The sequence below is a fragment of the Saccopteryx bilineata genome, chromosome 10, assembly GCF_036850765.1.
Source record: "Saccopteryx bilineata isolate mSacBil1 chromosome 10, mSacBil1_pri_phased_curated, whole genome shotgun sequence".
Classification (NCBI taxonomy): Eukaryota; Metazoa; Chordata; class Mammalia; order Chiroptera; family Emballonuridae; genus Saccopteryx; species Saccopteryx bilineata.
In genome coordinates this window covers 41570991-41643079 of record NC_089499.1, presented here as the reverse complement: position 1 = coordinate 41643079, position 72089 = coordinate 41570991, and the positions used below count along the sequence as shown (strand labels likewise).

Here is a 72089-nt window from a genome sequence, read left to right as displayed (position 1 = left end):
CTCCGGGCCACGCGGAAGCCTATGCCAGGACCCAGGCCAGGGACCAGCACGGTAGGGGCAGAGGCAGAGACAGATTAAGGTCGGTTGAGGCCCCAGGCACAGAAGAAAATATTGGGCCCCTTAAAAAGGAAGAGAGAGACAGGGAAAATAAAACATAAAAAAATGTTAAGTTGGGGTTTTGGGGGGCCCTTCAGAAGTCGGGGCCCAGGAACGTGCCCGGTGGGCCTGCTGTAAAACCCGCCTCTGGGTAGGGGGGATCCTTGCAATCCGAGAGCTAGGTGCTTTAGCAGCAGGAGGTTAAATGCTCTGACTGCCCCTGATGGGTCCTGTCCGGAAGCCTGACCGCTAAACCCGGGCTCAGCCTCTGGACTCCCCGTTTGTGGCGTCTCTGCCCAGCCTTTGCCTCCTCCCTCCAGCTCCTTCAGTTTGCTCTGGACCGAGGCAGCCCCAGAGGGGAGCAGGAATGACGAACCCCAAGGACTGGCTTTCCTGAGCGAATAGCCTTGGATTTTCCCTTTTACAAAAGAGTAACATGATTAGGGAGCTTAAAATTCATGTCCAAATACCTTTCAAGGGTGTGGAGCAGTGCAGGAAACTTCAACTCCCTGCTCTACTTTTTAGATGGAAGTAGCAAAATAATTGAATTTTCCTTTCCAGACTAACTGAAATCATTTGCCACATCCGGACAATAGCAGGCTAGCTCTGACTCCCAGCTCCGGGAAGCCAGCTGGAACTTGGAACCCGTGAGATAGCGTGCTTCCCGGGCCTCCGGGGGTTCCACGACTGATTATCCTGACATTGCTTCTCCCCGCCCACCTGGAGCTGCTGCTGCTTTTTCTTCAGGACTTCCAGCTCACTCTGGGTGGACTTTAGCTCCACCTGCAGCCTTTCTAACTCCTCCTCCATTGGCTTTTCCTGGTTCTGTTTACCTGTGAAAATAAAGGGCGACCAGTTTACGGTGGAAAAGTGTAGCTCCCTGTCTGTCATCAGTCACACACCTCAGTTTTACATTACACTCCTAGCTGGATTTTTGAGGACAAAGCATGGGTTGTTTTCTGAAAGATTCTAAAATCGAGCCTAGAGGAGATTCTTAGTAAATGTTTGTAAAATAAAAATATATAAACAGGCCCTGGCTGGTTGGCTCAGCGGTAGAGTGTGGGCCAGCATGTGGAAGTCCCAGGTTCAACTCTGGTCAGGGCACATAAGAGAAGCAATTACCAGTATCTGCTTCTCCACCCCACCCTTCCCCCTTCTCTCTCTCTCTCTTTCCTCCCCTCCCCCAGCCATGGCTTGAGTGGTTGGAGCAATTTGGTCCTGGGTCCTGGGAATGGCTCCATAGCCTCATCTCAGGCGCTGAAATAGCTCAGTTGCCAAGCACTGGAGCGGGGCCCCAGATGGGCAGAACATAGCTCTGTAAGGGGCTTGCAGGGTGGATCCCCGTCAAGGTGCATGTGGGAGTCTGTCTCTCTGTCTTCCTGCCTCCCTGCCTCTCAATTAAAAAAAATAACAATAGCCTGACCAGGCGGTGGCGCAGTGGATAAAGCGTTGGACTGGGATGCGGAAGACCCAGGTTCGAGACCCGGAGGTCGCCCAGCTTGAGCGTGAGCTCATCTGGTTTGAGCAAAGCTCACCAGCTTGGACCCAAGGTCGCTGGCTCAAGCAAGGGGTTACTCGGTCTGCTGAAGGCCCATGGTCAAGGCACATATGAGAAAGCAATCAATGAACAACTAAGGTGTCGCAATGCGCAACAAAAAACTAATGATTGATGCTTCTAATCTCTCCGTTCCTGTCTGTCTGTCCCTATCTATCCCTCACTCTGACTCTCTCTCGGTCTCTGTTAAAAAAAAAAAAATAACAATAAAATAAAAAAATAAACTGTCTCATTTATTTATGCATTCATCATTCATTCTCTCAGCATGCATTTATTGAGCATATACCATGCTAGGCATTGTAAGGAATAGAGAAATGAAAACATGATTTCTATTCTCAAGGGACTGGAAAGTTCAGATAAAACTTGGCTCACTCCACTTGCCTGACCAGTGGTGGGGTGCTGACCTGGGATGCTGAGGTTCCAGATTCGAAACCCCAAGGTCACTAGTTTGAGCGTAGGCTCTAGCACGGGCTCACCAGCTTGTGTGGGATCCCCAGCTTGAGCGTGGGATCATCAACATGGTCCCATAGTCGTTGACTTGAGCCTGAAGGTCTCTGGCTTGAAGTGCAAGGTCGCTGGCATAAGCCCAAGTTTGCTGACTTGAGCAAGGGTTCACTAGGTTGAGCAAGGAGTCATTGGCTCAGCTTGAGCCCCCCACTCAAAACACATATGAGAAGCAATCAATGAATAATTAAAGTGCTGCAACTACGAGTTGATGCTTCTCATCCCTCTCCCTAGCTGCCTGTCTTTCTGTTTCTCTTCCTGAAAACAAGAACAACACTTGGCCCACTTCAAGTTCAAACATTGGGGACTGTGGGACAAAGGTTTTTTGGGTCTCCATAGCAACTTACACAAACATAATGAAGAATTAATGATTCTATTGTTCTTGCTTTTTTATTTAAGAAACAGAAACCACCGTCAGAGGGAGCTAGATGTTACAAAATTTGTTGAGTGGAAGGAAAATATATATGAAGTGATAGAAAAACTAATAAAAATTTGGGGGAATGAATTAGAAAGGGTTGCCTCTCATACTTCTCTGTTAGAAGAGGTACCCAGCATAAAAGGCTTTTCAAAGATTTTTTGTTGAAAATATTAGTTCTCAATGTTCGTTTGCTGGTTTGTCCTGATTTTCTGTCCTCTGCCAGGACGGGGTGATACGCTCTGAGGTCAGACTGCAGTGGCCAGTGCCTGGGGCTGAATCCCTGCTCGGCCAGTACTGGCTGTGTGGCGTTTGGCACATCACTTAAACTGCCCGTGCCTTGGTTTCCTTTCTGTAAGATGAGCTGCTGGAAGGATTAAATAAGCACAGACAGAATTAACATTATCTTGTATATAATAAGAACTTCCTAGATGTTATCCTTATTTTTGCCAAGGGCTTTCCTCGCTGGACTGGAAATGAGACAACATTTAAATGAATGTGTTTTCCTCTCAATATATATTTCTTGAGTGCTATACACATGACAGGCACTCAGAAGGGTCTGTGGAGGCAAAGGAATTTTCCAGAGTGTGGCCCACATATCTCTAGGGACAGGGAAGGTAACTTTTTTGTGTGTGTGTATTTTTCTGAAATGAGAAGCCAGGAGGCAGAGAGACAGACACCCGCATGTGCCTGACCAGAATTCACCGGCATGCCCACCAGGAGGCTATGTTCAGCCCCTCTGGAGCATTGTTCCATTGCAACCAGAGCCATTATAGCACCTGAGGCAGAGTCCATGGAGCCATCCTCAGTGCCCAGGCCAACTTTGCTCCAATGGAGCCTTGGCTGTGGAAGGGGAAGAGATAGAAAGAAAGGACAGGGGGAAGGGTGGAGAAGCAGATGGGCGCATCTGTGTGCCCTGGCTGGGAATCGAACCTGGGACTTCCACATGCCAGGCCGACGCTCTACCACTGAGACAACCAGCCAGGACTAGGAAAGATAACTTTTTAATTGAAATATAGATCAATAAGTCTAAATTTTAATTGTTTTCTTTGCGTGCATTAGGAAAATATAGTACTAACAGCCATCTGTGAGATCATGGAAATTGTTACTTGGACAAGTATGAAGTGGGGGTTTTATGTTTAAAAGTGGTGTCATTTCCGCCTGATCTGTGGTGGCACAGTGGATAAAGCATCGACCTGGAAATGCTGAGGTCTCCGGTTCGAAACTCTGGGCTTGCCTGGTCAAGGCACATATAGGAGTTGATGCTTCCAGCTCCTCCCCACCTTCTCTCTCTGTCTCTCTCTCTTCTCTCTCTCCCTTTCTCTCTCCTCTCTAAAATGAATAAATAAAATTAAAAAAAAAGTGGTGTCATTTCCAGTAGACAGAGTGTCGGCCTGGGACATTGAAGACCCAGGTACAAAACCCTGAGGTCGCTGGCTTGCCAGCTTGATTGTGGGGTTGCCAGCTTGAGCATGGGATCATAGACATGACCCCAGGGTCACTGGCTTGAGCCTATGGTTGCTGGTTTGAGCAAGGGGTCACTGGCTCACCTGGAGCCGCCTGGTCAAGGTACATATGAGAAAACAATCAGTAAACAACTAGAATGCCACAACTATGAGTTGATGCATTTTATTTCTCTCCTTTCCTGTTTGTCTGTCCCTGTCTGTCTGTCTCTGTCTCTCTGTCTCTCTCTCGCTCTCAAAAAAAAAAAAGAAAGAAAAACATAAAAAATCAAAAATATCAATATCTCTCTATTCAAGTAATAGGATTTCCAAAAACAGATTACAACGAGTATAAAGATGAAAAGAATGCTTAATAAATAACACTGGGGAACAAAATTTTTGTTGCATCCACAAAAGTACTTGTTCTTACCTAATTCGAGTGTGCTGATCTCAAATTTGACATTTGTTTTTCTCTGTAAGCTACAATTTTTTTGCAATTCAATTATTTAGGTTTTCATCTTATTGTAAAATTTTCAACATTTAGTTTAACATAATAAAGTAGAATGTCTTCTTGGGCATCATCTTTGTGAAAATATAATAATTTATATAATGCAGTAAATACATTAATACACTAAAAGATATGATTACATCAGAATTTGTTTACAATTTTGAAATAGAACATATTATAACACTAATTTCAATCATAAAATTTGCACAAAACTTATTTAAATTCTACTCAGGCAAAAATTTGCGTTTGTAGCTCTTGTGTTTGTGTACTTGTTGAGGACAACCTCGTTTGATGCTCCAGCAATAGTCTGCTCATCACTAACAGCTCCAAGATTTTTGGGAAACTTATCAAGGTGACTGTTCAAGAAGTGAATCTTAACGCTCATGTTATATCCAATGTTGCGGAAAGCCAACAGCATGCTTTGAACCAGAAGTTAATAGTTTTCTGCTTTTTTGTTGCCAAGGAAGTTCTTTGTAACTGCCACAAAAGACTGCCATGCTGCTTTCTCCTCCTTATACATCTTTCTGGCAAATTTTTTGTCACGTATGAGAGTTTGAATTTGAGGTCCATTAAATACACCTGCTTTTATCTTCTCAAAAGACAAGGCAGGAAAAGAAATAATATGTTGAAAACATTCACTTTCTCTATTCATAGCCTGAACAAACAGCTTCATTAAGCCAAGTTTGATGTGAAGTGGGGGAAAAATTATCCTGTTTTGATTAACTACAGGTTCATTCACAATATTTTGCATCCCTACTTCCAGAGCTTCACGTTTCGGCCACTCCTTCTGTGTCCAGTGTTTCTCCTGAGCTCAGCTGTCCCACCAACACAGAAAGCAAGGATACTTCGTGAAACCTCTCTGTTGTCTGAGCAGGAAATTTACCATTTTAAAATCCACACAAATGATCCAGTTATGCTCCTCATATTTCAAAAAGTCAAGGACAATTTTTATGTCATTCTTACTAAGTCATTCAATTCGGGTTGGCTAAACTGCTGAGGGATTAATAACTGCTTGGCATCAGAAGAAGCCCCTTCAGATTCTACAACCATTTCCTCATGCATCTTATCAAAATACACTTGATCACCATGTTCACTCTCTTTGTTCTTAGAAGAAATAAGACCATTGAAAACTGGAACCAGGAGTGTCTCAGAGTGTGGGATAGGTCATATTGCTGAAGGAATATTAGGATATGCGATCATATGCTTGCTGTCTTTTCTTGTCGATGCCCTTTGTATGGATCAGACAGAAATAACAGTCACTGCTGTGGTCCTTAAATTCATGCCAAACCATGGGAATACCAAAAGGCACTCCTTTGCATTTTCCTTTTGTCCAGTCATGAAGCATTTCCTCACAATTATGACACACAGTATGAGGAGCCCTGTAGGTGGAGCACAGAGTGCATTCCTAGCAGCTGTGGCTGATGCAATGCTGTGAGAACACTCCAGCACCTGAAACCCTCCTGGGCATACCCAGGAAGGGAGCTTGCCCACTATAAGGAAGTGGCTCAGCACCAACCACGCAGCTCCCTGATCTTTTCAGCTATTGGCTATGTGTGCTATGAAGGACATGCTTTAACACCATATAGGCTGAACCTGTGTATATAAGCTAGCTTAATTCCTGAATAAAGGGGATCTGCATCACTGAACCTGGTCCCTGGAGTTGGATCTCTGCATCTCCGTTGTCCTCACCCCCAGTGGGCCTTGTGCACAAACTGGTGCCTTGAACAGGGACCTAACCAGCATCCAAGGGACGGGTGAGTGACCCTCTGCAATGGGAAACCTTCTCCCTCACTCCCGAGCCCCACAAGCTCGAGCCCTCCATGCCTATTGCAGAGTAGGCGAGTTAAAGTTAGTGAAAAGGATCTTTGTACCTACTGGGAAATCCTCTCAGGTTTCAACCCTTGGCTCCGGGACGTGCCTCTTTGGGACCCTGATACTTGGGCCTGAGCTTTCTGGGGCATCCGTTCGGCCAAAGTACATGGGGGACAAACCTTCCCTCTCGGCCTAATTCCTGCCCTGCTAGCGATACATGCCTGCCTGACCAGTGCTCCTCCTGGGGACCCTCCGCCAGTGCCAAAAATATTATAGGCTACCCCTCTCTCTGGGGAGCCCCTACCCTCCTAGTTGCACCCCTCCACTGGGGAGGAAAGTAGTTTAGCCTCCAAGTTTGACAAAATCACGGCTGAGCGCACAGGAACTAAACCAACCGAATTGCTAACTGCACCATTAGCTCTGCCGCTGGAAAAAGTGGAAGTTGCTACTTCTGCATTCCCTGCCGGGGCTCAATACCCCACCCCAGCCTCTCAGATGCCATTTTCTCCAACACGTGTTCCTGCTGCAGACCCATGGGCCAGCCTATACGCCCCCATGTGTCTTTTTTCTTTCTGCCTGTCTGTGTTATCTATTTTTCTGTATCTCTGGCTCTCTCTCTCTTCCCCCCCTTCTCTGAAATGATGCTGGAAGGACCCAGCCATGGCACAGTGGCAGGGACCACACCCTCTTCTAACGCAAGGGAGAGAGTATGCTTATGTTTTTCAGCCAATTTGGATCCCAGGAACCCCCCAACCTGCTTGACAGGGTTTCTTGGGCACCCACTAAGTGGTTCAGTCTTCACTGTCCAAAGCCACAGCCCTGGCCTCCTCCACACTGACTATGCCTGAGGGGAGGAGGTCCTCAGTGCTCCAGAAGAAGACCTCGTGGCCAGCGTGCACACCCCATCACCTGGGGGGATGTGGAGGCTTTGGCGGGGTTGGCCCTGAGAATTGCCCCTGACGGGCCCCCAGGCCCTGGTGCTCTGTTCCTGCTTATGTGTGCTATAATAACTGCTGACTCCCAGATGCGAACTGACCCCCACATCTGGGCTGGTTTTCCCCACCCTGGCATTATCCTGCCCATAGAAACAACAACAGCAAGCTGTCATTCATCAAGTCCAATTGGCCCTAATTAAAAAGGGAGGGGGAAATGTAGGTAGAGGGCAGAGTGCACTCCTAGCAGCTGTGGCTGATGCAATGCTGTGAGAACACTCCAGCACCTGAAACCCTCCTAGGCACACCCAGGAGGGAGCTCGCTGCCCGCTGTAAGGAAGTAACTCAGCACCAACCAGGCAGCTCCCTGATCTTTTCAGCTATTGGCTGTGAAGGACACACTGTAACACCCTATAGGCTGAACCTGTGTATATAAGCTAGCTTACTTCCTGAATAAGGCGGATCTGTGTCCCTAAACCTGGTTCCCGGAGTTTGGTCTCTGCATCTCCGTCATCCTCACCCCTGGCGGGCCTTGTCCACAGAGCCCAATTCTTGTCTTGATCGCCAAGGGGAACTTGAAAATAGGCAATATATGCACGTGTCACAAGTGATGAAATATTGTGCCTTTAACATTCAAGTGTGTAACAGCCACATATATAACAGAAGGTGTCAGGACTATTCTTACATTTACGCCTATTTGAAGAAGCCATGATTCAATCTTAAAACAAAATGAGAGGGTGTTTTTATCAGATAATAATTTTTTACATTTAAAAACAACTACAATTATGTAAAAGTGATGTTTGTAAAACATTAATTGCCTTGTGGTTATGTTCAGTCCAAGAGTCGTTGCCCTTTAACTCCAATTTAAAAACCAATGCATGCCATTAACTGTAGCAAAAATCAATCAAAATTGCATAAAAACTAGAGCATGTACCAAAAAATAGATTTCATATTTGGAATCAGCAATGCAGAAATATATAGAAACAGTTCTAAAACATCATGCAACAGAAAATGAAAAAAAATATTCTCCAGTGTAATAAAAAAAAAAATGTTCTCCAGTGTAATCAACTGGAATTCTTCAATGTTAAATTCCTACCAGTTTTCAATGAAGGCCCTAGCACAAGATATAAAATCAACATCTAGGTCCATCATTGTGCAATTTAAAAATATAAGAAATTAAAAAATCCTGAAAACATGAAAAATCAGGCTCAAAGGGATTTAGCCACTTGCTCAATATCTTAAGGTAGCTCAATGTCTGAAAAGTCGCAGAATGCGCCACCCCAAAACATGCCACTTCGGCATGTGGAGCTGAAGTGCACCCAGACCTCAAGATCTAGCAGACTCAGGAGAAGCTTTTTACCTCCCCCCTTAACCACCTAAAAGAACTTCAAAGATAGCCTGTAGCAGGGAAAGAGCTGTTACTACAAATAATTTTTCACCTGCGAGACTTATCTGTATGCAATGTTTGTGCTGAAGGCAAATGTTTGTGCTGTTCTCATCTGTCCAGTGAATTGCCTTCCTCTTCTTTAAAGGCCCAGGCCCCTGCCCCTTTCCTTAGCCCAGAAAGGCAGATAAGCCCCAACTGCTCAGCTGCCTCTGAGGGTCATATCCTGTGGGGCTACCATATGTAAAAAATTAAATTTGTTTTTTCCCCATTAAAAAACAAAGAAAGAAAGGAAAGACCTACTTGGGGAGTAGCCCGGGGAAGAACCAAAGAGAAGAAGGTGGAGACTTAGAATCAATAGTGAAGTTGAGCGATCTTACAGAACAGAAGCTAGCTGTCTTTGAACCCCTTTCTTCTCCGTCTGGGAACTGAAGAAAGGAAAAGGGGAAAGGCAGCTGTGCGGGCCATATAAGGTCCACCAGGGATACCCTCCCCACCTTCTCTTCGGCTAGGGGCCCACCTTGCCAGCTGCCTCTTACATTTGACCGGATCTCCAGAGAAAACTATGGAACAACCTTTCGCAAATACAGATCCAAAAGAAAAAAGGCAGAAAAATAAGTGGTTAAATTATCACTGTTTTAAGAAATTTGGAAAGCTATTGGATTAATAAAAGCTCTAAGGTACAAAAAAAAAAAAAGTGGTGTCATTTCATGTAAAAATGTCAACTAGAGAACAGAACATTGATGTGAGAATGTGGTAAAATTGTGTCATTAATATGGGAAACTGTCCTGTTCAGTGTAAACTTCTGGCCTTAAAATCCCTAAGGGAAGGACAATCGTTAGTCTTGCACAGAAGTCTCAGAAGAAGGGTATTTGTCCTGCTTGCGAGCCTGCCTTTCACGCTTCGATTTACATTCCTAGCCCTCTGCCTCAGATGCTCATTCCCGCACTCGTTCATTGAGCACAGCATTTATCAAGGTTGATCTGTGCCGGGACCTGCCGCCTTGGCTGGAGAACCAGTTGGGACGAGGTGATGTGATGTGATGTGATGATGTGATGTGATGTGATGTGATGTGATGTGATGGAGCCAAGCACAGGGCGGTGGGAGTTCGGAGGGATAGGGGAGAGGCACTTAGGGAAGATGAATGGGAGCCCCCTCTGAGTCCCCGCTCCCAAGAAGAAGAGAAAGGTGTCTTCATATATCAGGTGCCACCCTCCCCTCCAGCCCATGGTCCTGTGGTCTTAAAGCCAGGAGTGAGAGCCCCCTTCCCCTTGCCTCCCTTCCCCTCCCTGGTCTGGAGGTCCCTCCCTCTCCAGGGCAGGTCACTCTGAGAAGACGCTTCTCCCCACAGCACTGTGTAGACTCTCTGGCATTTCGCCCACATGTTCTCTCTGTGTTTCAGGAGGGGCTGTATGAATGTTCACCTCCCGTCTCTGCTCAGACTGTGCTCTGATTTGGGGGAGAGCTCTGCGATGTAGAAAGGCAAAGGCCTAGATGTGGGGAGACCGACAACCTGGGTTTGCCTCTGTCACTTACTTCCATGGAATCATGCTCCAGTCTCTGAATTCCTGGAAGCCTCTGTAAGGTGCAGAAAACCATGCTCTCTGAAGGAGTCTGGGGCTAAACGAGGAGCCCAGGAACTGCAGCTATTGTTCTTATTCCCCCAGCAAGCTCCTCTTTCCCTTCTCTCCAGTTCACGCTTCCCGAGAAGGTCCACTTCTGAGTAAATGCGCTCTCTGGGGTCAGTGTATTTCAAACTCTTGGCCTTGAATTACAGTTAAGAAACTGATTTACACTGTTACAGATGTTTAGCAATAGCTCTTACTCCAGCTCCCTGTGATGCAGTTTACCTCCTCTTTCCAATAAGACAAAATGACTGATTTTGGATTAGTCTCCTTTCAATGGATCTTGATGCAATTTGGAAAATGTGGGCTGTGTCTAATTGCCTGCCTTTAGTCCTGTGCCACAGGCACAGTTTCTGGAGAAGGCTGTGCATAGATCTACAAGGTCCATGTGGCCTTGTGGCACCCTCTGGTGGCAGTAGGGCCTTCCTGCAAGGCTGGCCATAATGGTGTGTGGCAGGTGTGTTCCGGTTGGGGAGGCCGTGAGCTGCAGGCATGCTGGGCTCCTCTTCAGTTAGGCCTGTTGCCTCCTATGCATCTCCTGGTATGAGGGCACGACGCTGGAACACCAGCCGCTCTCCTGGTCTCGGATAAAACTGTGAGATCTCTCCCCGAATCTGGCCAGCAGTGGAACACCTTCGTATTATATATTGGTCACTATGGCATATTGCAGCAGAGTGACTTGCCCATTTCCAGAGTGTGGAGCCTGTTTCTGTGTCCTCTCAGGCTTGAGGACCCAGGTGGGTTTCTCTGAACCTCAGTCCTCATGTCTATGTTTCTAGTCAAAGGTCAAAGCAGCATCCACATTAAAATCTATGAAAGGACAGGAGCCTGCATGAGTCATTGCCATTGAGCCAGCAGGGCCAGAGCCACCCATGCCGACTCCTGCTCGCTGCAGAGGCTGTGGCCTTGGCCTGGCCCACGCAGCTCCTGTAGCATCCCGCACGGCCCAGACGGTGCAGTCCGTGCGGTTGTCGTGTGGCCCCTGGCTCAGGCAGCCCTGTTCTGGGGTCCCCACAGGCTTCTGCAAACAGTTGAAGGGCACAGACAGATGAGAAGCAGTGAATAGGAGGGGCCTCATGTTGGATCTAACCCAAACTCCCACGAAGAAATTGGGGTACAGAGGCAGATCAAGGTCAGTTGAGGCCCCGGGTGCAGAAGAATATATTGGGCCCCTTGTCATTAGAAAAAAGTGTAAAGTTGGGGTTTTGCAGGGCCCTTCAGAAGTCGGGGCCCAGGGCGCGTGCCCGGTGTGCCCGCTGTTACATCCGCCTCTGCTGGGATGCTTTGCTCCCAGCAAGACAAACCTACACTCCCTTCACGCATCTCTTCCCCAAACCTAGGTTGCCACACTGGAAGGACTGTGTCCTCATGTCCAAAGGGAGGACCTGGCGCGGCCACTACAAACCATGGTGACGCCTGGCTGTCTCCTGGGCCCGAGGGAGGGAGCAGGGCCAGCTCTGGTAAAAGCAAACCTGCTTGCAAGTAGTGATGCCTGGCTTCTAAAGGTTTTCTTTCCATTCTTCATCTCTTCTCTTCCATGTCAGTATGGCTCCACTCATTTCATTCTTTATTTTATTAAAGATTTTATTTATTTTATAGAAAGTGCAGGGGGGTGAGAAATAGTAACTCATAATTGCTTCACTTTAGTGGGTCACTGCTTGTTTGTTGCCTGCTCTATGCACCTTGCCTGGGCAAGCCCAGGGTTTCAAACTAGCAACCTCAGCGTTCCAGGTCAACGCTCTATCCACTGTGCCACCACAGGCCAGGCCACACTCATTTCTACAGATGACTTGAAGGTAGATGCTGGGCAGCGTGCATCTCCCCAGCTGTCACAAGTTCCTTTCGGGTTAGCGTCCCAGACAGAGGATGAGTGGAACTAGTCAAAAACTGAGGATCTTCCCCTGGCTGGTAGCTCAGCTGATAGAACACTGGCCCAGCGATGTATGTCCTGGCTTCAATCCCCAGTCAGGGAACACAGGAGAAGTGAGCCTCTGCTTCTCCCCAGGCCTGGTCTAGCCTGAGCTCCCACGAAGTGACTGGGGTCCTTTGCTCCTAGCAAGGCAAACCTAAGCTTCCCTCACTCATGTCTTCCCTAAGCCCCAGCTGCCACACTGGAAGGACTGTGTCCTCATCTCCAAAGGGAAGAGCTGGGATGGACACGACACTCCAGGGTGACTCCTGGGTCCAGGGCCGGGAGCAAGACTAGCTCTGTGGAGAGCAACATGCTTGCAACGAGTAAGTGTGGCTTTTAGAGATTTCCTTCATCCCTTTGTCTCTTCTGCTCTATGGGAGCGCTTACCCACTCATTTCCAAAGAAGACTGGAGGAAAACTTCTGGGCAGCGTGCGCCTTCCCAGACATCAGGAGTTCCTGCCGGGCAGCGACGTGGCAGAGGCTGAGCGGAACCTATCAGACACCGAGCCTCTGGAGGGGAGCGCCAGGCCCGCGATCAGGGCTCAGTTATGCCGGCTGACCAGGTGAGTGGTCTGGGACAAGTGAGGTAGGCCTTCTCCAGCCCAGATTTCTCTGGGTATGAAAGTGCCCTTTGACATTTTTGGGGTTTTCTGATTTGACAATTCATATGGTGACTGGGGGACAATACTTTTCTCCTCCCATCAGATACTTTGCTAGGATGGAGAAGATATCAAGAACAAGATAGAGTTTGATTGAATTCATAAACTTGTTTACCTGGTGGAGGTTGGGGGGAGCCCATTCCTGCCTTTCTTCTCCCAGGTTTTTACTGGTCAGGAATAAACATGGTGGCCAGACACGCTGAGATCCAACCATTGTTCTTTAATAGAGACAGGGCCAGTGATGCCTCAGGCATAAGCTTCCTGTCAGGGCTGGATTGGATCCTGAGGCCCCCGTGGGGAACCCTGACCATATATGTGCATAGGTTTGGGTCAATAAAGAGAATAAAAAGCCTTTTGGTTCATTATACAAACAACTAGTCAGTGGGTGGCTCGTCCCCTCTCCTGCCTCTGCATCCGCCTCCCTGCAGCTCCGCTCTCTGCCTCCGTTCATCCCGCAGCGAACCTCCCCTCCTTCACCCCTGCAGAGCCCTCACAAGGCCACGTGCAGGGCAGACCTCTCCCCAAGCTCGAGGTATTTTTTGACATCACACAGAACATCAGAGTAACTGACAACATACAATGGGAGTGTTCAGATACTTTGTTCTAAATACTCACGGTCGCCTTTCATCATGAAGAATGTCTCTCTCAGGCTCCAGCTGCCACCAGGTTTAGGGGACTCAGTCGCTCAGCCCCCTCCCCATGACTAGACCCTCCTCTCCCCATCAGTGAAGTTTCCACATTCTTGTCACTTTCCTAGGCACCAACATTGACAGCTGTTGTTACTTCCCACTCCTTTCTCTCCTCTCTCAATCAGAAAAGGTGCACCCTGGAATGACCAATGCTGTTGCTCTCAATTCAGAAGTCGTGTGCAGTCTTTGGTTCTCAATAGCGTACATTGCCCCCACCACCCCATTTTTACAATATAATGTGTTTGGTTTATTATGCATCTCATGTGTGTTTGTGACTAATGAATCCAATGATTAAAAAGATATTTCTCCTTTCCCCATATTGTGACAGAGCAGCAACAACCCAAAGCAGGCCGGGGTGCAGCTCAGAGCGTGCTCCCTGCCCTGGGCCCTGGGTGGGTTTCGTTGGTTAGCCTTGTGTCCCAGGGGAAACATGTAGGATGCTTATACCAAAGGGGATAGCCTGGGCCTGGTGTCGTCAGCAGGGGCACTGAGAGCCCTGGAGGGTGGGCTGCAGTCTGGGAGGAGCTGTCCTGCTGGCTGGCCACACCCAGACCCTCTCCAGGCTGATGGGCTCCTGGCGCTCTGCAGCTGTCCTCGTGCTCCTTCGGGCGGGGTCCCAGGCCCCGGGGGAGTGGTCTAGTGGGCACGCACCCCTGGTGCTTTCAGCTCAGATTCAGAAGTCATGGCTTTGGACTTCCGTCCAGCACCATCAAAGGGAGTGTTAAAAATCTGGACACTTTAGGTCTTGATCAGTTGGCTTAGCGGCAGAGTGCCAGCCCGGCTTGTGGAAGTCCCGGCTTCAATTTCCGGTCAGGGCACAAAGGAGAAGTGCTCATCTTCTTCACCCTTCCCCCTCTTGCTTCTCTCTCTCTCTGTCTCTCACTTCCCTTCCCTGCAGCCAAGGCTCCATTGGAGCAAAGTTGGCCCAGGCACTGAGGATGGCTCCATGGCTTCTGCCTCAGGTGCTAGAATGACTCTAGTTGCAATGGAGCAACACCCCAGATGGGCAGAGCATCAACCCCTAGTGGGCTTGCTGGATGGATCTCTGCCTCCCCACTTCTCACTTCAGAAACACACACACACACACACACACACACACACACACACACCTGGACACTTGAAACCTATATAATCTTATTAACCAAAGTCACCCAAAATTTTTAATTTAAAACAAGTTTAAATGACAAGAGCAACCTGAGCTGCCATTTTCCGAAGGAGCGTGCCTGATTTGGCCAGTGGATTTGAAGAGTGTTAGAAATCACTTGACACTATGTCTCTGACGCAGGTTCCCTAAGACAGGGAGGCCTGAGAAAGTGGGAGCAGCAGCATCTCCCTACTTTCTTCCCAGTCTGCATTTTGCCCCATGTCCCCCTTGCATTTGCATTTTCCCTTGTCAGATGAATTCTCTTCTCCCCTTTACCTCCCTGCAGATTGGTGAAGGGAATAATATTGATTTGAGAGATGTTCCTTCATCCCTGGGACATAGAAAGAGACTATTTTGGATCTTTTGAAAACCTAAGCCCTAGAACTGGTGATCCTGCCCCAGAGCCCTGATGACCAGGGCTTGCCACTGGGCTTGGGCCAGCTGGGGTCCCACCCAACAGACGAGACTGCTGTGTATGTATGTTATTTTGGAAAAGGGGAAAGGGTGTGGGTTGGGGGAGAGACTTAAGTTTTCAAGGGAAAAAAGCAATTTTATGTATGTATGTATATTTATATTTAGTTAACTATGGCCTTTTAGACCATTTCTTTTAGCCTTGGATGTTATATTTTTATGTTATTTTTTGTTTAACATCTCACAGAAGTGTTTCTTATTTGCAAAACCTGCTCCAGACCTCAGCTGGCAAAGGGAGTCTAAGAAATGTAGCTCCTTTTACCTTCTAACCCCTGAAATACATAGACGGGCAGAGAACTATACATGTGGAATATGTTTATATGTATCATTTCAGTGTGTTCCTGAAAAAGGTAATTTCCTTCTATAACCAGAGTAAAATTCTTAAGATCAGAAAATTAACGCTGATACAATATTTTTTAATTACAGAACTTTTTTAGATTTTGCCAGTTGACCTAATAATGACTTTTATAGCACTACATTGCGTTCAGTTATCATCTTCAGTCTCTTTTAACTTTTAACATTTCTCAGTCTGTTCTTATAGTTCATGACCATCACATTCTTTAAAAAGGCCATTGACTTTTCATAATCTTTCTCAATTTTAATTTTCTGCAGTTTTTCCTGATAAGATTCAGGTCATGTATTTTCGGCAGAAACACCACCAAAGTAATATATGTCAGATCAGAAGGCACACGATGTGGTTGTCCATTCCTAGTATGATTTCCTTTGATCACTTTGTCAGAGTGGTGTTGGCCTGTAGAAAAGAAAGAAATCTTCCCTTTTGTAACAGCACGGATGGACCCGGAGGATTACACTCAGTGAAATAGGCCAGCCAGAAAAAGACAACTACAACATGATCACACTTATACGTGGAATCTAATGAACAAAATAAACCAGAAGAAAACAGAAACAGTTATGGACACAAGGAACACACTGATGGCCGTCAGGGGGAGTGAGGGGACTGGATGAAAGAAGGTGAAGGGATTAGCAAGAAAACATATAAACGTAACACGCAGACACAGGCAGCAGTGTGGTGATGGCCAGAGGGAACGGGGGTGGAGGCTGGGGGGGCTGGGGGAGGCAGGCAGAGATGGGGAAATAGGGACAGAGAGGGCTGTTGCTAGGGACAGAGGGCGCACAATGCGGTGGGCAGATGTTGATTTATTGAGTTGTGCACTTTCAAACTGTATGGTTTTGTGAACCTATGTCATCCCAATAAATTTAATAAAAAATAAAGTGGTGTTGGCCAAGTATCTGTAGTGTAAAATCCTTTCTTTCTCTTCCTTATCATAAGGACTTTTTGGAAAGATACTTCAAGACTATATAAGTAGTCTCAAATTATAGAATCATTGAGACTGTGTAAGTATCCTATTACTCTTCAAAGTTTTACCTACTAGTGTTAGCATTTATGAAAACGATTCTTGCTTGAAACAGTTATAATGAAGATGCTGACTATTGTGGTGATCAAATGGTGGAAAAAGATGGGTGAAAAACTCAAGCCTGAGAGCTGATCGCTAATGGTCCATCACATCTTTAAGATTCAACGGCCTTTCTTTGCATTGGTTCAGCACAGAGAATGTGCTTTGAGTTCCTGGATCAGAAGTGATACGGCTTAAAGGCTGCTACAGCTCCAGTTGTATGTTGTGCATCATCAGTCCACTGTTGCTTACCACATGGTGGCGCTGTGGGCCACAAAGTGGACGGCTGCACAAGGACTTTTTCAGTGACTGGACTTCCAGCCGGCACCACCTTTCCAGGACAGGTAGACAGCAATGGGCAAATTGTCTTATTCTGCCAGGCAACTTCCCTATGATTAAAATACCCCAAAAGCAAAAACCTTTAAAAATAAGGTATAGGACAGGGACTTGTCTTGCTTTCCTGCTTACCTTTGTGTTGCCCAAGCGTACATGAAAGCCCATGCAGAAGGCAATCCACAAGGATCAACTTGTTTCCACAACCTGTGCTGTCAGAAAGCCTCACTTTCGGGTGTTTCCTGTGAATATCCAAGACCCTTGGCCATTCCACACTGAAAAATCCTATGACCTTTCTGCTTTCTTAGTTGCTATTACTAATTCTCTCATTTGTAGATACATCTAATTGTTTTGTCTATACTTGCTGCATCTTGTTCCCTATCCATCAGTTTCTTAGATATACCCGGTCCTAACAACCTCAGCTTTGGCTCTGTGCCCTTGAGTTGTTCCCTCCTCCTTGACTTTTCAGTACATTTATATAACACCATCACCACCACCACCACGAGCCCCTCCATGATCACCACCGCCATCACTGCCTCCACATTTATCCACGTAATTCTGGGAATCGTTGCCCAATTGTGAAGGTAACATCGACTGGAGAGTGAGTGGAAAGGACCTGGGGAAGGGAACCAGGAGCTCTGATTCGAATTCTGACAGCCACAAACTCATTCTATGACCTTGGGAAAGTCATGTACACTTCTGTTTTCTCACCTGTGAAGTTAGGAGGAGGGCAATGACAATCTCCTAGACTTTAGTATTCTAGAATCCATGAGTATCTTAAGCTTTTAGAAATTCACTTTTGCCCTGGCCAGTTGGCTCAGCAGTAAAGCAACGGCCCGGCATGTGGAAGTCCCAGGTTTGATCCTAGTCAGGGCACACAGGAGAAGTGCTTATCTGTTTCTCCACCCTCCCTCCCTCTTCTCTCTCACTCTCTTCTTCTTCAGTAGCTATAGCTCGAATGGTTGGAGCAAGTTGGCCTTGGTCACTGAGGATGGCTCCATGGCCTTGCCTCAGGCGCTAAAATAGCACAATTGCCAAGCAATGGAGTGGAGGCCTCCATAGATCTGTGGGGGCACATGAAGGAGTCTATCTCTCTGCCTCCCTGCCTCTCACTTAATAAAAATATTAATTTACTTTTATCTTTTAAATGGTTAGTCAATTTACTAATTATAACCTAAAAGTCCTTTTGATATTTAAAAAAAACAAAAAATCTTCTTGCTTTCTCTTTGTTCTTTGAAAATGTAGAATTGCCTCATTTCATAATGCCTAAAGCCTGTATTTATAATTGGCATGTATTCCATGGTTCTGAGCCATTTGCCACATAACTGTTTTTTTTCTTTAGAATTACTTTTTTGTAGTTAATGTAAAGCAGAAATAAAATGACTTTGCAAAAGCCCTTTAGGAATTACGGGGTTCACAGCTGTACCACTAGGGGCCCACACAGTCTGTGAAAAAACTGGTTCTCAGGAGGAAAGGCAACTGCATTCTGGGGGAGAAAGAAGCAACTGAGGCCAGAAGCAGGAGTGCAGTGGTCTAGACCAGGGGTCCCCAAACTTTCTACACAGGGGGCCAGTTCACTGTCCCTCAGACCATTGGAGGGCTGGACTATAAAAAAAAACTATGAACAAATCTCTATGCACACTGCACATATCTTATTTTAAAGTAAAAAAACAAAACAGGAACAAATACAATATTTAAAATAAAGAACAAGTAAATTTAAATCAACAAACTGACCAGTATTTCAATGGAAACTAGGCTCCTCTCACTGACCACCAATGAAAGAGGTGCCCCTTCTGGAAGTGCAGCGGGGGCCAGATAAATGGCCTCAGGGGCTGCATGCGGCCCATGGGCCATAGTTTGGGGACCCCTGGTATAGACAATAGTTTGAGGGTGGCCCTAGAGGATCCAGAAAATGGTAGTTTGGACTCCAGAGGGGAGAGGATGAGGTGCATCCGTGAGATGGGTAGAGGGTGGCAGGTCACAGGGTGGGGAGAGCAGAAGGTGGATGTGGGTGGAGGTTCTGTGTATATGGGGACTTTGGGCCCCCCGGAGAAGAACATGACCTTACTCAGGATGTACCCATGGGTAAATCTAGTTATATTAGGGTTTCACAAGTAAATTCTCAGAAATCTGAAAAGTTTGGGGAGGGTACTAGAGCAAAGAATGAGACTTCCTATTAGTTCATGGTATAGGGGCTTAGACCATCAATATTTGGCGTATGGCTATATATAATTGATACATAACTTTATTCATTAGTTGCAGCAGGCTAGGTGGCAAATATGCTTAGGTTTAATACCTCATAAAATTGTATATATTTCTCATTCTAGGGTGTGGATTCAAGCATTCTCAATACAATCTTTAGTCACAGATGGTTATCAATTTCCATGTAGAAGGGGTTTAGGGGTGACAATCTGATTGAAGGTAAGAAACAGGAGGACCTGACTTGATATTGTGTGAAGTTAGGACCACTCTGTGTTACTTGGATAGCACACAACTAGAGTAAATGGAAATAGGAAATAAAAAGATTTCACTCTCATTCTTAAATGATAGAAGTTATAGATATAAAATGTTAGGATTGCAATTGCTTTTTATTATTACATTAAAGATATGATTGCATTGTGTTTTGGAAAAGTTTGTTAATCATCTCAAATGCTGTTGCTTTGTATTCAATCTATCTTTTTTTTTTTAAGTTTAAGGTTTTCTCTTATTCTTTGCAATTCTACAATTTCACCACATTGTCTCTAAACAAGGACTTACTTGTTTTTGTCTGTCTTTACTGGGATTAGTGAGACTTTAAATTGGAGAAATTATATTTTTAAAATTATTTTTTAAAGAACTGAAGTAGGCCCTGGTAGGTTGCTCAGTGGTTAGAGTATCGTCCTGGCTTGTGGATATCCATGTTCGATTCCCAGTTAGGGCACACAAGGGAAGCAACCTTCTGCTCCCCCCCCCCCTTCCCCTTTCCTCCCTCTTTTCCTCCCACAGCCAGTGGCTTGATTAATTTGAGCATAGCCCTGGGCACTGAGAATAGCTCCTTTGGAAAGCATCAGCCTCAGGTGCTAAAAATATCTTTGTACTCGAGCGTCAGCCCAAGATGGGGTTACCAGGTAGATTCTGATTCGGGCATATGCAGGAGTCTGCCTCAGTATCTCACTTCCTCTCACCTAAAAAAAAATGAAGTATATACTAACTATGATGGTAACGTGATAATTAGAGTTTCTAGAAGCAGATGTGAGATTTTTTTCCTGATTATGGTTGCCCACTTCCCTCCACAAACAATATCAATTTACACTGATTTAGTACTTACCAAGGTACCTTTATTCCCTTATTTTACAGGGTGGAGTACTGAGGCTCAGAGAGTTTCAAGGTCACATGACTATAAATAGTTGTGGGGTTTGAATGTAGGACAGTTGGCTTTAGAAGCTAGTGTTCTTAACTCCCTACTAGACAACCTCTTGACATTAGCCTTACATGTTCAAACCTTTAGTCTGTCCATTTCTTTTTTTTTTTTTTAATTATTCTGAAGCTGGAAATGGGGAGGCAGTCAGACAGACTCCCGCATGCGCCCGACCGGGATCTACCCGGCACACCCACCAGGGGGCGATGTTCTGCCCCTCCGGGGCGTCGCTCTGTCGCGACCAGAGCCACTCTAGCGCCTGGGACAGAGGCCAATGAGCCATCCCCAGCGCCCGGGCTATCTTTTGCTCCAATGGAGCCTTGGCTGCGGGAGGGGAAGAGAGAGACAGAGAGGAAGGAGAGGGGGAGGGGTGGAGAAGCAGATGGGCGCCTCTCCTGTGTGCCCTGGCCGGGAATCGAACCCAGGACTTCCGCACGTCAGGCTGACGCTCTACCACTGAGCCAACCGGCCAGGGTTCCATTTCTTTTTCAATTTATTTTTACTGTATTTGAGAAGGCTCTTGAGGGGCACTGAAGATTATTTGAAGGTTATAGAACCTCTACCATAGCATCTTCTCCTGTCCTCAGATTTGAGTGCACTCCGGAGCCCACTTCTGACAAGCTCTTCCCCACAAAGCCCACTCCTCTGCCTCAGAAAGAAGCACTCCTGCCCAGGGAACCTCTGAGGCGTGCAGGAACGTGGGGGAATATTTTTCATGGTTGTCTATATAAACAATTTCATTAAAACAAAAATATTGCAAAATTATGGCTCACCTGTGATACAGTGATTAATTGATAGTAATGTACAAAGCTGGGCAGAAAAGAAGTACTTAGGGTTTGTTGATTGACCAATCAGTGCATGGGAAGGCTTTTTGTAGAGTACCAGAACCATCTTATTCTCTTTAGGTGCAGGAACTATCTCTTTGTGTTCTGTCTTGTCAAATGCACCATTCCTGGCTAATTTTATATCCCTCACCATGAAGAAAAGGTAGTAATGCTGTTATTACTCCCAAACTGTGGCTGTTTGTATTGAAATATATAGACCTACTTGTCTCTACAATTCCCTGGTATCTGTAATTTAATGCTGGTTGCATCATCACTTATGATTTTGCACATGCATCTTGCCACTTGTGGATACCGGCTTCAGTGTTTCAGAACTTGCTCATTGATGAATATACAGGAAAATGAGAATGGTAATTTTCTGGTCTTGTTAAAATTTACCATTTGGAATTTTATTTTATTTATGATTTTTCTTACAGGTTTAGTATAATTCTAATTTTTAAGAATATTTTTTTTGTTTTCTTTTGTTTTGTTTTGTTTTGTATTTTTCTGAAGCTGGAAACGGGGAGAGACAGTCAGACAGACTCCCGCATGCACCCGACAGGGATCCACTCGGCACGCCCACCAGGGGGCGATGCTCTGTCCCTCCAGGGAGTCGCTCTGTTGCGAACAGAGCCACTCTAGCGCCTGGGGCAGAGGCCAAGGAGCCATCCCCAGCGCCCGGGCCATCTTTGCTCCAATGGAGCCTCTCTGCAGGAGGGGAAGAGAGAGACAGAGAGGAAGGAGAGGGGGAGGGGTGGAGAAGCAGATGGGCACTTCTCCTGTGTGTCCTGGCCGGGAATCGAACCCGGGACTTCTGCACGCCAGGCCGACGCTCTACCACTGAGCCAACCGGCCAGGGCCAAGAATATTTTTTTAGTGTATTAGGTGATTCTTCTGAATCAGTGTTTTAGGGGACATTGGTTAATAAAATTAAATAGGTTTCAGGTGTACAATTCTATAACACATCGTCTGTATATTGTATTGTGTGTTCACCACCCAAAGTGAAGGCTTCTCCCATGACCATTTGTTCCCCTTTATTTTCTCTTCTTCCTGCCCTCGTCACCCTTTCCCTCTAGTAATCACCACACTCTTGTCTGTGTTTATGAGGGTTTGTTTTCATTTTTATGGTTTATCCCTACGCCCTAACCTTCATCCTCTCTGACAGCTGTTAGCCTGTTCTCTGTATCTATGAGTCTGTTTCTATTTCATTTGTTTATTTGTTCATTAGATTCCACATATAAGTGAGATCATATGGTATTTGTCTTTCTCTGCCTGGCTTATTTCACTTAGCATAATGATTTCCAGGTCCATCTATGCTGCCACAAAAGGTAAGATTTCCTTCTTTGTTATGGTTGAGTAGTATCTCATTGTGTAATTGTACCACAGCTTTTTATCCTCTCATTCACTGATGGACACTTGAGCTGCTTTTAAATCCTGGCTACTGTAAACAGTGCTGCAATGAACATATTCATTTTGAATCAGTGTTTCAGGTTTCTTTGAATATATTCTCAGAAGTGGAATTGCTGGGTCATAAGGCAGTTCCATGTTTAGTTTATTGAGGAAACTCCATACTGTTTTTTAAATCAGTCTAAATTCTTACCAACAGTGCACAAGGGATCCCTTTTCTCCACATTCTCACCAACACTCGTTTGTTGACTTATTGATGAACGCCGTTCTGACAGGTGTGAGGTGACATCTTATTGTGGTTTTAATTTGCATTTTTCTGATGATTAGTGCCATTGAGCATCATTTCATGTCTTATTGGCTACCTGCACGTCCTTCTTGGAGAAGTGAATGTTCAAGTCTTTTGTCCATTTTTTAATTGGACTGTGTATATTTTTGGTGTTGAGTTTTATAAATTTAAAATAAATATTGGATATTAATCCCTTATCAGATGTATCATTGGTGAATATGTTCTTCCATTCAGTGGGTTGTATTCATTTTGTTGGATTCTTTTGCTGTGTAAAAACTTGTTAGTTTGATGTAGTCCCATTTACTAAATAGACTATTTTTATCCCACCATTTTGAATTTTATAACATAAATGGAGAATGACGCAGGTTCTGACCACATCTTCCCTTGAATTTCTATGGCTTTCATGACTGCATTCTTAGTCTCTATCTTTTTCCATGTTGACTACACCCTTACCTACAGGGAAAGTGGGCAAGGGGCTTGTAGTAGAGTGAGAGGAGCAAGGAGCAGCCATTGTGCCATGTTCTCCATCATGGCTTAAGACTGACCCAAGAGAGCACAATGTCACCACAGTGATTGGAAGAAGGAGAGGACAGCAACTGGAAGAGCTCATTTGTGTGGCAGAGCAAGAGCATCCAAAGCTCTGTGAGGGTATAGGTGAGACCATCCTCAGAGGACTGTTGGACCCATGACATGGAGCCTGTGAAGCTAGAATAACTGCCTAGGTGCCAGCAGTGGGGAACACACAGCACAAATGACACCCACTGCTACTCAGAGTGATAGCTGATGCATAGGCCCACACATATGACAATGAACTTTTGATAGTTCAGAGTTCTTATTTTGTGAAAAATGTGTCACCCTAGATCAGCATGTTAGCCTGAATTATGGGGTCTGACCTTACATGATCTCAGAGAGAAATACTGCTCCAACTAAGAAGAGTGATGTGCTCGCCTGGCTGCTGTGCTAGAACGAGTGGCTCACAGGCGCATGTCCCGGCCTCCTTTGGACATCTGGTTGACCCCCTATACGAGGTGGAAGTCAGAGAGCACTGAGCAGGGAAAAGGGGGACTGAGCCCTGTGTGTCTAGTGAGTGTAAATGTCTGTACATGTGGTTGGTTTGAGGCTGTCGTTGGAATTTTTTTTATTTTTAATTTTTTTTGCAATTATTCCTGTGACATAGAGCATACATTTTGTTTGTTTGTGTTTCATGTTAGAGTAGCTGCTGAGTATCTGATTTAACAGAGAAAGGAATGGATGCTCAGTGACCTGACCAGATCAGGGTCCCACAGCAAGGTTTCATATCCTGAGATTATATCCTGGGATCCACACCCCAGGATCACACCTGGGACTCACACCCTGGCATCATACCCTGGGATCCACACCCCAGGATCACACCTGGGACTCACACCCTGGCATCATACCCTGGGATCCACACCCCAGGATCACACCTGGGACTCACACCCTGGCATCATACCCTGGGATTCACACCCCAGGATCACACTGGGACTCACACCCTGGCATCATACCCTGGGATCCACACCCCAGGATCATACCTGGGACTCACACCCTGGCATCATATCCTGGGACCCACACCCCAGGATCACACATGGGACTCACACCCTGGCATCATACCCTGGGATCCACACCCCAGGATCACACCTGGGACTCACACCCTGGCATCATTCCCTGGGATCCACACCCCAGGATCATACCTGGGACTCACACCCTGGCATCATATCCTGGGATCCACACCCCAGGATCTCACCTGGGACTCACACCCTGGCATCATACCCTGGGATCCACACCCCAGGATCACACCTGGGACTCACACCCTGGCATCATTCCCTGGGATCCACACCCCAGGATCATACCTGGGACTCACACCCTGGCATCATATCCTGGGATCCACACCCCAGGATCACACATGGGACTCACACCCTGGCATCATATCCTGGGATCCACACCCCAGGATCACACCTGGGACTCACACCCTGGCATCATATCCTGGGATCCACACGCCAGGATCACACCTGGGACTCACATCCTCGCATCATACCCTGGGATCCACACCCCAGGATCACACTGGGACTCACACCCTGGCATCATACCCTGGGATCCACACCTCAGGATCACACTGGGACTCACACCCTGGCATCATACCCTGGGATCCACACCCCAGGATCACACTGGGACTCACACCCTGGCATCATACCCTGGGATCCACACCCCAGGATCACACATGGGACTCACACCCTGGCATCATTCCCTGGGATCCACACCCCAGGATCACACATGGGACTCACACCCTGGCATCATTCCCTGGGATTCACACCCCTGGATCACACATGGGACTCACACCTTGGTAAGACTAGCTCTTCTCTCTTGTATCTGAAACCCACAAGCCAGTGGTGCTGTCACAGTTTCTCCAAACCCCTGGGAAACTAAGGGACTTTTTATAGGGTTTTAATTTAGATCAATATGAGGGGATAAAGTTAAGCATTTTAATTGGTGAATAACTAACTCTTGAAAAATACAACGAATACGGATATATTATACAGCAGGATGCAAGAAGTAGAGGAGTCTCCCTACAGCTCTCCACTGATAGCCTCCCGACAATAAGTTTCCCAAGGCTGAGTTTCCCTTGTGTTTTTTAAAAATGTTTTAGTTATTGAAGTTTAATTTATGTAATATAAATATCTCCACTTTAAAGTGTATTTATAATTCAGTAATTTTTAGTATATTCACAATGTTGTGTAACCACCCTCACCATTTCCTGTTTTTAAAAGGTTTTTTCATGAAAAAGTTTGGGAAGGCTGAGAATTTGCAGTATCACTGACAGAAGATAGGAAAATAACATTATTTGAAGGAGGAGCTTTGGGTGTGATGGGGATGAGCTTTCAGTTCCTCTTTAAGTCGTTCCACTGCCATGATCCTTCTCTGTCCTGGGGAGGCAGCCTGGTTCTTGAGCATTCCTGCTGTATGGTGGATGAATGATGATGAGAAGGAACAAGGATGGAGTCTTCCTACCATAGAACTCCTGAGACACAAAGAACTAAACAACTTAGAGACTGTGAAGACTCCTGAGAGAATAGAAGGGGCTGGACTCGCTTTTAATCAGGCTCCTATGCACAGACAGGTGTCCTTTCAATTACAAATATTGTTTGACTTATGACCTATGCAACTTACAACCATTTGACTTTAAGACCATAATCACTAGCCACGACTGGTCCGCGTCTGGCAGTGCAAGCGTTGCCCAGCTGGGTGTACGACAGTGCGGACCAGCTTCCGGCAGCACTACCATCTCTGCATGCACCATTTTAACTGTTATCCCAGACTCGGTACAGCAATTTGTGTTTTGTGTCTTGGATATTTTTCATCAAATCCCTCCCAAGATGTCTATCAAGAGGAAATTGTCTTTGCAAATATTAAACCAGCTGTACTGGTAATGCAGTGTTTTACTTAAACCTGACGAATGTAAAAATAAGAAACAAAATGGTGTAGAGATGATACAAATGGCATAAAATGAACAAAGAAAATTATGATATATAACAATAATGAAAGAAAATTATGATAAAATATGACTTAAAGATTTTTATAACATCATTACACAGTACTGTACAGATAGCCTACTCAACTTATGACCAAATCATGTTACAACTGGTCTGTCAGAACCAATTGTGGTCGTAAATCAAGCACTAGCTGTACTTCATTCAGGGACACATTTGTGGTGGCATTAACAAACGAAGTCAGCTTTCCCGGGAGCTAACGAAAGCCTGATCCAATGTGAGTTTGTGCCTTTCTGTAAAGATTTGCAGTGGGATTCTAGGCAGTGTAGATAATGGCTTTCTCTCACTGTAGATGCTTGGCTGCTCCAGGGGGCCAGACCTTGTGGTCATGCAATCACTTTTCATGCAAATTCATGAGTAGGTTCAACAATGGTGAGTCCTCTTGTCATTCCAAGAGTAGCTCTGTTGAACGAGGACTTGGAAGGAAGAATGGGAGCCTCTGAACTTGCTTCTGATGTGGGATTTTTTTTATTGTATACTCTCCTGAGAGTCTTTAGATGACTGTGTGCTTTCTCAAAGCCGTATAACAAAATCTTGTTAACTTAGATCTTAGATTTCATAATTCATACCCATTGCAAGTTCTGAGAATTTTGTGTGTAGTAAAATGGCTCCTGCTTTTTGAGAAATGGTCACTTACAAAGCTGTGAATAACAATAACTATTCTTTATATTACCATGTGCTAGGTACTTTACCCATATTATCTTTAATCCTCACCACAACCTTGCAAGATAGGTATTAGTTCACATTGACTGGGCTGCTGTGACTAAGAGAGTTTAGTAACTGGCCCACTTTCTTTTTTCCCTTGGTGGAAACTTTTATTTTTATTTTATTTATTTATTATTTTGTTTTTTTCTGAAGTGAGAAGTGGTGGGGAGGCAGACAGACTCCCGCGTACGCCCTACTGGATCTACCCGGCATGCCCACCAGGGGGCGATGCTCGGCCCCACTGGGGCGTTGCTCTGCTGCAATCGGAGCCATTCTAGCACCTGAGGTGGAGGCCATGGAGTCATCCTTAGTGCCCGGGCCAACTTCACTCCAACAGAGCTTTGGCTGCAGGAGGGGAAGAGAGAGATATAGAGAAAAGAGAGGAGATAGGGTAGAGAAACAGATGGGCGCTTCTGTGTGCTCTGACCGGGAATCAAACCCGGGACTTTCACATGCCGGGCTGCTGCTCTACCGCTGAGCCAACCAGCCAGGGCTTTTATTTATTTTTTAAAATTTAATTTTTCAAATACAATTGATATTCAGCATTATTTTATATTAGTTTCAGGTGTACAGTATAGTGATTAGACAATTAAGTATCTTACAAAAAGATAACTGGCCCATTTTCATACAGCTGGCTAGGAAATGCTATGACTCCAAATTTCCCAGGGTGCCTCCTCCCATTTCTCTATGAGCCATACTTCTCATTTGGCCCTGTGTTGTGGTGTATTGAAACACCCTGGAGTTTGAATGAGACAGACAGGATTCAAATTCCAGCTCCACCAGTCACCAAATGAGTGGCTGGGCAGGTAATGTAAGCTCCCTGAGCCTCAGATTCCGCAGCTGTAATTGTGATAATAACGCTTTGGGAGGTTGTTATGGGGATGAAATGAGTTGAAACACTTCTATGCTCCCAGCATGGTATTGACACATTGCATAGCACAGCAGAATCTCAGCAAATGACACATTTTCATTCTTCTTTATTCATCTCTGTACCTGTCATGGCACCTGGGACAAAGTAGGTACTCAAGAAATATTTGTGGAAGTGAATTCAAAGGATTCTCCATAGCCTTGTTTCACAGGGACACTGTGAAGCTGGACCCTCTCCAAAAGCTCCTGAAAGAACAAAAGAAGTTTTGAAGCATGTCAAAGCTACTTATGCTTAATATCTTCAGGAAGACAAGAGTAACGTTAAAAACAACAAAAGTACTAAAATTCTGAAGTGAAATTCACTGGGTGAAGTGCTGTTGTTCTTCAAGAAATAGCAATAGTCGAGGGTTGTCAAGTACTCTGAAGATTAAGGGACAATAAATGTGATGAGAATACCTCTTGGGTTTGGTGGATTGTTAAGACAATGACGAGATTGGTTGGAGACAGTGCACTTTTGTAAACGTGGCTTTGCTTAAGAATAAATAAAAACCACAATATAAGATTTTTGAATGTATAACATGGGATACTGAAGGGAGGGCACCCTCCCTGGGAAGCAGGGGGTGGTTGGCTGAGGTCTATCTCAGAAAAGATTCAGGAGGGTGAGTGAGTGAATGGTGTGCCACCATTCCCCAGCCAGTTCCATGACAGACATTATTTATTGATCACGGCTTTCCCTCATGCCTTAGTCCTTCTAACTACAGTCATTTGGAATCACTCTGAGTTGGCATTTAAGATCCAAATGTCTGTTGTTCCTGCTTCCTAACGGGGATTTTTGTTTCCAATCAGTGCTTAAGATTCCTCCACCTTGGCCCTCCCTGGCCGGTTGGCTCAGTGGTAGAGCGTTGGCCTGGCGTGCAGGAGTCTCGGGTTTCATTCCGGCCGGGGCACACAGGAGAGGCGCCCATCTGCTTCTCCACCCCTCCCCCTCTCCTTTCTCTCTGTCTCTCTCTTCCCCTCCCGCAGCCAAGGCTCCGTTGGAGCAAAAGATGGCCCGGGCGCTGGGGATGGCTCCTTGGCCTCTGCCCCAGGCGCTAGAGTGGCTCTGGTCACGACAGAGCAACGCCCCGGATGGGCAGAGCATCGCCCCTGGTGGGTGTGCCGGGTGGATCCCGGTCGGGCGCATGCGGGAGTCTGTCTGCCTGCCTCCCCATTTCCAGCTTCAGAAAAAAAAAAAAGAAAAAAAAAGATTCCTCCACCTTCCCAGGAAACTTCAGTATAGTCTCCTGACACAGGCAGGCCATGTCACCAAAGCTCCTAGCACTTCTCAGTAGGCCACAGAGTTTTCAGGGAAGTAGTTGTTAATATCCCCTCCCCCCTTTTTTTTGCAACGCACTTGCTTAGAACTCAGATACATCTCTGCATACCATCAAAATGACAACCATCACACTGTATCTAGAATACTCCCTACTCATCCTTGAAGTAAACTTGTTCTTTATCTCTTGAGATGGTATATCCGAGGACATTTTTCAGTTCTCATGCTCCCCAAGTCCACCAAACCCATGTGGCACAGTGGATATTTCTGTGGGAGTTGTACCCACCTGTGGTCTGTGAGGAAACCCTGGCCTAGGTCTGTGCTTGTTTTGATTAGGATGCGTTGGCTTTAAGTAATAGCAAATCCCGACCAAAATTGGGTTAAACAATGAAGTTAATTATCATACATTACAAAAAGTTCAGAGATGAGATGTCCGCAGGCGAGGAACATAACTTAGAACTCTGCCCCCACTTCCCTAAACTCTTTTTGTTCTACCCTCGTCAGTGAGTGGGCTTCACGATCAAGCTTGTAGAAAGCTGGCTTTAGTACTTTCAAGCAGTACATCTAGTCATAGTTATGCTTAGATGAAGGAAAAAGTGTGTGGGGGGGGGTAGGGGAGAGCACATGCACGTGTGTGCACGGGTGTTTTTTTGTTTTTTGTTTTGTTTTTTGTTTTTCATTTTTCCAAAACTGGAAACGGGGAGGCAGTCAGACAGACTCCCACATGCACCCGACCGGGATCCACCCGGCATGCCCACCAGGGGGCGATGCTTTGCCCATCTGGGGCATCACTCTGTTGCGTCCAGAGCCATTCTAGCGCCTGAGGCAGAGGCCACAGAGCCATCCCCAGCACCCGGGCCATCTTTGCTCCAATGGAGCCTTGGCTGCGGGAGGGGAAGAGAGAGACAGAGAGGAAGGAGAGGGGGAGGGGTGGAGAAGCAGATGGGCGCCTCTCCTGTGTGCCCTGGCCAGGAATCGAACCCAGGACTCCTGCACGCCAGGCCAACGCTCTACCACTGAGCCAACCGGCCAGGGCCAACGGGTGTTTATTTTGGGGGATGAGGCTCTCTGTTTTGCTATATTCTCATTAAGACTGAAGAAATCTTTTTAAGACTCCTCCAACAGACTTTCTTTTATGAATCACTATGATTCTTATATCAATTACTTTATTTGGTTTCTAGCATTTTATTTGGTTCATTTTAAAACACTACCTGTTCTTTCTTCCTCAATTCCTTTTTGAGAAACATTTAAAATAAACTTATTCTACAGCCTTTTATCTTTTCCTATTAGCTGTATATAGTGAAATGTGACTTCTCTTGGTTGTTCCATCTGGTGAGTTTCTTATCATGATTTGTTTTCTTATATGCTCTATAATTTTTTGTATTTACAAATCTCCCCACATGACATTGGTTGAGAACCTCTGCCCTTGGCCTTGCTGCCACGTGGCTTTCTCCAACACTCCTTATGGTCTCAGTAACTGTCAGCTACTGGCACAGGTTCAGCCCCTGACAGTGTCACAGCCAGCCTCTGATTCTCTTGGCCTCTCCAGCTTGGTTCCCAGATGCTGGCTGCGACCCCTGTCTCCCACTGTGACTGCATCCTAGGCAAGAAGAGGGAGGAAGGGCAAAGGCCAGGGCTCGGACTTCCACTCACATCTTATTGGCTGGAATTGTGCCATATGCCTTTGAGAAGACAGAGGTGGCTGGAAAAGTGACCTTTTCAGCTTTTCCAGATTCTATAGCAGAAGGAGGCAACAGCCAGGGGGTTTAGGAGTGCCTAGGCCAGGGGTCGGGAGACTTTTTGGCTGAGAGAGCCATGAACGCCACATATTTTAAAATGTAATTCCGTGAGAGCCATACAATGACCCGTGTACATTATGCATTGTCCAATAAAAATTTGGTGTTGTCCCGGAGGACAGCTGTGATTGGCTCCAGCCATTCACAACCATGAACATGAGCTGTAGGAAATGAATGGATTGTAATACATGAGAATGTTTTATATTTTTAACATTTTTTTTTTATTAAAGATTTGTCTGCGAGCCAGATGCAGCCACCAAAAGAGCCACATTTGGCTTGCAAGCCATCGGTTCCCAACCCCTGGACTAAGCAGTGAGAAAACGTGTATTGGGTCTTCCAAATGTTATTATTGCAAACATAAAAAATTCATGCACATTATAGAAAAATTAAAAAAACAGAATAGAAGAAAATAAACTTAACCCAGTCTCAGCACGTAAAGCCAAGAACTGTTAACAGTTTGATGCATTTTCTTCCAAATTCTTGTTTGTTTTCCCCATGATTCAGATCACATTGTATTTACAGTGATGGATTTGACTTTTTCTCGTAACATGAAAGGATGAGAAATTCTCCATTTGTTATAATAATTAAAATTTTTAAAATTTTTATTAAGAAAATTAAATGTAATGAGGTAACATTGATCGATAAAAGTACATGGGTTTCAGGTTACCATTTCTGTGGCATTTGAACTGTTGACTATGTTGTGTGCCCATCACCCAAAGTCAAATCATTTTCTGTCACCATGTATTTGTCCCTTTTTATACCTTTCCCCCTACAGCTCCTTACCCTTGGTAACCACTTCACTTTTTTCTATCTGTGTGACAATTTTTTAAACACTTATTGTCTGTGGTATATTTCATTATGCTGCTGTACAATAGTGTAATTTTTCCCCTATTTTTAGGATTGTGTTTTTTGTTTTGTTTTGTTTTTTACTTTTTCCACTTTTACAGACCTAAAAACAACCCTGCTCTGAACTTTTTTGTGTTCACAGCCTTTCCCCCTTGGTTCTATTATTATTATTATTGTTGTTGTTATTATTATTACTAAGTGAGAGGAGGGGAGGCAGAGAGACAGACTTCCACATGCATCCCAGCTGGAATCCACCCAGCAAGCCCCCTATGCAGGGATGCTCTGACCATCTGGGCCATTGCTCTGCTCAGCAGCCAAGCTATTTTTAGCACCTGAGGTGGAGGCCACTAAGCCATCCTCAGTGCCTGTGGCAAATTCTCTCCAATCAAGCCATAGCTGCTGGAGAGGAAGAGAGAGAGAGAGAGAGAGAGAGAGAGAGAGAGAGAGAGAAATGAGAGGGGTTGGAGTGGATAAGCAGATAGTCACTTCTCCTGTGTGCCCTGACCAGGAATCAAACCCAGGCTCTCCACACACCGGGTTGACACTCCACCATTGAGCCAAACAGCCAGGGCCCTTCGTTCTATGTACTTACTTATTTTTTGGTGGAGAAGGGGATTTAAAAAAAGGTTTGGTTTCTGCTCCAAAGGGCTTTCCTAAAGAGTGGTGGTTTATTTACATTTCATATCATCATGGATGAACACTGTATTTCTATCTTCCATGAGCATTCAAATTCAAGGTAATGCATGGACTGTGTTTCTGAAATCCAGTATATTCAGTTGGACCTATGTGGGATACTTCTTGTTATTGTTCTTACATGAAAGGTGCTGGCATTTTGGCTTCAAGATAAAATGAAAAATTCAAATGCAATGCGTTTGATTTAAGTCTGAACTAATTACTTAGGAGTGACTTAGCAATGGGGATCTCAGATATTTAAATCCTCTGTGAAACTGAAATTAATCAGGGGACTGCTGATTCTAAGAACTATGCAACCAACAAGGGATTGGAGGAAGAATTTTAAGTCTAGATGAAAGTTCAAGGTAAAATATCAATAATCTTCTTCTCACATTTTCAATATCTATGAAGTAGAGGGAGAGGATACTAAAAATTATATAAATAATGTTTAATAAAAGGTTGAATTTGCTACTTATTCCAGTTCAACAAAATGGTTGTAAGGAAAAGAACAAGTTTAGGCAGAAGACTAGTTACATTGTGCTGTTCAGAACTCCCTAAGAGCAAAAGAATGACCACTCAACTTCCTTGAGTTAAAGTTAATTATTAAAACATGTCATTTTGTAACTTGAACGTCTATGTTACTGTTTGAAAAGCCCAGGCAGAAAGCAAAATTATCCAGAAAGCCAGAAAATTCATCAGTACAATAAGTTTGCTGGTAGTTTTCAGTATCTAAACTCTTTTCCCATACACTCCATAGATGCCCTTTGTGCGGGCACAGGCCTGGTAGTGACGGGAACCAGCCAGCGCACAGAACTTTTACAAATTCTGCAAGTGGAGAACTTATTTGTTCCATATGGAATACTTTCTTTTTTTAGAAGTCAAAGCTTTGTCTTTGTTCAGCTTTCATCCACCACAGAGAGTATGGGATTCCTTGCACCCAGGAAAACATCTAACAGGGGTGATAACAGTCCCAAGTTCCTTTTCACATTTTCTGCACACCCTGCTTCCACCGACAGTTTCTTAGCCATGAAACCACAGCTTTTTTCTTAGAGTCAGAATGATTCCCTTTGGGCAGATTCCCAGGTATGGGATTACTGGGTCACAGTGAATGAACCACGTAGAGTCTTGGAATATGTTGCCAAAGGGGCAGTGGTGAGATTCAGTTGGTTTGTACCAGTTCGGCTGAACCGATACCTAATTTTTTGTTGAGTTGGGTGAACCGGTTGTTAAAATGGCACTAATAATAATCAGGGTTCTCTCTAAGGTGGGTGCCCGGGCAGTCGCCCAATGTGGAAATCACAAATTTACATTCTTTACTCTTTTTCTGACATTCATCAGCACAAACAGTGTGTGTATGTGAATATATATATATATATATATATATATATATTGTGAATATATATATATATATTTTTTTTTTTTGGTGACAGATAGAGAGCAGAGAGAGGGACAGATGGGGACAGACAGACAGGAAGGGAGAGGTGAGAAGCATCAATTCTTCGTTGTGGCACCTTAGTTGTTCATTGATTGCTTTCTCATATGTGCCTTAGCTGGGGGGGTACAGCAGATTAAGTGACCCCTTGCTAGAGCCAGCGACCTTGGGCTCAAGCCCGATGAGCCCGTGCTCAAGTTGGCAACCTCGAGGTCTTGAACTTGAGTCCTCCGCATCCCAGTCCGACGCTCTATCCTCTGTGCCACCGCCTGGTCAGGCATAAGAGCCCGTAGTAATGTTCATTCCATCCATAGGTGAAAAAAATTGCAAATGAGGTTGCCAATCAAGAAGCAACATGAAAACAATCTTAAATAAAAGTTTCATTGTTTTTTTTACCAGGTATTATTTAATATTTTTTCATTAATACTTTAAAACTCATGACAATCTAGTTTTGCATACCTCTTTTATTTTTATTTAAGTATTAAATGCATGAAATAATAAACTACCTTTAGGTATATCTCTTTTTTTAGTATACTTAAGATGGTTATTAGGGCAGAGAACCAATTGTTAAATTATTTGAATCCCACCACTGCAAAGGGGCCATGAGGGTCATTTTGACACCAACCCTTTGGTAATACTTTCTTGAGTTCTTCCTGCTCATTGGCTATGTCCCTTCGCAGACATATGGGACTGGTCTGTCTGTACAAAAGCTACAGATGAGAGGCTTCTGCCAGCCCTCAAGAAAAAATACATACACTCACTATTGACTTTCGAAACATCTCCTCCCACATTTTGACCTCCCCACTTCCATCCCTCAATGTATGTTTAAAGTGGGACATTTTTGTTTTCTCACTTCTCTTAATTATGACCTAACTCCTAAGACTTGGGTAAACACTCCAAGTATCATAAGGAGCTGGCTGGCTGGTGGCCTGTGCTCTGCTATGGTATTTTATTCACCCTTCAGCCCAACTCCATTCTCCTTAGAGAGGCATTGCCATAGCAACAGTCCTCCTTGGGGCAGTAAGTAAGGTGGCAAAGTCCCACATGATTAATATGTTTGATGTTTTACCTTTCAAAAAATTCTTTGGGGAAATTCAAGTTGGCTCATGGAACAAAATAAATAAATTTTGTTGTTGTTGTTGTCAGCAAGGGCTAAGGGCGGTAGCTTTGATAACAGGGAAAGCCTGGACTGGTCAGCAACCTGAGACCAGAGTGACCAGATCACTTCCAGCTCCACTTGAGACGAGAAAGGAATGGAAACACTCTCAACGGCGGTGGAAACTGACTCAGATCCCAGATAGTGTTGGGGAGTTTCAACCTAAGATCAGTGCTGACATGAAATGAGCCTCAGCCCGAACCCAATCTCAGTGCAACTTGGGTGGCTTTTGGCCGTCATGCCTGGAAGAGTCAGGCATTTCACTTGCAGACAGTACACCTGGGGGCTCTGGGCCTTCCCGGGCCTTCCAGGTGGCATCGCACCGGAGAACTCTTTAGCCTGAAAGCCCTTAAAAGTGCACACACACTGTATAGCATACCGAGAGCTTTTCAGAAGCTGAATGTGTCAGCTCAGAGGGACCAGCTAACCTGATGTCTGTCCTCCTCCGTCCCTGCCATCTGTCTGTCCACAACTTACAATAGATTTGCTTTTGTTTGACATTTTTTTTAAACTTCAGAATTAAAGATTGAAATTTTATAGTACTATATTGTTTTAAGTATTATGCTTCTTGGCTTAATAAACAACCATGTATTTTTTTGTTTAATGTAGAGTTACTCCTTCCTCCCCTCCCTTCCTCCCCCTCCCTCCCTCCTGCTTTTCCTTCCTTCCTTCCTTCCTTCCTTCCTTCCTTCCTTCCTTCCTTCCTTCCTTCCTTCCTTCCTTCCTTCCTTCTTTCCTCCCTCCCGCCCTCCCTCCCTCCCTCCCTCCCTCCCTTTCTTCCTTTGAATGTACAGGCATATTTTGCCTGTTCAGCGGGACTGATTCTGGCATGGTAGAAAGAGAGTGAGGGGTGAATTCCCGGTTGGAATCCATGTTTTCTGTTCATTGTGTTGCCTTCGGTTAGGGGACCCGACCTCCCAGACTTCTGGGGACTGAGGGGCTTCCTGGAGTGCCGGACTTGCAGTGCCAGCAGAAACACTCCAGGAGATGCACTCAGCTTTGAAGTGCTGACACTCTCAGCACCACTTCCTGAAGCTTAGAAAAAAGAACAGAAGCTGTTCAAATGTGAGATAAGTGTTTTTAATATTTAAGTAACAAAACTTGCAGGTCAATATTCAATGCATATACAATAAGAGAAAGCAACAAAAAAAATTACAAAGCACAATCTAATTACATGGAGACTTTTAAACATTAAGCGTTGGACAGAAAATGTGCTAACTGAAACCCAACTGAGCCACACCTCACTGTCTCAGACCTGACCAGGACTTTCTGGTGGCCAGAGGAGGAGAGCTCATTGTACCCCGGGCCTTCAACTTAAATCCTGGGGATCCTTAACAACCCCCACACCCTAGTTTGCTCAGCATCCTCTCTCCCACCCCCATTTTTATTGAATTGTGTTCATTCATCAATTACCCCATCTTAGACAATGAGTTCCATAAGTACTATATTTGATTTGGCCAAAAATCATTGCTGTCTCAGTGAGAAATTACTGAGATTACTGTTTTCTCTCTTGGTAAACACAATTTCTTTCTGTTTGAAGGGCCATGATCTGGTCTTTTCACAGATATAGTCTGTCCAGCATAAAGACCCCTATGAATATTCACCCATCTCTTTGGAGATCACTTTTATATGCACTGTTGGTGTAAGGACCTCCCCCCCAATAACCCAATGGTCAGATCCTTCCTGTCCTCATTAATACCTCGGTTTCCCAGGGGCCTCTTCTGAGTCTGGTGCTAGCATGGAATTCTGGTGGCACTGGAGGAGTTTAGGCTTTCTGCAGCAATGACATAAACACAGGGAAGCTGTATGGTTGCAACGAGCTTTCTATTTAATAAACATTCAGTGCTCTAACCACTCTAGGTGAACTTAGGGAAGGGAACCACTTTCAGAGTAACAGAGTAACAAAGCTGGCAGTAGTGCCAAGTAAGTCTACTGTCAACTGACCTGTAGCTTGTAGCCATGCAAGTGTGGATACGTAGTGCTTGGAAACATAAGGTTAAATTCAGAATCATCACTTAAAAAAACACACAACTAATTTCAACTCACTTCCTAGGACCTATTATATTCTATTATTTATTTTTTATGTGGGTTACACTGACTCTATCATTATAGTCTGTTTCCTGGAGCTTTCAAAAGGAATTAAGATCAGTGAGCATTTTATTAAATTGGGACTTCAGTGTGATTTTTTTTACAAAGTACAATATAGACAACAGCAGAGCAATTAGTTTTTAATTTTCTTCCATCTATGTGTAGGAGTGAGGCTAATTCGCAGAGACAGTGTATCATTTTACTAATGCATTGTTTATTCTAACTATATGCAAAATATATTTAAAGTACCAAAAAAAGATCTTCTCATTCTTCTAGGGACACTTTCTGGCCTGTGGCAGAAAGGAGACCTGCAGTGGAGAGCTCAGGAAACCCTTGGGAGACGCTTGCTGGAATTATCAGATGCCAAAAGAAAGGCTTGGTTTCCTCAAACTGAAATCACTTAGGTCTAGGCGACATTTAAAACCGCAGCATAATAAAACTCAGAGAATGAGCTAAAGACATTACAAATATATTTCTCACCTCTTCTTCAATCAGGGTTTATTTACTAATAACCTATTTGGAGGTGAGGAGGCAAAAATCAAATAGCAAAAAATGATGTCTTTTGACCGACTCTCTTTTTTTTCCTTTCAGAATTGTTCTAGGGATGAGTTGAGAACTAGATCATCAATGGGCTACTGGCTTTCAGAAGGAGGAGGGAGAGTCGGTCTAAATCATCCAAGTGTCTGATAGGGTTTCAAACTACATTCTATCATCAGATTAAGAAAGTTCTATTTAAAAAAAAAGAACTAGAGGATTGGAAAGTGTGGGCTACAGCCTCTAATTCATATCTGTTAAATTGGCTGTTTTGTGATGGAACATTTAGAGACAGAGACAGGTGGCTAAGACCATCTGGTGTCACCACAGGTGAAATCAAGGCTTTTCTAAGCCACCGGAGAGTCAAAGTAATCAGGAAGCAAGGTGAAATGTCCTTGTTTTCAGGGTGAGCTCTGATGGGGGTTTTCTTCTGCCCATGCCGAGGTGTCTTGGAGTGCTACACGTAGTCATACTTGGAAGGATGAGACTGTACCTCGTCCTCTGCGTGGGCACCCCCATCATATATCTTCTTGTTTTTGGTGTTGGGCCCAAAGCCAGTGCTGGCCTTGAAGCCTCCGGTCTTATAGGCAACATTGTGGCCTGAAGCATGATAAGACACGGCTTTGTAGCTGAAAGAGAAAGAAACATTCCACGACCATAAATGTATTTGGTTGGAGAACAAAGTACCTTATTTACCCTGCAATGTCTCAGTTTTAGCACTGAAAGCCCAGTGTCCCAGACCCGAGCAAACTGAGAGAACTAGCTGTACCAGAAACTATGTCCAGGCAAACATGGTTATGCCAAAGAATCATACAACTTGTGAGCCGGAAGATACCTTCATGCGGCCCATCTCCTTCAATCTGCTCAGTACACGGATGCGGTAATGGAGGTCAGAGAGGGCCAGCGATTTGTTAGCGGTTGCAGGGCTAATTACCAGTAGAAACAGACTGAGACCCAGGTCCTCCAACTCTGGGTCCATTTATGGACTTACAGGCGAGGTTTCTCAACAGCAGTACTGTTGGCATTTGGCATGGATTGAATGCTTCTTTGTTGTGGGGGCCTTTGTGTGCATTGCAGTATATTTGGCAACATCCCTGACCTCTACCCACTAGATGTCAGTATCACTTATGCCCCCACACCAAAACTGTCACAATCAGTCTCTTCAGTTATTGCCAAATATCCAGCACTGAAGCCAGAGGGAACCCATATGGATGGGGCTTTTTTTTCTCCCTTTCAAATAGGATCATCCCCAACTCTGCTGAGGCAGAAATATTTCTGTTCTGTTTTTCCTGTTTCTCGTAAAGGAGAATGTTCACGCTCCTTTAGTCAAGAGTGCTATTCCATATACCTAGACTGATCTTGCTGGTTGCAAATTATAGGTTAAAATGGACTCAGATCAAACGTCTGGTTGCGCTGGGATGGGGCTTCTCACCTGGTTTCCTCAGGCGCCAGGCCCCGGCAGGCGATGCACATCATCACGCCCCCAATTAGCGTGAGGCCTCCAGCGACCCAGCCCACGAACAGAGCCGAACCGAAGGTGTACCTGCGTGAGGAGACAAGAGCTATGAAGGCGGTTGACTCAACTCTCTGGGTTCCGCCCACTGCACTTGGCCATGCCTGTCCTTCTGTTTCCCCTTTTGGATTCTACACCTGTCCCCGCCCATGCTCCCTGAACACACACCTTTGGGTCACAGCCACCTGAACAGGTGCCCTGGAAAACAGCATTGGGGCTGAAGCTAGCCAGCAAAACAGCAGGGGAATATTTGGACCTCTTAGGTCAACTGAGGCATAAAATTAATTATAAATCTCTAATTCCAGAGAAACATATGAGGAAACGTCCCTTTCCTCACTTTCACCAAAGGGGAGTGTCTTGCCATTTTAGCCAGAGAAGTTTGAGAGAATCAGTCTCAAGTGATTTCTGAAGGAATTGAGGCCCCTTGAGTTTTTCCTATGGGCCAAGAAGCATTCATCTTACCTACCTCAAGTAATCCTGGCAATCATCCATGCCAAGAGTATTATTATTATAAAGAACTAAATTGATGTGACCATTTTTCAAATAAGGAAATTGAGGCTTTGGGAGAGTAATTAAATTTTCCAGAGACACAGGAAGAACATGGCATTGCCAGGACTCATATGCAGGTCACTCTGTCTCCACAGTATCACTGATAATCATTAACTATACTGTCCTCTCTGCATGAGACACACTTGATCAAGGTCAGCAAACTTACATACCTACGTGGGACAGGTAAGAAGCTTAAGTGAGTAAATGGGCTGGGTGTAAGGAAATATTTCACTTTCTTAATTCTATTATATGGAAGAACCATAAACGTGAAGATAAGTAACCTTAGGGCTGGGCATTTGAGAGTAGTGGGGACTGTGGCACCTGGAGAGTGTGAGCCCTAGTTAAAAGGATAGCTGCCTCTCAGCTGCAGAGATTGTTGCCATATGAAAATGAGGGCCCAGTGCTGCCAGATCTGATTTTTTTTTTAAATAAGAAGGTGGAAAAAAACCCAAACAGATTAGTGTATACAAGTGTAAGTGTGTGTGCATTGAGTGTATACAAGTGTAAGTGTGTGTGCACTATGAAATCTCTGTGTAGCAGGTATAGTGGTGCTCTGCCCAGGTACCCTCTGTCCCTTTCAGCATTTCTGTGTTTCAGCCCAGACCCTGTGTTCTTTTGCCTTTACCTGCTGGACCCTGTGACTTTCCCTGGAGTTCTGGCTTTGGTTCAACCACTGGTGTCACTTTCCCAACATGCACAGAGGCTGATTGGTGCTGAAGAAAGATCCCACAGCTCCCTAGGATCGGGCTGAGTCCAAGACTCCATCTGAGATCCCCTTGGGCCCTGTCCTGCTTGCCCCACTCCCTAACCTATCTCCTCTTCCTTCATAAATCGCTCGCACATGGATCTATAGGATCAGTAACTTAGGATCTGTTTCTGAGTAGCTCAACCTGAGACACTGTTAGTTTTTAAATTTTGGTGATTCATTCAGGTTATAAAATGAGATGTTTAGGCTAATACAAATGCCTTGGAAGCTGTGAACAGGGCAAGGGCAGGCAGTTTGTAGCTCCGGTCCAGGGCTTAGGCTCTGCCAGTGTTACACTCAACACGGCAATGGTAGACTCGGGGGCAGCAGGAGGGGTTCTGGGACTAAATAAGGCACTGGAACCACAGCCCCTCAAATGACTGCCAAGATCTTTTTCGGCAGCTGCACTGTCTATGCAGAGAAGATGAAATGACAGAAAGAGGAAAAATGCTGCCCATCCACAGATAAAAACATTCAGGAGGCCTATCAGAATTCTTTGGTCTCAGTCTCAGTACTGAAGTTGCCTCCCCAAGGGACAGAGGCAGGTCTTAGGGAGACTGTGTGAGAGAGTGATGGCACGCATTAGCGCCGGGTGTCAGGTGGGTGGTCGGTGGCTCCTCTGGGCAGGGACTGGGACAATAGACACACAGAAACTCTGGACAAGGTGGGCTCTTTTGATTTGCCTGTGACAGAGGAGCTTTAAAGGACATGAGACTTTCTCTGCTAAACTGGGGGAGTCGCAGGCAAACCAGGACGTCTTGGTCAGCTTACTTCTAAGTTGCTCTTACAACTAAAAGAACATAGGAGGACCACGGAGATGGCTAACGGCAGCTATTGGGATCACTTCCTTCTCATTCTTGAAGCAAAACAGGGACATGGATGGGTTTAGGAGTTTCTAGGGAACCAGAGAGTGAGGGTTTGTCACGTCTTTACTGTTCTTATACCCTGTTTGGATCTCATGATGCTGTGACTGGAGAAATGCCAAGCGTATCTACTCCAGAGATGGCAGCTCTCTAAGTTATAACATCTACATTGCTCTCTCATAACAAGGGCTTTTTTTCAGGAATTTGCTTCTGCTTCTTGCTATGAGAAATGTTCCTTGGCAGTAGCTAGACAAATACACACGTTAGAATTGTGTTTTCATCTTTTAAAAGTTCTGCCCTCCTCCAGACAACGAATTATACTGGGGTTTCTGCTCCCTTTGCTACACCATGACCTCCATGAGAACAGGGACCCTGTCTTTATCCCTCAGAACAATGCGTGGCCCACAGTAGCTGCTCAGTACATTTGTAGAATGAATTAATTAATGAGTGAGAGAAAGAGTCAAGCTGAATGAGGATGAAACATTACTTTTCTCAACTATGCTGTATCCTGCTCATTCAATTAAAGCTTTTACCTGTCCCTAGCCGGGTTCCCATCATGGACTGGAGATGTGGTAGATGTGACTTTACATGCCTCAGCTAACAGTGCCTGTTTTATTGCCACCACAATGTGGCCTGAGTAAGAGCGTTAGACGAATATAGGTAGTTGTCGCTGTTATTTCAAAGCAAATGTCAGATCAGCCTTAAGTCTTATCACCAAGGATATTTCACTGAAATGAAGGTTATGAATTTACATATCATTGTTGATTGACAGTATGACATAGTTGCCTCTGATAAATTTTTGTTACTTCGGGCACTAACAGTCACATTAGGCATATGTGTCTAATTGGTGTTTTATAGCAATATTCACCATGGAATCCTGAGACCTAGATCTGGAAGTTACCTGGTTTGAACAGTCTGTACCATCCCACCCATGCCGGAATACATGTTAGCTGTAGACATCCAGAAGTTAGTAACCAGCATGTTGGCAAACACAGACACTCCAGCGATTGCGCAAAGACCTATAGACCAAGAATAAGAAAGCGCCAGGGTTAACTTTAAAGGGATTATAATGTTTCTGAGGCAATGTACATTTAAATGAGTTTAGATGATCAGCTTACAGAATATTCTATTCCTATAACACACAGTTAATCCAAGCATTGATTATTGAATTCCCACTATGTACTAGACATTGCATTGTGTTAGGTGCTTTGACTTTCTTCTCTCTCTAATTGTGGAAAGATTTGTATAATGCACAGAAAGAATTTTTTTTTTTCAAGCATTTTGGGACCAATGGTTAGCAATATAAATATGTTGGGTCTGGTTCTTTGATAACATCAAGAACTCTTCCCTTAAAATCATTTGTAGGTCGCCTGACCTGTGGTGGCACAGTCGGATAAAGCATCGACCTGAAACACTGAGGTTGCCGGTTCAAAACCCTGGGCTTGCCTGGCCAAGGTACATATGGGAGTTGATGCTTCCTGCTTCTCCCTTCCCCTTCTCTCTCTCTCTCTCTCTCTCTCTCCTCTCTAAAAATTAATAAAAGAAAAATTTTTAAAAATTAAAAAAATCATTTGTAGTCCCTGGCCAGTTGCCTCAGAAGTAGAGCGTCAACCTGGCATATGGATGTGCTGGGTTTGATTCCTGGTCAGGGCACACAGGAGAAGCACTGCTTTCCACCCCTCCCCTTCTTGCTTCTTTCTCTCTATTTCCCACCCAACCAGCAGTCATAGCTCAATTGGAGCGAGTTGATGCCAGGTGCTGAGGATGGTTCCATGGCCTCTATCTTAGATGCTAAGAAGAGTTCAGTTGCTAAGCAATGGATCAATGCCCCAGATGGGCAGATCATCACCCCCTAGTGGGCTTAGGTGGATCTCTGTTGGGCACATGTGGGAGTCTGTCTCTGCCTTCCCTCCTTTCACCAAATTTAAGAAAATAATTAAATAAAATAATGTTCTAGACTCCTACCAAAATAATGACTTTAGGAGTTGAGTCACATGTCTACCTTAGGGTTGAGAATCTCTTATGATGGGCCTGGGGTAACATCTAAGAGGGATCATAGCACTCATGATAACTCTGTAGAGTGTAACTGGGCCTTAATCTCAGATATTGAATCCCAGTGTGAAAACCCTGAACTATGTTCAAACCCTGCTCAGTAAGGAGAAGCTGTGTTTACTCTGCCAGAATGATTTTGCTCTGACATTCCCAGAAGCACATTTGACAGCAGGCACTCCGAATCCCAGTTTACCTGAGATAATGAACATGATTCCAGAGGTCAGTGTCATGTTGGCTTTGGCAGAGTCCTCCATGCTGCCAATGCGGATGCACTTCAGGGCAAATATGGACACCAGGAGGCCAATGACACCCAAGACAATGCCCACAATCATCAGGGCTCGCACCGCCTGCAGCATGGCTGTGGAACAAAGGGCAAGACACAAGCAGACACACAAGATCACCTCAATATGATTGATCAGGCTCTGGTTTAATAAAACCTAACAACTGCAACCAACCAGCCCCAACCTTCTGAGAAATAGCAAATCCTTAAACTATGATGCAAACCTTATAATCACCAAGGGATATGGAATTGTGGGAATTGCAAAACAATCACAATCATCTGACTGATGAAGGATATGCATGCAAATGTGTGTAGAATGAAAAATTATGGGCAGTTGGAGTTGGGAGGGCTGAAGAGATGAACCTATTTCATTTCCTCATTTTAAAGCTTGATGTTCTGGATCCAGTAAGGGAAATGGCATGACTAAGGTAACATTAAATATTGTAGTAAAACTGGGTTGCTTTGACTTCTAACCAAAATATCTGTCTTCTCTAGTCTTTCCATATGGGCTCAATGATTGATATAGTTGTGCCCACTTTAGGAAAACCCAGTATTCATTTATAGCATATAATAAAGTAAGGTCACTAAGTGATATGCCAAGGGCACTGTATTTTTGCCTCCTTTCAAAGGGACTGCTAAGGTCATGGTGAGCTGTAGATTTTGGGCATATATAAAAAGATACTATGTCAATCTCAGGTCTTTCAACATGACCACTATTTATTGGCAGTTTCCTTTTCAGGATCAGTGGAAGCTGTAGGTCCTGCTGGAACTCTCCTGTAGTGTGTTTTATGTCCTCCAGATACATACAAAGTTGTTTCTAGGATGTCCCTAAGGTCCAGTGACTGATCTCAACAGAGCCCCATGACTAGGCACGGGATGGCGGTCATTAACATGTCAGGCATGGCCTTTGCCCTCATGGAGCTTCTACTGAGGTGGGGAAAGATAGTCAGTAAACATGTCCCCTGCAAGCATAATGACTCATACAAAAGGAAGACAAACGAGTCCTTTATGTCTTTCAGAGGGAAAGGCCCCTAGCAGGGCAAGTTCTAGTAGAGCATGACTGAAGAACTGTGTGAAGAAAGGCAGAAAGTTCCATCCAGCTCTAGCTGTCATATCAATTGCTACTTCTGATTGAAAGCTACTGTCCCAGGCTGGTTGACTCAGTGGATAGAGCATTGGCCCAGTGTACGAACGTCCTGAGTTTGATTCCCAGTTAAGGCACACATAAGAAGCAGATGGCTGCCCCCTTCAGCCCCCTTCTCTCCCTCTTTCCCTCCTGCTCAGTTGGTGCGAGTATCAGCCTCAGGCACTGAGGATAGCTTGGTTGATTCAAGCATTGGCCCTAGACAGGAATTGCTGGGTGGATCCCAGTCAGGACACATGCAGGAGTCTGCCTCACTATCTCCCCTTCTCTCACTTAAAAAAAAAAAAGAAAGAAATCTTTGAAGGGCCTTTCCAGACATTAAAAAATTTAATCCATATACAAAACAACCCCTGCAGTATAAGAATGTATTACCTCTATTTTATAATTGAAGAATTTGTGACTCAGAGGTTAAGTAACCTGCTCAAAGACACACAGAAAGGGAAAAGCAGAGCTGATGTCAAACTCAGAACTGTCTCACAATGCTTATTTTCTCATCATAGGGCACTGCTTTAAGGTACCTTATCCTGGAAAACCTGACAGAAGTCTGGCTGCCATCAAGGTCCAGGGATCTGTATGCTCCTAATAGAATGTATCCTCTAAACTAAGAGACTTGGCCATAAAAGGTCATCCTCTGAAAGAGATGCCAAAAATGTGTAAAGGAATATTCTCCAAAACTTATCTTGGGGACTAACTTGTCTGAGGAGATTATTTATAAATGTGATTCTAGAGACAAGAGAGTCCTGGGAAGGGACTTCTTCCAATCTCTTTGGGAAGATTTCCATCTCATGTATGGCCAATACCAGCTATTCACTCTAAGGTATGTATCACAAAGCAATTTGTCATGATGGAATAGTTGGCAATCAATAAAATGTAATGAGAAAGGAAAAGTAGAACATGCAGAATTCATTGAGAGCCTTCTGCAGTGTCTGAGGCAGCTCCCCGTGTAGAGATGATGGAATCCAGCTGCTCTAGTTCTGTGCTGCTGACCTCCATTCACTAGGTTCTGACTCTTCTCTCTAAACAAACTTCTGATTGTAACTATGCTTCTCTCCTGGGAAGAAAATTCTACAAGCAACCATTGTTAATCTTGGTTTCATTAGCAACTACATTTGTGGTTTGCATGGTGTGAAATCAATCCTCCAAGACCTGATCATTCATTCCTGGGAGAATTGATAACAGTGTCCTCTTGGATTTGCAGGTGAATTCTGATGCTAGAGCCATCGTGATCCCACTAAGACAAAAAGAACTCATGAAAGCCTGACCAAGCAGTGGCGCAGTGGATAGAGTGTTGGACTGGGACGCAGAGGACCCAAGTTTGAAACCCTGAGGTCGCCGGCTTAAGCACAGGCTCATCTGGTTTGAGCAAGGCTCACCAGCTTGAACCCAAGGTCTCTGGCTTGAGCAAGGGATCATTTGGTCTGCTATAGCCTCCTGGTCAAGACATACACGAGAAAGCAATCAATGAACAACTAAGGTGCTGCAACAAAGAATTGATGCTTCTCATCTCTCTCCCTTCCTGTCTCTCTGCCCCCTATTTGTCCCTCTCTGTCTCTGTCACAAACACACACACACACACACACACACACACACACACACACAGGAAAAAAAACTCATGAGGGCCTCAGAGTGGCCTTTGAATCCACTCCTAATATGAGGGCTCTACCTAGTATGTCACCTGTGACCTCCCAATCTTTGCCTAATGGCTTTGCTGGCTCCACCGGATACTGGGAACAAATACCCAGCCCATTCCCTCATTGGCGAATGCAAGTATGTGAAACCTACTTGTATATTCATTTACACCTTTCTGTATTCATCCAAACCATGTTGGTGTACTCGCATGGTCAAATGCTAACACTCATCTATGAATTCACTCATTCATTCATCAGGTATTTTATTTTATTTTATTTTATTTTTTAATAAATTTTTATTAATGGTAATGGGATGACATTAATAAATCAGGGTACATATATTCAAAGAAAACATGTCTAGGTTATTTTGTCATCAAATTATGTTGCAAACCCCTCGCCCAAAGTCAGATTGTCCTCCGTCACCCTCTATCTAGTTCTCTGTGCCCCTCCCCCTCCCCCTAACTCTCTCCCTCCCTCCCTCCCATGTCCTCCCTCCCCCCCCCCCCACCCTTGGTAACCACCACACTCTTGTCCATGTCTCTTAGTCTCATTTTTATGTTCCACCAATGTATGGAATCATGTAGTTCTTGTTTTTTTCTGATTTGCTTATTTCACTCCTTATAATGTTATCAAGATCCCACCATTTTGCTGTAAATGATCTTCATCAGGTATTTTAAAGCTCAATTTTTCTTCAAAGCCCTTTGCTAGATGCTGCAGAAGGTATAAAGTTTCATAAGAAATAGTATCTACACTCAAGCAGCTTACAACCTGAGAAGATCATAGTCTTATTGGAAATTCTGAACTTCTAATTTCTTAAAAGGAAGAGAAATTTGGCTATGTAATCATAATAGTACCACTTTATAACAGTAGCTTGAAGTGTGGCTCTAATTCTCTTTAACACAAATAATTAAACCATAAACCTGTGGTTCAGGATAGTCATGGAGGAGACATTTGTGGGGCAGCCCCCATTTCAAGAAATAACTTCAAGGTTGTTATGTTTTGGGATGTAACTACCAGAAAACTGGACATATGAGAAGAGGAATGGTCTTTGACTTCCCCTCCACCTTGTCCCCTGATTTCTTATGAACTTCAAATCTACCCAGGAACCTGTCAGAAGTTTTAAAAACAGCTTTTGTTCTGATATTTTAAATGTTAAGCTAGTCAGAGAACCAAATTTTTTTATCCCTTTTAAATGTTTTTAATTGATTGATTTTAGAGAGACAGAGAGAAAGAGGGAGAGAGAGAGATGCATTCATTTGTTGTTCCACTTAGTTGTGCATTCTATGGTCGCTCCCTATATGTGCCCTAACTGGGGATCAAACTTGCATCCTAGGTGTTTCAGGATGATGCTGTATCTAATTGATTGAGCTAAGTGGCCAGGGCCTCGTTTATCCTTTTTAAGAAGCACTCAGCAAGGCATCCAGTTAACACAATCAAAAAGCAATCAACCAATCAACCACCCACTAACCCACCAAACAAATGATAATTAACCAAGTAGGATAGGATAAAGGATGTCTCTCTCCTTCTATGAAAAATTATACTTATCCTAGACTCTTGGCAAAGATGGGGTCATTGAATCTCTTTTGATTGAGTGATTCTAATATTTGTTCCTGAAAACATATCACATGTGTGTTGTGGCTATGGCTGAGGTATGTGACCTTCTCTGACACTGTTTGATGAGAAGGGATGGCATACTGGCAGGTGGGAGGTGCCTTGCTGCTGGTGCACCTCTATCATCCCTAGATATGGGAGCCCTGGCCGGCTTGTCTCAGGCAGCCTTTGCCTTAGGCTCTCAGATGCCCCTTTACCTCTGCTGGGTCAGGTTTGCATGGCAAGTCCTCATTTTTTCATGCTCTTTCTTGACCTCTGGATTTCTCATGAATACTAGCACCTGCTTTGAACCAGGGGTCCACCCTGACCTTGAGCTCCTTTTCATATCTGGAATCTTCTTCTAGCTTACTCCTACCCCTTTCTTTTAGCCTGCAGTTGGAAAAACATTGTTTTATATCTCGTGGGGCCATTGTCAGAGCCACAACTTGGCTTGAATGAATAGACTAAGGTCTTCTATGTTTTGGAGACCCCTTGGGAGGTTCTTCTGAAAGTGGGAGCTGTGATGGAGGCAGATACCAGGAAGTAGGAGGAAATGTTCTCCACTATTCATTGGTAGACTCCACCCACAGCTGTCTGGTAATGACCATGAAGATTCATGGTGGTGAACTGAACTTCCTTTTTAATTAGAAGATTCTACCCTCTGGGATCCTAATTCTTTTCCATAGACAGATAATCAGAGAAATTGCTCTTAAAGGAGGCAGGTTTCTCTTTTAGCCACTCTGTCTCTTATTTGATATACTGAGCAAGAGGCATAGGCTTATCAGCTGATAACAGGTGATTCAATGGGTTCTATAGACTGATTCCCTGCACCAAAGGTGTGACTACAGCATTCTTTACAATGAACAATGAGGCATTATCAGACATAAAGGGTGGGCAGGATTCAGCGCTGACAGAAGCAAACAGAGAAATGGGAACTCAGTGTTCTCTCCCTGTTGCAAAATTTCTTATTCCCCTGACAGAAATAAGGTGCTGTCAGGTGTAGTTCCCAACCTGGGCTGCACTTCAGCATCTCCAGGGGAAATTTTTAAAAAAATATTAATGTTTGGGCCCCACCCCTAGATATTTTTATTTAATTGTTTAATAACATAAAATTCAAGGAACAGTTTGGGGAAACAGACCTCAAGAGGGTCCAGGAGGAGGTGCTCAAGTGGGGGGGTGGAGAGGAACGAGTTCCCAGGGGCTGAATGAACTGGGCTGGCTGGGGTGGGGGTGCAGCTGGTGAGACAGCAAGGCAATCACTGCGGGCCAAAGGCCTGGGCCTGGGACTTTCCATAAAGGTGTGCGGTAGGTGGGGAGTGGACCCACACCTTCAGGGATGGCTTGGTCTCAGATTGGAGGAAGAAAGGGCTGGTGGAGGAGTCCAAAGGGATGGAAGCTCAGAGACGGAAAGTCTGAGGTCAGACCTCAGAGGGAAAGCCCTTCGGAACAAGAGAGAAGGCCTCGATTTTCCATAGATCCAAGGGGACCAATATGGAGGTCCTCTGTGTCTTGTGAAATCCTACAGAGTGACGTGATGCCAGGTAAATTGTTAGGCCAGTCACTTAACATTACCAAAGCCCAGTTTCCTCAACTCTGGGGGAGATAGCGATATCTCTTGCATAGAGATGTGGTAAGGATCAGATGCTACTTGGCACCAGCATAACACTAAGCCAGGCTCAGGAAATATCAGCTTCCTCCCCTTCCCTGAAAAGAAGTTCCCTGTCTCCAGCTTCACATAGCCTTGGCGTGTGCTAACTATGCATAAACCTAAGTCCTCTTGCATGGGGATAAAATATGGTTGAGGATATGAAAAAGAGGAGTAAGGGAGTGTGAAGGGCAATAGGGAAGATATGAGAAAAAAAGACAGACCTGGACCAAGGAAGGGGGCAAGGGAAAATAGGCTCAGGATCAGCTGACAATGGACAGGGGAGGTGGGCGATGGTGAGGCGCTGTAGGCGGCTTCCATCCTCATTGTTCTTCCTTTCCAACTCCAAGGTGGGGTCCAGCTGTATAACTCTGACAGTGGTTGTTCCCATCATGAAATGATGCCCTTCTGGTGATTAGTCCATGTTGGGGCATGATGCTGCGTGGGCAGCTGTCCTGCTATCAACGCAACAACTTCCACAATCACAAGCGGAGGAGATGTTCTGGTTTCTGGGTCCGCATAGCTTTGATTATTGAGAAAGCAGAGCAAGCAGCCTCGTTTTTATAGCTAAGATACCGGCTCCTTTGGGCTTTGTAGATGTGCTCTCATTTCACTGAGGGATTCCCTTCAATGTACAGTGGTGTGTGCATATTTAGATGTTTGTTCACATATTTGGAAAGGCTAAAACATTTCTCTCTTTTTTCTTGAAGAAAGGAAATGCAGCTTGACCAAAACCGAAGAGGACCTTCCAGATCTCATTTCAACTTTATAACTAACTTATAATCACTTCACTGCCAGGGCCAGCTCCTTCCGGCAGACACTGGGGAAAGACAGGCTGCTTTCACAGGATCATACGCATGAGACTTTATGTGAAAGTCAGCCAGTAGTAAGAAGAGGCGAGCAAGGCAGCTCCTTTAGAAAGGATACTTAAGTGCAGCAGTTTCATATTTTTTTTCTCTCACGGATTTTTGCTATAGATTTTATGGAATTGTTCCCTGGGTTGAATGTGGTTTTGTTAAAATCCATTCCTGTGTATGTAAATATGATTGACAGGTTGACAGGAAACTCCAGTGGCTATTGTTTTCTCACATTGAGGTCGGAACCAGGAGATGTAGTCAGTTGTCTGAAAAAAATCAAGACTCTAAGTGCTTGCAAAGGGGTTGAGAACCTGTGAAGTGCTCAGAACACAGGTGGAATGGGGGAGGGATGGATAAGAGAAAAAAGCACCTGAAATAATCTTTACTTGGAATATTTGGATTTTTTTTTTTTTTTTTTTGCATTTTTTCTGAAGCTGGAAACAGGGAGAGACAGTCAGACAGACTCCCGCATGCGCCCGACCGGGATCCACCCGGCACGCCCACCATGGGGCGACGCTCTGCTCACCAGGGGGCGATGCTCTGCCCATCCTGGGCGTCACCATGTTGCGACCAGAGCCACTCTAGCGCCTGAGGCAGAGGCTACAGAGCCAACCCCAGCGCCCGGGCCACTTTTGCTCCAATGGAGCCTTGGCTGCGGGAGGGGAAGAGAGAGACAGAGAGGAAGGCGCGGCGGAGGGGTGGAGAAGCAAATGGGCGCTTCTCCTGTGTGCCCTGGCCAGGAATCGAACCCGGGTCCTCCTCACGCTAGGCCGACGCTCTACCGTTGAGCCAACCGGCCAGGGCGGAATATTTGGATTTTTAAAAGGTGTTTGATTTCAAAGAAGAAAAGTAATTTGAAAGATGAAATGGTGAGAGTGTTGGGTGGTGTAGACATGACAGCAATGGTTTAATGACACCGAGGGCTAGAGCTTGTACGTGGCTTTCAGAGCACCTTCCCATAAACGCCTACTGTGAGTTACTTCCCAGATGGGGAAAGGGAGGTCAAGAGATGTAGGTGGTCAAGCTGCCGCCTTGAGTCCAGCTCACATGCTTTCTTAGCCATTGGGCCTGACACTCCACCAAATTCTGTCCAAATATTTGCAAACACATTAGAAAAAACAACTATGATGTCATCATAGAGCCACAGACGTGTTTGCCACGTCTCTTTGCCACCAACTCATTGACTGACCTTTGCTTTTTCCTCCCATTGTCTCCAGGGAGAAGAAATGGGGATGATACACAAATCCTCTACTCTTTTAATTTAGAACTCCAAATTGTGCATTGTTAATGCTATCGCTATAAGTAGGCCAACACTATTGATGTATCCCCTATTATTACTATGCTTCGGCCTAGATCAATCTCTTCAGTTTCAAAGGCAGCCCCTTCTACCTAGACTACCGAAACAGAGCCTGGTCATGGGGCAGGGAGAGATGCAGGCTTGGAAGTCTTCCAGCCTTAGGTTCACCTCCCACTTCAGCCATCTGTCATCCATGGAGTTTGGGATGTTTGTTACCTTGCCCCACTCTCTGAGCCTCAGTTTTCACTTTTGTAAAAATAAAGCTAACACATATTTCCTTGTATTGTTGTGAAGATTAAACTGGAGAGTCAATGTGCAGTCCTCTATTTGATAGCTCTTTTTATTTCTGGGTGTTATTCCTGGAGCACCACAAATACATTGACTGTTTGGAATACAGTGAAGGAATCTTGGACTGTTAATTATACAGTGTTGGTAATATATAGGTAAACAATCCTGCTACCAATGACATTTACCTCATTAATCTATCTATAGGTTACATAATACAGCTAGTTGAATGGAATTAAATTATTCAATGGCTGTAAGTTCCAACTAACAATGATACGTTTTTATGAGATGAATGAAAAGTTTAGTGAGATTTTGCAAGAAAAGAGCTTATACCTAGAAAGAATTAAATACTTGGTAGTGATTATTATAAATATTAACCTAAGTATTATAATGGCATCTGCCTCATCCCTTTATAGCACTTTAAGGCTGACTTCTCTGCTGAAGGGTAGTACTCTCAGGGGGTCTAGGTAAAAAACTCCCTGAGCCTTCCATTTCTATCTCCAGGCATTTCACTCCACTCCTCTGCTTCAGGTCTCTCTTCCTGAGGCCCCTTGTTATGATCAAGGAAATGCTTTCAGCAGCTGTTCCTGATGGCAGACTCCCCTCTGGGTGCTGGGTCCTGACTGATTAATGCTACTCCTTACAGCTCCCTTAGAAGTCCCATAAGTATCGAGAAGATCTCTTTGGCCTCCTCCCTGCTTGCTTTATCTCCTTACGTTCCTGCCTTCAGCAGCTCTTTGAGTTTCTTTTTAACTTTTTCCTCCTGGTAATATTTCCACTCATCTCTTACTTCCGCCAGCCAAGTCTTAAGTCATACAACAAATATTTGCATTTTGGGATGCCATTTTACATTGTAGTCATTCCTGCTGCATAAGAACTAGCTATTTTAAAACCTACATTGTTCTCTGTGGCCACAAATTATCAAAAGATTTGAAGTAACTCCATTTCTGCCAGCTCAGTCCCATGAAATGTCTTCCCTGGCTTTTCGGTGGAATCTTGTTCCCCTGACTCAGATGGGCAGGGCTGGGGCACACCTCGGTGATAGCTGCCTAGAGTTTCTCAGCTTTCCAGACTGCAAGGAGAATCATGAGGAAGGAACATGCTCAATGCTATCAGAGTGCTCTGGAGGTAGTACAGAGGTGTGTGGGATCCTGTTCAATGCAGGGAATGCAAGGGGGCTTCAGGGAAGAGGTAGTATCTGGGCTGGACTCGCACATGGGAAAATCTGTGGAGACGGCAGTTGGGGTAGGAGAGGGGGTCACCGGGGCAGTGGGAGCCATGGGTATCCAGGACCAAGCCAAGAGGGGGCGGCGAGAAGCATAGGCTGGCAGCGCGGGAGTAGAAAGAGAGGTCAGGGAAGGTAGGTGAGGGATGTAGGAAAGCCTCGGTGTCAGGCTGTCATGTCTGCACCTGATTAAGCCGGGAATGGAAAACTATAAGTATTGTTTGGGTTTCGAAATTGTAGGGAGATAAGAACTGAAAACTACAAGCTGGTGACTGAAAGATTCTGCTGGACCTTCTGCCACAGTCAAAGGAGCAAACACTCTGAAGAAAGAAGGATAGAAACAAGATTGAGAAAGGTTGAGCATGAGAGGTGGTAGAAAAAATTTTTCATTTTAATTTGGTTGTCAGTGACCCAGGGAGAGACAGAATTTGGCAATGACCAGAGTCAAGAGAAGACTTTCCAGGCAAGGAGGGACAGAAGCATAAGACAGTAGGAGAGGTAAAACAGGTGAGAAGTGGGCTGATCAGCAATTGAGCAGACAGGACGGGGTGGGGTCTGCAGAGCCCTGGTGGAAAGGGTGGCCTTGGGCAGGAGAGTGGACAGGGATTTTGTTCTGCAGAGAATAGAAATACGATATCAAGGGGGAGAGGAGGAGATTTTCCTTTGGTAAATAGGAAAGAAAAATGAGAATGGCAGCAATGGGGTTTGGCCATTTAGGAGAGTGGACAAGTTTGGGAGCTCCATGCATGGAGACATAAAGAATGAGGGAGACATTGGTGATAGGTGGTGAAGCTCTGTGAAGAGGTTATTGAGCATCAAGTTATGGGATATCTTGTCTTAATTTTGAATATGAAGCCAAACTTTTTTCTTCATTGAACAGTTAAAATTAGGTGTAGCCAGCAAGTCAACAATCCACGGCCTTGCATCTCCTTCCTCTGACCTCTGCCCTCACACTACAGCACAATCCCTCCTCCTTCCTGGGGCTTCTTTCTTCCCTCTGCCAGGTTCTACCTCCCCTGCTTCCCTAAGCTGCTCTTTCCTGTAGCCTGTGGTCCTGCTGGTCCTACTGTATGACTGGCTTCCAAAATATGGAGTAAATAACCCAATTCTTCTACTCGGTCACCCATCTTCTATTTCTTTTTGAAAATAAAGATGAGTTAGTTAAATTGCTTTTCACAATTCAATTTCAAGTGCTTTAGAGGCTCCTAACAGTTTCATGCCAATTTCTTTCCAGCTACTTATTGACAAGGTGTTTGTCTCAGAGAGGCAAAGCCCAATACGGTTTTCCTTTCCTCACCAAACTCACACCCTGGACACTCTTTGGAGGGTAAAGTTTTCTTTTCTTTTTCTTTCTTTCTTTCTTTTTTTTTTTTTTTTTAACACAAGTAGAACTCCCATAATATCCAGAATGCAAAGTTCCTATGATACATATTTAGCTCATCTTCAGGGGTGAAAGAATGTCACTGTTATATTTATAGTCTGACATTATTATAATTATATAATAATATTCTGATATATATTGTTTTTTAGGAGCGCATACCGGAATTTCTCACCACAGATGTAGAAAAGGTCTATAATTTAGTGGCAATATTTTTTCAGCACTTACAGAGACAACTTTTCAAAGAAAAATTTAATTGAATCAAAAATGAAATGAAATCAGCTCTCAATAAACTTTTGCAGCTGTAAGAAAATATTCATCATCCTACTTCCTTACTCCTAGGTATGTGAAGGCAGGAGCAAGTCACTTGCACATACCTGCACACAATTTTCTCCTTGCAGGAACACTAGTCTATTCTACCATGATGAACATGCCCTTAGAATAGACCCATTCTTTTCATGACCTGCTTTCTCACCACCAACTCCTTTGACTTGAGTGTGAAATTCTCCAACTTTCTCCCCTGCGACAATTGCTCCCTTTGACTATTCTGAGTCAACCCTGTCCCGAGGTCACTCCTGGCTGCTGAGAGCTCACAGGCCCTCCCTGCCCTGACCTGGTGGGGCCCCACTCCTTCCCGGCGCCTACCTGGAAGGCCCAAGATGGTGAAGTAGGGCCGGCATTCAGTGAACCCTGAGCTCTGCCTCACGCAGCTGCGCCAGAGCCCTTCGTACTGGAACACGGCGGTGACCGGGTTGTCGTACAGGTCCTGGGTGCTCCACATGTCCATCCCCGTGGCAGCAATGCAGCCCACCAGGCCCAGGAGGGACAGGAGGAAGCCCACCACTTGGCACGTGGTGGTGGACATGGCTGCCCGCTCTGGCCCTCTGGCTGCCACCTTGGGTCCAGCTGCCACCTCCCTGCTGTGGAAGGCGTGGGCCCACCGCGCTCCTGAGCGCAGCCGCCCTGCTCAGATGGCGTCCCCCAGCTCTCGGTGTTTGCTCACAGTGTTTTCCTTAGATAGTTCAGTTTCACTCTTGGTTCAAGGGCATTATTTTTTCATTTGTTAGAGAAGCGGCCCCAAGAGGCACTTGTCCCGCTGATCTGCGCAGGCCCACGGTTTGAGAGCAGCGCCCAGCGGCCCCCTCCCCCTGGGCAGGCTGCATCCCGGAGGCCCTGACAGGAGCTCTGCCCTCTGGGGACAAGAGTCCCGTCCAGCAGCGCCCGGAACCCCCACAGCCCTTCCCTCCGGCTCTGCTCTGCGCCGGAGGCCGCGCCGGAGGCCACTCCGGCTGACTGACTTCTCTCTTTTTTAAAAAATGGCCCCAGGAATCTCCATCTTAAACCAGACTTCCACATTTTTTCCTCTCACAATTTATAAACCACATTTCTTTTATATCTATCGATTTAATCTTACATAAATGGGTAGGGTAAGTGTTATTATTCCCCCCATATATTTGGGGGGAGGTGAGTAAAGTGAGATAAAATAGGTTAAGAACCTTGTGTAAGTGCCTTGAACCAGATGCTTTATATTGGGAGGGAGGCCCACCTCAACTTCCTCTCTGGTGCTATCTGCATTTCTATGTGGAGAACCGGGCACACACTAAGTTGTCCCCATTTGGGGGGACCTGAAAGCCAAATCTTAGAGATATGCTCTTGGTTCACAGGTATTGGAACTGGGATGAAGATATAAGAAGCATTCTGTTGACCTTTATCTCATTCGTGACACAAGAACCACGTGAAGATCACGTGGCAGTCACAGAAGATCCCACAAAGGCCAGAGGAGGGACCCGGGCTGGCTGGACCCAAGTCCTTGGCCTGGTTACTGAGAGGCTTAGGACCTGTTCCTGACACTGTCACTAACACGCAGTTGTGCTGGGTGATTTGGGGCAAACTGCTCAGCTCCTGCAGGTCACAGTGTCTTCATCTGTTCACATGGGGCCTGCACCAGGACACTTCAGAGCCCTTTCAGATCTTGCATACTATCTTCTACATTTTGCAGAAAAAATTTTATTGCAATTAATAAAAAAGTATCAGGAATTATATAATTACACAAAAGAGAGACTTGGCCAGATATCAGCCATTGCACTTTGTCTACACAATTTTACTTTGTTGGAGAATTAATGTGCTTCTTGGGGTAATGTGTGTCTTGCCTCTGAATTCAGATACATTTAAATCAGAACTTCTTTAAATCTGGTTTCAAGGCCCTGAAACTCACACATGTGGCGCGCATGCGCGCGCGCACACACACACACAGACACACACACACACATCTCTAACCTGTACAAGTTCTCCAGGAAACAAGCCTGAGCATCTGGACATTTCAATGTTATCTTGGGTGCACCCAGTCACTGCTCTCACGGCTTTGTTCCCAGCAAACACAGAAAGCAAATATGGAAGTTCGCCTTCTTAATTTGAATGGAGGCAACATTACTCTCAACACCTTGCTTTAGGTTTTGTGATCAGGATTAGTAAAGATCATTGTGATCATGAGCAAGAAAATGCAAAAGAAGAGAGTAAGCAAGAGACAGATATGACTTAAAGGTGATAAATAATGTTGTTGGTTTTGTATTCCCTGAACTGAGCTATAAGGCCAAGTCTAAAAGGTGGGGAGGGACTAACCGGAAAAGGTGACTGTGGTCTCTGCTGGTGGACAAGGATTGACCAATTGGTTTGAAAAATGTTGGAATAATTCAGAAATGATCCTGTCACTGTTTCTGTGGACAAAGTCCTTTTTACTCTATTTCAGCCAAAACACAGATTTTTTTATTAATAAAGAGATCTATGAGAATTTGGTTTCAAGTTGTTCATTTTATGACATTTGTCTAACAACCCCCCCCCCCGCCCTAACATCTGGACTATGATATAAGCAAAATAATAAACTGATAATGAAAAAAATTTTTTAAATAGTTTATTACAAGTTATCTATCCTGACACTCATTTTCTTATGCAAATGTTTTTATGCAAAATTTCAAGATGGGGAGAATTTATGATATAATGAGTTAAGCTTTTTTTCTTGTTTGAAATGGTGAGTGACTTTATTTTTTGGAAGAAAAAAAGTTAATTTTAAAAAATAAATTAAAGCCACCTCTACGTAAGCAGAATACTGATTGAGTAGAGAGAAATTGTAAGTCTTCATGCGCTTTTTTATGTGAAATAAATATTGATATGTTTTAAAATCTGAAGGATGGTATTTTTCACTTCCTGGTGAGTTTCTGTGCTCTGAAGGGAGTGGACCGCTGCCCTAGCTGTTACTGCCAAAGAGTGAGTGGAGTCCACGGGGTGACGCTGGCTTCCTCATTTATGGCAATAGGTTTTGTTAAAACATATTAAATGTATCTCTAATAATACTGATAGTTCATGGTCTGTTATATTAATACATAATTATAATGATACTTCATGGTCTGGTTCTGTTTAACAATACTGTTATAATGTTGGTAAAAACTTGGTTGAATTATCTTTAAAATGGAGCAAAATGTTTTGCTGACTTCTTAGGGATAATCATCTCTCTACAGAGGGTGAGATGTCCTGGCAGTGCCATTTCAAGTTATAAATTTCTAAAAGCTTATATGATTTTACTGATATCAAAGAAAACATTTCCCCACCTTTGCTTTATCATTTTTTAGGAATTATAAATATAAAATCATGAGTGGTAGTTAACTAAAAATGGCAGTCAATTGACAACATAAAATCAAATACGTGAGGAGTGAAATTAGTATACTAGTAAGAAAAATAATTGATACATCTATTAATTTATAGAGAATATTACCACATTGTACAGGGTGAGGCAAAAGTAGGTTTACAATTGTTTGTTAAAAAATACAATAATAAATTAAGAAATAAGAATAAACTCTGTGCCTTGCGTACTCACAACTGGAAACCAACGTTTGCCCACCCTGTATATTCCTAATTTCTGACTCCACCTTTTGGTGCTCATAATAGAAAATTTGGAAGTAGAGATAATTTTAACAACTAATTTTGCTCCAATGGAGCCTTGGCTGCAGGAGGGGAAGAGAGAGATAGAGAGAAAGGAGAAGGGGAGGGGTGGAGAAGCAGATGGGTGCTTCTCTTGTGTGCCCTGGTCAGGAATTGAACCTGGGACTTCCACACACCAGGCCGATGCTCTACCACCGAGCCCACTGGCCAAGACCTCTGATTATTCATATAAGAGAGATTCCTAAGAGTGGAATTAATGCATCAAATGACGTGAAGTGGGTGATGGACATACAAGATAAACAACAGTTCAAATGCTATAGAAATGTTTCCCTGACACTTCTATACTCTTACTGATCAATGTCACCATGTTAAATTTAATTTTCTAAACATAAATTTTTTAAAAATGATGTGAAGTTTAAAAAAATATGTTTTCTGTAGAACCAGATTTTTTTCTATGAATTGTATTCCCAGCAGTAGTTTGTTGTTGTTTTTTTTCACTACACCTTTATTTTGGTAAGTTATACAGGACCACTTGTTTTAATTTGCATTGCTTTGATTACTAATGAGTTTGAAACTAATTTTTAAACAGATATTTCTGAAGCATTTTTTTTCCTTTTCTTGAACTGTCAGTTTGTATTTCTTTATTTAGTTAAGGAATTTTAGCACTTTTCCTGTCAATTTATATAAGCTATTTGTTAAATTTTTTAATACATTGCTGTGATTACTAATGAGGTCTTTCCCATTGATTATTTGCCAGACTTTAGAAAGAGGTGAGTCTGGGAAGGTAACTGCATTGGGTATTCCTGCTTTAGGTCAGGATTGATTTCTGAGAGCCTTGGGGGTCCCTGTTAGGTTTGTTAGTGGGGGCTCAGGTGCAGGCAAGACAGGGTCAGAGCCCTGGCTTCAACTATATGTGACCTTGGGCAAGTTACCCAAACTCAATTCCCTTGTTTATAAAGGTGAGATAATACATAACAGCACCTAGTTCACATGGTGGTTTATAGAGATTACATGAAATACTGTAAGGCAGTGGTTTACTCAAGTGCTAGTGCATAATGTGCCATTGTTATTTGCCCTCTATGAAGCAATATGAGCCCTTCAGATGTCACCCTGGTGCTCATGAGGTCAGCCCCAGGCTATGTGGACCCAGGGCCTAGCCTCTGGAGATACTTTGGACATTTTGCATTTCAGGTAAGGGAGATGGTTAGACCTAGAGCTATGGAAGGGTCAGTGGGACATAGGGACACTGGAGTGGCTCACCTTCCACCCAGTCCCTATAGAGGGACACCTTACTAAATTGGCAACTGGTCACCCACTGGTCTGGTGCATGTTCTGTTTATATCCAGTTTCTTTCTTTCTCAGCTTGTCATTCAATGCTCTCCATAATCATCCTCACATAACCCTTCCTCCAGCCAAGGACATTCTCTCATTTCCCTTCAAATAAGATTCAGGTGGCTTTTGGCCATGCTGTTTTTCTTTCTGTGATTCTTCCCTTCCAAAGTCTAAGTACCTTTCAATGATGCCTTGGCATTCTTCCTCCTTGGTAGAGACTTTCCTGCACACTCGTCTCAGCTCCTCAGCACTGGCTTCTGCGCTCACTTAGCACCTTGTCACACCCAGCCTCAGCTGCACAGAGGAGGAGCCCACCAGCTCTCCCTAGATAAACACAGCCCTCTCCTCTGCCCCACTTCCATTGCTGCTACGTGCTTAGGCTTTGCTGGAAGCTGGGACCAGGCACGAGGGGGCCTGGAGACGAAATTCACAGTCCCCAATTCAGGAAGGGGGAGTCTTGGGGCTGAAGAAGGAAGTGACTCAAGTCTAAGCTTCCTGAGTCTTCTTACTGAGGGTGATTGAGACTCAGTGCCATTGCTCACATAAGAGTTATTTTTTTAAAAATGTGCCTCTTGGGTAGAATTCGGCACTACCCAATTAGGGGAACAGGTTCCCTGACAGCTCCAGAAAGCTCCCCTCCCTAAGGTTCCTGCAATTCTGTTCTGGTGGTAGAGGCTGCCGCTCCTGCCTGTCCAGCCGTCCCTCTGTGGTGCCCCAGGCAGAGGCTCAGTGCTCCCCCCCACACACACCAGGCACCAGCCCTTACCTGGCAGCCCCAGCAGGGTGAAGTAGCCCCGGCACTCAGTGAAGCCAGAGCTCTCCCGGACACAGGAGCGCCACAGCCCTTGGTAGTTGAATACAGCCGTCACCGGGTTGTTGTACAAGTCCTGTGTGCTCCACTGGTCCATGCAGGTGGCGGCAATGATGCCCGCAATCCCGAGCAGTGACACTACAAACCCCAAGCCCTGGCAGGCGGTCACAGCCATGGTGGGTGCGGCGTTGACACAGAGCACCACACGGCAGAGCAACAACCCGGTTCTGTGAGTACCGAGTGTAAAGATGGAGTTTTCTCAAACAGGCTGGTGCACACGTCACAAATGGGCCATGAACTGGAGGAGGGGACTCAACAGTGCCGCCTGGGCTCACCCTGCTCCTTTATCTACTTACGTGAGATAATTTCCACAACATGGTACCAAGACCCATTTGTTTTCCATCATATGTACACTCCTCGCTGTTTATCTTTTGAGGGAGTTTCTTTCCTGATTAGCCAGTTTCCCCTCTGTAGAGGGTAAAGCAAGTGCAGAGGGCGCTGTCTGGAAGCCTGGCACCTTGGCAGGCAGGCCTTCCAGCAGCTAAGCCACTAAACACTCTGAGATAAAAGGGCTTCATCCTGTGGCCCTCCCAAGGTGCCATGGCGGCTACAATTTAACAACTTAGGTAACAATGGCTATAAGGCAAGATGAAGTATTCATTAATAACAGTAGTTATGTTCTATAAAGTCGCCAGGAGCACTGAATTAGTGAATACTGAATCATTGCTCCTAAGGGAAATACAAGGATAGGTTCCTGTGAGCCTCTGGGCCCATTTTCATCCACCAATCAATAAATAATCTTGTTTTATGTGTGTTTCTATTTAAAATACCCTGTTTAATATATATTGTTGATTCATTAACGTTGAACTACCGGCCAACAGCGCTATAGCTCATGCCTGCATGAAGCTTATCTAACACATGCTTTCCTCTGTGAGGCACACAATCACCATTTTGTGCTTCAGAATATGGGACAGTAGTACTTCAGCACTAGGATTGGGGGCTATTTTAAATAGAGAAAATTTATTTCACAAAAATTATAAAAAACATGGCACTAAATGTACTGTGAGAAGGACACCTGATTACTCAGAGAGCTGATATGAGAAGGTGGAGCTTCGCCTTGTCCCACGTCAGCTGAGAGCACGCACCTCCAGCAGCTCAAATTTTTTGCCCTGTGCACATGCACATGTTCAATAATGGCTGAGGAAGTGTTTCAAGTATTGATTCAGAGGTTAAAATACATTTTAGTGAGTCAATAAATTTGCAAATATGAATCTGCTGATGATCAACTGTTGTTATTTGATGAAAGTGAGTGGTTAATAAAGCCCATTGTTTGCAGCTTCTGCTGCATGACTCTGCCTTCAGCAGAGAGACCACTGACGGGGGAGAAAGCTGAGGGAAGTGGCAGGAGGGCTGCTGGGCCCTGGAGCTGGACAGCCTGGGCTCAGCCTCACTCTGCTGTGGACTAGCTGTGTGGAACAACAGCTAAGTCACTTTAAACAACCTCCAAGAACCTCATTGTCTTCATCTGTAGAATAAGTTAACGACCTTTTTATCTTCCTGGATTATTTTGTACATCAAATGTGATTGTGCAGCCCTGGCTGGTTGCCTCAGTGGTAGAGGTGTTCACCTGGTATGTGGAAGTCCCAAGTCTGATTTCTGGTCAGGGCACACAGGAGAAACAACCATCTGGTTCTCCATCCATCCCCTTCCCCTTTCTCTCACTCTCTCTCTTTCCCTCCTGTAGCCATGGTTCGATTGGTTTGAGCAAATTGGCCCTGGTGCTGAGGATGGTCTTGCCTCAGGTGCTAAAATAGCTTGGTTGCCGAGCAATGGAGAAGTGGCCCCAGATAGAGCATTTCCTTGTCGGAGGCTTGCTAGGTGGATCCCAGTCATGGCACATGAGGGAGTCTGTCTCTCTGCCTCCCTGCCTCTCACTTAATAAAAAAAAGTGATTATGAATGTGAAATGCTAAGCATTGCATGTGGAGCAATATAGTCAGTAAATAATAGCAAATACAGTCAACCCTCTGTATCCCAAATCTATGGATTTAATCAATGTCGAATGAAAAATATTTGAAAAAATAGTTTAGTTGTTGCTGACATGTACTATGTAGCTAGGTTGATCATGGTAGTAATTGTACTGAACATGTACATACTTTTTTCCTTGTCATTATTCCCTAAACAATATAGTAAAATAACCATTTACATTGTATTAGGTATTATAGGTAATCTAGAGATGATTTAAAGTATATGGAGGATGTGCATAGGTTATATGCAAATTGTCCACTATTTTTATAAGGGACTTGAGCAAGTATGAAGTTTGATATCTGGGAGGGTCTTGGAACCAAACCTTTGTGTATACTGATGAATGACTATATTACTAGGGCAGACTATTGGTAATACTCTAATAAAAAGTTTTGGTAGTTGACTAATCAGTCTCACTATCTATCTCTTCACATTGATCAGGAACTAAACCCAAATTTCTCACACATATTATCTCTAGTTATAGAAAGGCTTTTAATATTTCTTGTTTCAAATATTAACCTACCTACTTTGAACCTGGATTTAAGTCTCAACTCTTTTTACCAACTCAGAGAACTATATTATACATTGTTGGCTAGTGTCTCTGTGCCTCAGTTTTCCCATTTTTATAGTAAAGAGTTTGAAATATCTCTGAAATTTTATAATTTAAAAAATGAGAAGTCCCTTTATTTTCTGTTTGTGATGTTATCAGGAAGACTAATATGTAGATGTGTGTGTGTGTGTATGTGTGTGTGTGTGTGTGTGCGCGTGCATGCACCCATACTTGTATGGCAGTCTGGAGAGAAGATAAGATTCTGCTACTTTGGTTTATAAGATGGAGAGAAGTGTCTGCCACTTTTCTCTTGTCCCTTGAGTCATTTACTAAAATCTCTTAGAGCATCAGGAAATGTAACTTGAAAATCACTGGACAAAACTCATTCAATAATTGATTCAACAATTCATACAGTGAAGGAATGGCCCAAGGGAAATCAAGAAGGCTAGTTTAGTCTGACTGGGTACCAATATGGAAAAAAGGAAAAGTCTTTTGAGAATACATGAGCATGGCCCTGGCCAGCTGGCTCAGTGGTAAAGCGTTGGCCCAGAGGGTAAATGTCCCAGGTTCAATTCCTGGTCAGGGCACACAGAAGAAGTGACCACCTGCTTCTCCACCCCCCTTCTCCCCCTTCTCTCTCCCTCTCTCTTCCCTTCTCACAACCATGGCTCCATTGATTAGAGCACATAGGCCCCAGGCACTGAGGATGGTTCCATAGAGCCTCAGCCTCAGGCAATAAAAAAATAGCTCAGTTGTGAGCATGGCCCCAGATGAACAAAGAATCAGCCCCAGTTGGGGGTTACCAGGTGGATCACAGTCGGGTACATGTAGGAGTCTGTCTCTCTATCTCTCCTCCTCTCACTTGGAAAATGAAAAAAAAAGAATATATGACCATGAGCCTCAGTTTCAGATGTAACTGTAGTTTGAATTTACACATCCCACATCAGGGCCTGAAACTCTCACACTAATGGCACTAAAAGATGATGCCAGGCTGATAACACATCTAGAAAGACTAGCAGAGGCAACTGCAAAACCTTCAATACAGGTTGAATAAGATTTCTACATGTAAACCCTTGTCACACTTGAGTTAAAAACTCAAAACTCCAAATGTTACAAACAGTGGTACACCTACTGGTAAACCAACTTTCAAAGGAAAAAAAATTGCTGCCTAACAGCATTTGCCAATTTTCATGGCATAAATACTCCCACCACATTGACTTCAAGCTGACCAAGGTGAGATTACTTTGGATGCAGAGTTGAAAAGAATCAGTTCCCAAAAGCTGACTCCAGTCTACCACTTGGTTATGAATAAGATCATAAGAATTAACAAACAAATACAATGGACTTCCCAAGAAAATCAGAAAATATTGGCTAAGGATACAAAAGAAGGAACTAAAATGATAAGTAAATAAAAGTCACCATGAAAAAAACAACAACAACAGATAAAGCCTGACCAGGCAGTAGCATAGTGGATAGAGTGTCGGACTGAGATGCAGAGGACCCAGGTGCAAAACCTCAAGGTCGCTGACTTGAGGCTCATCCAGCTTAAGTGCTGGATCACCAGCTTGAGCATGGGGTCGCCGGCTTGAGCATGGAATCATAGACATGACCATATGGTCTCTGTCTTGAGCCTAAAGGTCACTGCTTTGAAGCCCAAGGTTGCCGGCTTAGTCCAAGGTCACTGGCTTAAGCAAAGGGTCACTCGCTCTGCTGGAGACCCCCAGTCAAGGCACATATGAGAAAGTAATCAATGAGCAACTAAGATGCTGCAATGAAGAATTGATGCTTCTCGTCTCTCTCCCTTCCAGTCTCTCTCTCTCTCTCTCTCTCTCACTAAAAAACAGAACAAAACAAACAAAACAAAAAACATAACCAAGAAAAAAAACAAAACAGAAAGATATGACCCCCCTGGAATATCTAGAAATTAAATATATAGTAAATAAAACAAAAAGCTCAGTGGACAGTGTAGTATGCATAATTTTGACCCCCTATGATCTCTGCCTTTTATGTTACTCCATGCTTATATTATATTATATCATATCATATCATATATCATATCATATCATATCATATCATATCATATCATATCATATCATATCACAATGTGTCTGTAAAGTCATGGTGCACTTTTGACCGGTCACAGGAAAGCAACAAAAGACAATAGAAATGTGAAATCTTCACCAAATAAAAGGAAAACTCTCCCAGTTTCATACCTATTCAGTGCAGTTCGATGTGGGCTCACACACAGATTTTTTAGGGCTCCTTAGGTAGCTATCCCGTATAGCCTCTACAGACTCATCACTGACTGATGGCTTACCAGAACGGGGTTTCTCCACTAAACTGCCAGTTTCCTTCAACTGCTTATCCCACCAAGTAATGTTATTCCTATGTGGTGGCGCTTCGTTATAAACGCGCCGATATTCACGTTGCACTTTGGTCACGGATTCGAATTTAGTGAGCCACAGAACACACTGACCTTTCCTCTGTACCATCCATATCTCGACTGGCATGGCCGTGGGCTGCTCCGCTGTATACACGGTGTTACGTCATCCTCTGTGCATGTGCACATGCTGCCACATCATCCTACAGAAACTGGGAGGGTTTTCCTTTTGTTTGGTGCAGATTTTACATTTCTATCACCTTGTTGCTTTCCTGTGACTGGTCAAAAGTGCACCATGACTTTACGGACACACTGTATATTATATTATATTATATTTATTATATTATATTATATTATATTAATCATATTACATTACATTATATTATATTGCAAAAGGAATTTTACAGATGTAATTAAAGTTATCAACTGGGGAATCCAAAAGTAGAGATTATTTCAGGTTATCCAGGAAGGCCCAATGTAATCTTGTGAGCCCTGAGAAGAGAAAAAGGAAGGCAGACAGGGAGTGAGAGAAATATAGTAGAAAGGTAAGTCAGAGATCAGACAAATAAGAAGGATTCGATGGACCATTGCTGATTTGAAGATAAAAAGAGTCACAACTGTTAAGGAAACAAGGATCTCAGTCCTACAACTGCAAAGAACTGAATTCTTCCAACCAATGGTGAGGTTGGAAGAGGATCTCAAGCCCCATATGAGAATCACAGCCATGGCTGATACCTTGATCAGCCCAGTGAGACCCTGAGAAGAATATTCAGCCACGCCATGCCAGACATCTGACCTACAGAAACTGTGAGATAATAAATGGGTGTTGTGAAAGTTTCTGAAACTTGTTAGGGCAACAATAGAAAACTAACACCAGGTAATTAGCAGATTAAATCAGCTGAAGTTAACATCACAGACTAAAAAATAGAACTGAGGCCTGACTTGTGGTGGCGCAGTGGATAAAACTTCGACCTCGAACACTATGGTCGATGGTTCAAAACCCTGGGCTTGCCTGGTCAAGGCACATATGGGATTTAATACTTCCTTTTCCTTGCCCTTCTCTCTCTCTCTATCCTCTGAAATGAATAAATAAAATCTAAAAAAAAAAAAAAAAAAAAAAAAGATAGAACTGAGAAAATTACACAAAATACGAGAAGTTCCAACAGACATCTAATAGGGGTACTGAGAGAAGAGAATAAAAGACAGACAAAATTTGATGAGGTATTGCTAAGAATTTTCTAGAACTGAGAAAAGAATTAATCCCATATTAGGGATTTATAATAGTTCTACAAAAGGTAAATTAAAAAATCAACATCTGGATGTATTATAGTATTGCAAAACACCAAAGATAAAGAGAAAAACCTTTTAAAAATCCTGAAAAAAAGAATTACAGCCATTATATTAATTGTAATGATAGAAATCAGAAGATTACATAATTGTATTTTCAAAAATTGAAAATTATAATAACTATAAACCTCAAGACAATAAGAATACAAGCTATAGATGGAGAGAAACCATTTGTAAAAGAAAAATATTTTCATTCAAACAAATTTTGAACAAAGGATTTTTATCCAAAATATGCAAAGCACTGTTACAACTAACCATAAGAAAATGAACAATCTGATAAAAAGTGAGCAAAATATCTAACCAGTACTGCATCAAAGAAAATATACAGGTGTCAAATAAGCATCTGAAAAGATGCTCAACAGCATATATCATTAGGAAATTATAACTTCAAACAACAAGATACTACTACATACCTATTAAAATGGCTAAAATCCAAAACACTAACACAAAATTCTGACAAAGACATGGAGCAACAGGAACTCTCATTCATTGCTGATGGGAATGCAAAATGATACAGCCACATTAGAAGACAGTTTGGCCATTTCTTAAAAAACTAAACACACCCTCATTATATGATTTAGGAGTCAGGCTGCTTGGTATCTACTCAAGTAAGTTGAAAATGTATGTCCATACAAAAACCTGTACACAGATGTTTATAAAACCTTTATTCATAATTGCCAAAACTTGGAATTAATCAAGATGTTCTCTGGTAGGTGAATGAATAAATAAACTGGTACATGCAGATGATGGAATACTATTTAGCATTAAAAAGAAATGATCTATCAAGCAATGAGAGACATGGAGGAAACATAAATGTATATTACTAAGTGAAAAAAGCCAATCTGAAGAGACTACATACTGTATGATTCCAACTATATGACATTCTGGAAACAGCAAAACTATGGAGTCAGTAAGAAAGATCAGTGGTTGCCAGGGGCTCGGGGCTTTGGAGCAATAAATAGGAGGAGCACAGAAGTTTTTAGGGCATTGAAGCTATTCTATATGATGCTATAATGGGTGACTACATGCCATTATAATTTATCAAAACCTACAGAATGTACAACATCAAGAGTGCACTCTAATGTAAACTATGAACTTTGAATGATAATAAAATGTCAGTGTAGGTTCATTGATTGTAACAAATGTATCACTCTGGTCCTGGATGTTGATAGTGGGGGAGGCTATCTATGCATGTATGGAGGAAGGGGGTAGATGGGAAGTCTACTTTTTATTCAATGTTGCTGTGAACCTAAAACTGCTTTCAAAAATACTCATTTAAAAAGTCTGAATTCCATATTTAGGTTGATACCTGAGTGGAAACAAGAATGGCTCTGGAAGGGCTGAGCAGAGAACAAGACTTCTATAAGGGCAGGGAGAAAGTTAGAATCAGAGGTGGCCATGAAAATGTAAATTTGGGAGAATTCTGAGAAAGCTTGGAGTAGGCAGTAGACTCTCCCAAGGTGTGGAGGGAGGGCTCAAAGCAATCTCATTTAGATCTCCAGGGACAGGGGAACTTGTAGGGGAAATCTGTTACATGATAAGCAGGAACAGGAGTCATATCTTGGTCATGGGGAAGACTAAAGTCAGAACACACATTCAAACTTCCGATAATGGGGTTGTTGTGAAGCCTGAGATGGGAAGAGAGAATTCTGACTCAAAATGCCCTTCAGTGACTGTGAGGCTTGCTCCTTGTAGCAGTCACCTTGCTCCAGTCACCAGAGGTATACCTTAGTCCCCTGGCCAAGAGAATACTCCTTATAGTTAACCTTCTTGTCCATATGGTCTGTAGTCAAGAATTCTTGGGAAACATAGAAATTTATATTATTTTATTTTACCAATCTGGTAATCAGGGGCAAAGCAATATCAATATGTATGATAATGTGAAAGAATTAATGTTCTAACTCTGAAATTGTTGTGATATTTTACTTATACCATTTTATCAAAAACTAGGCCTCTGTTTCCCAGAGAAATACAGAATATTTCTTATTTGCAGTGTAGAAAATATTTTTCAAAATAGCAGATGACTACCACTATGTCTAGGGGGTCTCTAAGCACTGAGCGTGGGCTCTGAAAAAACAAAGTCAAATTTCTGTAAGTGAGAAAGCCAACCTGCTCCTTCTAGTTGAAATGTCTATCCCAGATTCTATAGGAGAAACTCAGCATGTCCTTGACATGAAGCTCATGCTCCCAAGTCAGATATGACTCAGAAAAATGAACACTGACCCTGAATTTCAGCCTAATGTGGGTGTTTCAGGGACAGGATTCAGTCACATAGTGACTCATTTCCATTTGGTTTGGCTTGCGGGAGGAACAAGATACTTCTCTCCTGACTGTGGACAAGAGGTATAAATGATTCAAGTACCCATCTCATTTTAGTCTCGGGAGTTCATTCTAAAGCTTCAATAAGCAAGCCCAACCAAAAAATACTGCCCAGCTTTTATTGGCTTTTTAGACCTGGCTGTGTTTTTGAGTCTCAATTGAGTGTTAAAAGTGTACAGATTTTTTAACTTACAAAATATACCTAGCATATTTGGAAAAAAATTTGAACATTATGCATCCTCTCAAGCAGGACAAGAATTAGGTCTCTATTTGTCTACCAAGCAGAATTTTAGTTGGAAAACCCAAACCTTGTTCTCTTTGGTAATAGAGCAATATGCAGCAGAAATATGGATACTGTGCACTTCGTCCATGTTTCTCCTGTTGCCAGAATATGGCAATATTAGGGTATACCCTGAAATATAGAAGGCTCTTTGAGGACAAGAGGTTTTTTTTTTGTTTTTTTTTTTTATGTTTCTTTTTTTTTTTTAATAATTTTATTTTTTTAATGGGGTGACATCAATAAATCAGGATACATATATTCAAAGATAACAAGTCCAGGGTATCTTGTCGTTCAATTATGCTGCATACCCATCACCCAAAGTCAGATTGTCCTCTGTCACCTTCTATCTTGTTTTCTTTGTGCCCCTCCCCCTCCCCCTTTCCCTCTCCCATTCCCCCCTCCCCCCCCGTAACCACCACACTCTTATCAATGTCTCTTAGTTTCACTTTTATGGAGGACAAGAGTTCTGAGACAGAATCAACCCTTGTGTGGGTGGGTGTGATGACCTTCTCAGATGGTCCTCAGACTCCTTTGATCTCACCTACTAATCTTTCTCTGAGACATCCCTTCCTCATTGATGCTCAGTGTCCCAGGCTCCTCACATTCCTTCTCACACACACACACAAAAATAAAATAAAATAAAAATATGCCATTGTTATTAGGAAAAAGATGTTCTAAGTCATGATGATTGAATAACAAGGCTTAGTTTGTGACCTCTTGTAGACTTTACTTCATGAATCAATGTCTCCTCACCTCACTCCACCTTAAAAACAAATCAAACAAAGCACTTTCTGTTTGCTAATTTTAGACTTCCGGATTGTATGAATGAGTAAATTTTCATAGGAAAGATTTCAAGACCTAAAGAGGACTGCCATCTTGTGATTTTTGTCTAATAAGACAATATCTAATTAGCATAATCACCATCATGTATAAGAGAAAGAAAATTTTAAAGTAAGAATATATACAATAGAAAACTACAATCTCAGACTAAAGAACACTCCTGGAGAGCTTTGACATATATATATTTATTTGCATTTATGTTCTACATTATTCATTTTTTTCCTCATTTCTTTTCAGATGAGAAACCATTATCACGGCCCAGCATGGTTCATGAACCAGCATGGGCACACAAGCCTAGAGCTGGAAGTCAAGGGGCTGTCCTATAGCAAGTGAGATGTTCACTGCTAAGGTTTGTTGAGTGGGAGCAATGCCAGGTATGGGCACCAGAAACATGACTGTTGAGCTGAAAGTAAGGGTGAAAATTTTGATGATTCTGAGGGGAGGTGCTGACTTTGGGAGAAGATGTCGATGGACAGAGATAGGAGATCTTGAGGAATCAGGATGACCTGGATGAGGGTACAGGGAGTGAGGTGAGTGGAAGTAGACAGGGTGTGTTTGGTGAAAAATCTTTCACATCAGGTATGGAAAAGAAAAGCAGCAATGAAACATCCTAAGGTCAGTAACTATGAGTTTACAAGGGACTCTAGAATGTTTTGTGGCAGGGACTAAGAATCATCATTGATTGATTGGTTGATTCATTTCATGGGATTGATTTGATGCATTTCATGGATGCATTTGTTTAAAAAGCAACAGTGGAGCCAGGCAGTCAAAACACTAAGCACTGAGAATATGGACATGAATAAGGTGCAGTCCTTGTCCCCAGATATACAAAGTTATTTATACATGATACATGTGTGCTACTATACTTCTGTATTACATTGTAAAACATAGCCTAACATGGAAGATAATACAAATGTAATTGTAAAGAGAAGTTCTGAAAGTATCTTCCTGTACACCAGTGGGTTGTTTTGTCTGCCCCTGGGCTGCATGTATTTCCTGTTTGGAAATGATTGGCCCAAACAGTTGTGAGCATGTTGAGGAAAACTGGCAACTAGGAATGGTAATGGCTTTGGAGAGAGAGTGTTACTACAAAGCTGAGGAAGAGCCCGTGGCTCAGTTTTGTGTGTCAAAAGATACCAGCAAGACAGTGAAAAGACAACCAACCAACAGAATGGGGGGCTGTGAGAAATTCTGTTATTTAAGAGTTTGAAATCCAAGTTTCACTCGGAAGAATGGAAGTATGCTCAAGGAAAATACACTGCTTGTCCTTGGGGGAAGACTTCCGCATGTTGGGCGGGTAAAAGGGAGAGCAATGAGGCCAGAGAACACTCCCGAAGGCTCCTGTGTACAAAATCTAGAGTCTGGGCACATGAGCCGAGGAGGATTTTTTCCTGCTGAAATGAAAATGTAAAATCACACCACCTTTAGTCAATGTATGCAATA

General features: G+C 43.9%; 1 protein-coding gene and 1 pseudogene across 2 annotated transcripts; both read right to left on the bottom strand.

Annotated features, from left to right (window-relative positions):
- Positions 1–33182: 33182 nt before the first annotated feature.
- On the bottom strand, positions 33183–35475 carry LOC136313998 (cysteine-rich PDZ-binding protein pseudogene; annotated as a pseudogene).
- A 740-nt stretch (positions 35476–36215) lies between these two features.
- Positions 36216–61174, bottom strand: CLDN18 (claudin 18). Of its 2 annotated transcripts, none has more exons than XM_066244860.1 (5): positions 60862–61174; positions 43695–43859; positions 42351–42468; positions 39212–39322; positions 36216–38408 (listed from the first exon to the last, which is right to left on the bottom strand). In XM_066244860.1, exons 1-5 carry the CDS (start codon positions 61079–61081, stop codon positions 38237–38239), a joined length of 786 nt encoding a protein of 261 aa, XP_066100957.1. In that variant the 5' UTR covers positions 61082–61174; the 3' UTR covers positions 36216–38236. The 2 variants fall into 2 exon arrangements, with proteins under 2 accessions (XP_066100957.1, XP_066100958.1); XM_066244861.1 differs by lacking the exon at positions 60862–61174 and adding an exon at positions 55476–55767.
- Positions 61175–72089: the final 10915 nt, after the last annotated feature.

Coding starts and splice junctions, on each gene's coding strand:
- CLDN18 (XM_066244860.1), bottom strand. CDS start 61,081: ATGGCTGTGACCGCCTGCCAGGGCTTGGGGTTTGTAGTGTCACTGCTC. Junction 39,323..42,350: donor GTACAGACTGTTCAAACCAG/GTAACTTCCAGA, acceptor CTCCTCACGCAG/GTACACCTTCGGTTCGGCTC. Junction 38,409..39,211: donor CTGGCGCCTGAGGAAACCAG/GTGAGAAGCCCC, acceptor TTTCTCTTTCAG/CTACAAAGCCGTGTCTTATC.